We start from the raw sequence: 72,089 nt of genomic DNA on the forward strand, positions 1-72,089 counted from the left end.
AAATGAAGTATCACATAGAGACTGACATTCTGACACAATAAATTAGTAGTTTGTCCTTTACTTATGCGGCAACCACATCATTTCTGAATTATTCCAGCAGAATAATCAAAGTTTACTTTAACAACTGCACATTCAAGAGATGATGTTTGATACGCTCAACAGTAATGTCCGGGTTTCATTTCTAGTCAACAAGATTTTTGATCCTTGCAAGGCCAAGTCCTTCAACACGTTCTCATTGTCTCTATTTTTAAGAAGGTAAAATTTGTTCTCATTTAAACATTTTTTTACTTCTTCACTTCTACCAAAGACAAGAATCTGCAATTTGGGACAAGTGAGAAAAAAAACAGTAAACTCATCCATCCTGTACTACCAAAGAGAAAAGATGCACTGCTTACAGGTTAAACTTGCTGATCTACAATATAACAACATGCTTCACCTACAGTAGTTTTTGTTTTTCTTCTTCTCTCTCCTCCCTCTCCGCTCACACATAATTGTTTTTGTTTTAAAACTGGAGCACATGCTCCCTCTCAACCTGTTTGATGCTCCTGCACCTTTAGCCTGACAGCCCTCCTGTCAAAACAGGTTTCCTTCCTTCCCTTCACCGCCACACACACTCCAACTTCCACTATTGTCACACCCTTGTAAGCTTCTTAAAACACATACACCTGCATGCACAAACACTGTGTTTGACCTAAAGTCAAAAGTGGCAGTGCTTTAGAGACTGCATGCAATGTATTTAGGTGTGCGTAGTTTCAAAGAAGAAAACACAGCCATGTTAAGTGGCAATAGTTAGGAACATGTAGGGACCCGTAAGCATATCTCTAGAAACTGATTCCTCCCTGTTGATCCACAGCCAGAGCTTTAAAGAGGAACTCACCGTGTGTGTGGCAGAGGGATTGGTAAGGAGATGCAGAGGAAGGGGTCAAAGGTGTTGCTCTGCTTTTGGCAATGCGGGCAAGTAAGAGACGACCTGTAAGGGAAAAAATAAATAAATCTCTTAATGTGATCAACAGATAGTGTTAGCAGACTCTAAATCGATTAAGCCTACCTATACTGAGCCTGGAACAGCTCCTGCACAAACGACCCAGCAGAGAGAGGAGGAGAGGGCCCCTCTATGCTCTGGTCATCTTCTTCAATGGGAGGCTAATGAGATGAGATGATTTATTAACCTGACTGACTGGTCATAATTACACTCGTCAGTGAGGTGCATATGATGCCTTGAGATGCAATTTATATTACTAAATTCAAGTGGAAGCGCATGGTCAGGCGAGTCTAATTTGATCCAACTACAATTTAAGTTAATGAGACAAATTAAATAAGAAACAATGTGATAAAAAAATATATAATCTGATGGCTCAGAGATCAAGAGTAAAGTCTCAGATTTCTCACTTAAATTACAGGCCCATCCTGCAACTTATTATCCTTCTAATAACTTCACAATTCACCTTAATAGCAGGCCTGGTGTTCGGGTTGACGGTGTTGAGATCCTCATGTACTCTGTCCAGCAACCACAGCAGAAACTCTTGAGCATCGTGCTGAGCATTCCCTTTAAACTGTGTGGCATTTTTTGACACAGCATTCTGCAGCAAACGACAAAATCCAACAATACAAAAAACTGACAAAAACTCTAAAACATTCATTTTGCCTATGATGTAGTTCATTTTAGCAGATTAATTCACAACAAATGACATCTTGGGAAACTTAACAATAGAAACAGATAAATGCATATACATATATATAATCAAATCAATGAAACATACAATAATGCATACGCACTGAAATTTGACTACATACATCCAAACTTGATTTTAATACTCAGAATAAATCGATTTTATCTACGTCATATGTATTTCTAGGGTTTCTTTCAGCCTTATTTTAGATAAGCATAAGGGCTACACAATATGTTGTAAATATTTCCTCATCTTAAAATTAACACGTGCAATAATAACATAGCAAATGCTGGCTAAGAATGTAAAATTTCCTGACAAATAAACCCTAAGTGTTTGGAATGAATAATTTACATGCTGATAATTAGTGCAGCATCAACCAACCAATCAGACATTAGACATTTTCTGTCATCAGCTCTGACAGGTGATCATTTGGTGAAATAATAAACTGGATTTTCTTCCCATTATTTATCCAAAGGATAAAGCTAAAAACTACCACAATTTTCAATAACATCAACTTTAATTCACATTTTCTAGATTAATACAAATTCCTCAAAGGTTAGAGACATTTTTATTGAATTGAAATGACTAAACCGTTTTAAAAAAAATTAACATTTATCTTTAAAGACTGATTATTTTTTCGAAGTAATCAGAATCAACAGATAAGACTCCCAAAGAAAATTGGCACACAGTATTGGCCCAATAAAAGCCTGATCAGTGCATCTGATCAGTGCATCTCTACCCAACAATATATTCTGCCTGTTTGATGAGGCCTCAGTTTAGCAGATATCCACATGTAAATCAGTGCCAAGATGCTAAAGGTGACATAGAATTGGAAACACTGTAATATGAGAAATCAGCATTAATGTCCATTTATACTGTGTTGTTTTGGTTCTTACCTTGAAGTCCCTGCTATGCTGAGGTGTGTACTCAAACGTCCACAAAGCCCGCACCAGTCCGGACAGCTGCTCAGTCACTTCTCCTTTGCCTAGAGGACCTTTCTTCTGCAGATGGACGCCGTTTGTTTTCGGCTTTTCCTCCTCTAACTCCTCGCCTTTGTAGTGCTCCAAAACGAGGTACTCGGCGAAGAGTTCCGTGTTACTCAGGCACTGCAGGATTGCATTCATGAAGCAGGTATTGCCGTGGTTCTTCAGACCTGACACTCCGGGAACTCGCTCTCCGGACAGGAACCCACCAAAGTCCCCATCCTCCATGGGGACATCTTTACTCCCGGATTTGAACGCGGAGAATCCTCCATCATCCTTGTCATCATCGGTTTGTACTTCAGATCCAAAGTGTGATAAGGCTGTCAGCGTCCGGAGGACTTTGCTCATAAAGCTGCCCACGGAGCGCACAGAGCCTCGCCTGAACAGCTTCTTGCTGAAGCTCGACTTTTTGTCCTTGGTTGCGGCTTTGCAGGACATGATTTCCCCTTTGCCTTCTGACAGACGGGCTGTGCTGAACCAGGGTCAGCTCACTGGCTGCCTGCTGCTACATCTCAAAACAGCTAGTATTGGGACAACTCCGAGTCTGTTAGCTAACCTTAACCGTTGATACACGGGACATTTTGCCTGAGATGCGCCTCAGTAAAACTCGCACAACAGTTAATTACTTTTTTTTATATATATATATAAAACTGTAAAGGACTGCGATAATTAATAGAATAATATCCAAATATTAGCCCGGCTATTACGGAATGGTGCAACTTGGAATGGAATTACCTTGTTTTTGCGGCTTTCTGCCCTGCAGCAATGAATCAGTTACGCTGAAGTATAAAATAACAGCAGCCTTAGCTCATTTAGGAAAGGCTAATGCTAGCTCCAATAACAATGCGAACACCTGAAACGGTGACAGTCTGTTTCGGTCGAGATATTTTGGTCCAGTCGGAACGGATATTCCGCCATGGCATGCAGCTAACGACGGTCAAAGCTAGACACCGTGCTGAAACTGAATAACCTCACATTTTAGGTTCATTTGGAGACACATTCGGGCCAGACTGGAAAGGCTTGATTTACTTCTTCTTCTTCATGTGAGATGCGTAAGTCACCGTTTACAACTGCTTTACAGCACCACGCACTGGACAGGAGGGAGTATTACTGAAATGTTTTATGATTTACGTCTCATTTGACATTGTTTATAGCCAGAGCAGAGGTCCATAGCGTACCTAAAAATTGTGCTCAAGTAACATTAGCACTGCTTCAACATGTTTTAACTGAAGTAAAGGTAAAAACTAGCCGTCCAAAGAATTACTAAGAGTATAAGTATTTCATGAAAATGCTATATGAGTACTAACTGATTATAAAACATGTGTTTTGACATTTTACACTGTCACAAGATAGACAAAAACGTGAAATTCTGTGCAAACGGTGGTATTTTAAAGACTAAAATAATAAAAATGATCCAAGTAACAACAACAATAACACTGATAATAATTATGAAAATAAAATTACAAAATATATTATTTTTAATACAATAAGTTTGAAAGTCATAGATTCAAAACGTAATGTATATTAGCATTATTATATCCAAGATGATGGGATATTAGCCAATTATTATTATTATTATTATTATTAGTAGTAATAATAATAATAATAATAATAATAATAATAATAAACTATTAATTTTTTTAGACTTAAGTCACATAAACGCACATTTAGCTGTCTTGGTGTTTGCAAATCAATGTTCTATCCCCATTCTTTAAACAATAATAATATTAAAATCACCTTCTTCTGTGTCATACTGTTGCGCTGAATAACATTGAGGCTTTTCACCTTCTTGATTCAATATTGCCAGGGAAGACTGAAAAAACAAAATAACAGGTGAATGCTTCTTCAGTTTTTTGTCTCCCTGAGGGGGGCGCAAGAAGCACGCAAAAACAAAAAGATGGATGAGAGTCTGTTGCACATAAACGCATGGAATACAAATTAAATTGTCATTGTTTAAGTTATTCATTAACAAAGATGGCATGTTCATTTTTTCTTTACCCTGGTAGTTACATTTATAGTTGCACAATTGTGACTTACGTTACTGTTACAGATAATTATGTAATTGTGTTTGTTGCTTTTTTCTTCTTCGCAATAATAGAAAAGTCAAATTCTCTCAACTGAACTGAGCATATGTCCTGAACTCTACCCAATGAGTTGTGTGAAATTAACCGAGAAACTTGTGAGGTTGGGCTTTATGATTTATTTCAGAATTACAGGAATCAAATTAACAGCGTAACATAATGAGGGCATGAGACTGAATTTTTCTCATGTTAAATTTGTTTGACATAGACTGACGTGATCAACATTGTTTTGTTCCGAGGTCAACACTAATGTATTCTGTTTGGGGATTACAGTGGGTACTTGAATTAATTAATGCAAAACTTTGGTTTGAAACTTCTAATAATAAGGTTGTTTTGTTAAGACGGAGATAAGAACAAAAAATAGACTTGTACATTCAAACCTAAAAGAAAATCCTAAGAATAGACGTGATGAAAATAAATAAACAAAATAATCACCTATGAGAAAATATTGATCCAATATAGCTTAACATCTGTCTGAGAGCGGGACTTAAAAAGTCACTTTTCCTTTTGCCCCGGTTATGACCAAATCCTTCACTTGTTATTTGCCGTCAACACTTCAAGTAGTTGAAACCAGCTGGGGAAGTTCTCTAATGATGTGTCCATGGAAACAAGGAACATGGTCACATGTGTCTTATCATCACTCTGCACAGGAAAAGCTCTATACTTTATCTTGGGTCTTACAATAATGCCAAGACATTTCAAAGTCAAGAACAAGTCCACATTTGTGTTTTTCCGTTTTTCCTCCTTAATGTGCTTAACAAAGCCTCTGATAAAACCTTTTGGATTCTTTACTTAGCACTTATCTCAGATTGAATGATTTGATTGTACACCCCTCTATATATAGGCATTTTGGAAGAGAGAGCTTAAAATTATTTATTTACCAACCCTCAACAAACCAAGCATGAAAGCACTCAGTGAATAAATCATTTTGGAATCCTGAACCAACTTTTATGTCCTTCGAAACCAATGAATTTTTGGCAAAGAATTGAGATAAGGCTTTAAAGATTTAGGATTAATCTAATGTTTGGAGAGTTTTATTTACAAAAACAACATCTATTGTTTCCAAAGATTTCATCAGTGTTTTTCATTGAAGACAAACATTTTAAATAATTTACAAAAAGGAAAATTAATACTTTAAAACATGCTTTATTTGACCTCTTTGATGTATAATATTCCAATAAACTCTAATTAGGCTGTAGTAGGAGATTTTACTTTGTGACTAAAAATGAATTACTCCTTTCCACACTATGGGTTGAGGCATGCCTGCACCCTCTGTGATAATGACCATGTAGGAAATCTTTTTTTAAAGAGAGGTTATAACCTGCAGGGATATGCTTGTGTGCCTATTTAAAGAATTTACTTGTGTGTCCTTCTGCCATTGTAAACTAAAGAGTGAGAAAATGCCTGGTGTTATGCAGATCTAACTTGATTGTAAATATACCAGCTTTTATTGAAAATTAAGGAACAGCATGCACAAACAAGTATTATTGTGAGCGTTGAACCAGAAATAAACAAAGGAAACGATTATATTGTTTGTTTTTTTTAAATAATTCTGATTTGAAATGTTAGCTGCATATCAGTATTTGGTTTAATTTAAAGTGATGACTTAAAGTTTGGTTTTACAGCAAGTTGTTTACTGAGTTCTTAACTCTAACCTTTGCTTCCAGAAGTTATCTTCTGTATATTGACAGTTATTTAAAAACACAATATTGTTTGCTGGTCTCTTAAACATTAAATAGACTTTGTGTATTTGCTATTTTGTATCTCTGTCATGCATCATCATACTACTACATTAACTTCTGGCTTTGTTTAATTTCTCATCTACTGTTCGAGCTAATTAAGTTAAAGAAAGGAAAAACCCATGAATCACGTGTTGACTGACAGCTGAACTTGCTCCCCTCTGCCTCGGAGAGGATTTTTCTCGGCGACATCCCCTCAGCAACAGTCAAATGATGCGTTCACGGACATTCTGTAAACATTTACTTTAGAACTTATTCAAAACTGAACGCATATTCAGTGAATTAGAAAAAGTACATTTATTTTACAATTAAGCAAAACTTCAACTTATTTTCTAAACATAAATGATGTGCTTGATTTACAATTTTCTAAAAAGAAAAAAGTAAAGTAATGTCTTTACATTTGGAAACCAAACTATTTATATCAAAGTAATGTAAATTATCCCAAAGAGAAACAATGAAGTCTATTATTGCCACTGTGCTTAATTAATATTGAGTTGCTGAAAGAATACAAATTCTCTGATATACAACCTTTCATAGAAGTAGGCATGTCTAATTAAGGATAGGCTACCAAGGTTTGAAAACATTGTTCTTTCAAAATGATTAAATTGATAGTTTTTTTCAGCTGTATGGTACACAGCGCTGCCCCTCCACTACCGAAGAGAAAAAAGGCAATTGAGCAACTAGTTTAAGTTAAATATACTTATTGTATTCATCAATTGTTCTTACTGTCTTTGTTTATATTAAGACTCAGCTCTATCGCTGTAAAGCACTTTGTAATTTCTTTCTATAAAAGGTGCTCTGCAAAAAATGTTTACTCGCTTGTTTACTAAATCAGAACAAATAACGTTATTGTAACTCAAATAGCAAATGTTACATTATGTTAGCTGAAGTTTAAAAAAATCTGAAATAGTGGTGTTGTTACTCAAGCTTGTCGTACCCTGAGAATTTCATACAACATTTCCTCATTTCCTACAACCTGATAAAATTGAACTATAACAAGGATTATGTGCTTACACAAATTAGCATTTTTATGAATAGCTTTGGCTTCAAGATTTAAAAAATCTTGTAGCCAAAGCTAAAAAGCCAAAGCTCTTCCCAGACTTGACTGATGGCGGGAACACGTTTCAGGCTAAATGGTATATTTCTGACAGTAGACAGGGTCCGTGAAGTATCGCTCTACTTCCTATGGCCATATTTGGGTTGGCATCGGGGGAGCGGAGGGGTGAGCATTTCGAGAGACTAATAAGAGCTTTTATCTGTCGTCTATCTGAGGAAAAAGACCCAAACGTTGTTTTCCCATAAGTTGACTGCGTCACGTTCACAGCAAGGAGCGACGTCCTGCTGCACTGATCAGAGCTTTGATTGTAGGAACTCTAACACACGCAACCTTTGCAAAAGAAAAAAAATATATATCACTCTGGGAAAACTGTCAAGACACGCAGGTAAGATATATGTTTATATAATTTTTACTTATGAAAAAAAATATAAACATTGTTGATCAAGCTAGATTATGCACGAATTGCTTTTATGATTCCGTAATTGCGAAATATGACTCTGAACGTGCACCTGTTGATTTGAATTAAGTTCCAGATAATTTCAAATCAGTCATTCTTGAAAGAATAAAGTTCTATTAATGTTCCAGTAACAGTAAAATAATATAAGGGACTATGTCGAGGATAAAGATTTCTTACAAAGGAATTTGACCTGTCAGACATATTGTGTTAAGAAAAATAATTTATAAATAATTTATGACTGGAATATAAGCAGAAGTTCCCTGTATGTTAAACAAGAATGTCCTACCCATTCAAACCTAATCAGCTGGTAAGGATTGACTCAGACTCAAGATTGACACTTTTTTTTTTTTTAAAGGGAAATTATGCCAAGATAAGAAAAAAACTAATTAGAAAACAATAAAATATGGTAAAGTGAAGAGCTGAAGATATGGTTGCAGACTGAAGACATCCTGAGTTGACTGATGCACTCGTTTCAGAAGCAGTGCTGTGAAGAATCCTGTGGAGGTCTCTCTCACTCTCTCTTGCTATTACACGCACAGGCACACACACTCACAGAGATCACAGCTCCAACTGTCTTACCCCAGAGACAGCCCCAGCAGTTCAGTGCTTTCAATTTACCTGTGCTGCCTGTATTGACAATAATTACATGCCCAGCTGATTAAAAGGGCAATAAAAACTACTAGGTTTCATTATTCATCAGCTGAATAAAGGACAATAGAGATTAAACTCTGCGAGCGTAATCAACACGAATATCTGTATTTTGCAGAAATCTTCTGTGTCCTTCAGCACAACTCTCAACTGATTTTCTTCAGAAGCAGACTGGTGCAGGTCATAGCCTCACTTCAGGCTGATCTGTGTGTCCTTGCTAATTAATCATTAGAACTACAGAGCGAATGTGTGTTCATAACTCAAAAATCATTTCTTAAAACCACAACTTCCCTACATGTGTTGAGTCATGACAAAAAAAAAAGGTTATAGTAATGCAGTACAACTGGGTTGCTTTGTTCAGTCTGTAATTACAGCCTGTTGAACAGTAGTATGACTTCATCACATTCTTCTTAATGTGGCACAGTGTCTTGTGGATTCAGATTGATGTTTTTGTGTAAACTATGGAGGTGGCTCTATTGCAGAAAAACTCAATGTCTGCTATTTTTGACTGGAGAGGTACTTTTGGAGTGTTATCAGGCTGACAAAAGAGTGTATTATTGGGGCATAATAAGCAAGACTTTGTGCCATTGTACTAGTTGATTTTTTTTTTTTTGTGTGTGTGCAACTGTCATTAGTTTTTGCTGCTTGGCTGTGCAGCAGAGGCTTTTTACAAAAGCACACAGCCGTCAATTCTTGGAATATTCTCTGGCAATCAATTCTGAAGCCAAAGTGCCTGTCATGTGTCTTAACAGCGTAAGCTGCTTGCAATAGACCAGTATTGTGCTTTTTTAGCTGGTTATGGATTATGTGTTATCCACAGGTGGTTGCAGTTAAAGATCCCAGTCATGTCTGCTCTGTTTTTACATCCCTCCATCCCTCCATTTGGAAAGCTTATTAAGGGTTCGAAGAAGACCTGACACTGTGATCCATTTAGCCTATGAGTCCCTAAGGGCCTGCCACATAATAACATTAGTGGTCATTGATAAAGCTTTTTGCTCTGTCTTAAACCTCATCAGGAAACATCAGTAGCACTACAGAATAATCTCCTCAAGGTTATGATATGATTTGAATCTGTATCCCCTCTGACTGGTGTGCGAAACAAGGTCTTGAGAAATATTAAGGTCCTAAGTGAAAGTGTTGTTACATTCAATTACATAAGCTGTCTGCATCCTTTTTTTGTGGAGGCTCAAAGGAATGTATTAAATTATCTTCTCCCTGGTATTTATATTGATTTAAGCTATTAAGTCTCACACAAGGACATGTGTGCCTACATGAAGCTGGTGTTAATAAATGGATGTAGAGCACATTGCAATGACGATTTTTATTATTTCAGTGTTTTTAAATTTTATATGAGAGCATAAAGTAGACAGTGAATACCTTAGGTGTGTGATTTGTACTGAAATATTCTCAGGAGTGCCTGGTGTGCTCATAAAAAACTCTGCACCTTTCAAATCATTTGATCTTTTTGTCTGTTGAACCAGGCATCATTAAACTTGTTATTTATGAAGTGTGCGTTTGTATAAACACATTATGACATAAAGGGGTTGTTTTTTCATCCTTCACAGAATTCCATTTACCTGTATTTACCGGCTCCTTTCCCTCTACGGTTACCATAGAGACACTCTATCCCCATCAGCAAGTCGACTTTGGTTGCAGGGCTCATCGGCTCTCTTGCAGGAGCGAGTCCGGTAGGCAAGTGCCTCCCTGGTTTGACTTCGGCACCAATGTAGCGAGAAAGGCATTTACTTAGCTTTGACAGTGTTTCCCTGGAAGCCCGTGGCCCGACCAAGGCGGCACGTCGCCCCGTTTTGTCACTTTGGGTTGACGACCGAGACCGTGTGAAATCCAGCTGGGAGACATCCACCCCTGTAATTGAAATGAGTTCACCTGGGAGACAGCTGCAGCGCCGTGCCTGGAAGCTGTCACAGTCTGTGCATGTGGAAGTGATATGAGAAGCACTGAGCAGTTATCACTCGGTCTGTGACACCATTGTTTAAAAGTTGGGAAACGTTTTCACTGCTCAGTGCTCGCAGCAAACATGCCTCAGGTATTCCAGATGCATGGCATTTAGATATGTGATGAAAAGAGCAGAGAGCTGGTAAATAGGAGTCACTCGATGGAGCATGAAACATTGAGTTGTTCACCTGCAGTGACAAAATCCACATAAATATAGCTGCAGCACAGCTTGAAGGTAGAGGTGCTTATGCTCTCATGCGAGACTTTGTTGAGTAGAAGCATGGATTTCTAACAATATTTGTCAATATTTTAAACACAATTTTTGATTTTATAATCTCAAGTAAGAGTTTTAAAATAGTTTCTTATCTTTTTTTCTTTTTTTGGCAATGTATATTATCTTAGTTTGCACATTTTAGCTGGTTTCTGTGCACCACAAAGGAGTATTTGTGGAGTTGGGACAATGCAGCAACCTTTCATCCTGGCTCATTGTGCCAACAAAATATGGTTTGATGCCTCTTAAGAAGAAGCAAGCTCACCCGAGAACAAGATTTTTGTGTTTGTGGAAGCTCTTTTCAATGCTAACAGACAGCTGTTTTTGCTTTGTTGCCAGTTCTGTAATATAAAAAATATCTCTCTGATTTTCACTCTTGACATCCAATGAGAATACTTTTGACTTGTTCTTTTTCTCCCTCTGACATTTAGTTTTGTTTGATCTCAAAATCTTGCACAGATGCTTCACTAATCTTCAGCCTGTGTTTCAAGCATTGGACAGTATGATAACCTCCCAACAATTGAACTGTATCTTGGCATTAACATAAAACTTTAAAATAAAACTGCATAACAAAATGCAATAGCTTAAGAATTCCCTGAACTGCTAGTAGACTGAAAACTGTAGTTTTAAAAGCGTTAGTTTGAGAAGAGTGATCATTCAGCATTTTTCACGACTGGAAACATTCATTTCCTAAAAAAAAAAAAAAAAATCTGTTTTTTCTGTAAGTATGAGAAAAAATATTGCACCCTTCTTTCAGCCAGCTCACTGGTGGTTACATATAGCCAAGGAAAGCACCAGTCTCTCCAGCATTTTTGTCTTTCATCTCATTAAAAGAACTGTAAATCATAGAAATAGTTGTAGATTTTTTTCTTTTTTGTGTTTGTGTTTGTGTTTCTCAAACTGTAACTTTTCAAAGCTTTACCCTACCCTAGCCAAATTTTCCTTGGCTCAAAGCCAACCAGACAGAAACTTTATGTATGATCAGAGAGGAGATGAAAAGTTGAAGCAATGTTGCTTTATACCATTAAGGTCCTGGGTTTGAATCCATATGTGGGGATTTTTGTATGGAGTTTTTTGTCTTTCCCTGCTGTGTACGTGGGTTTTCTCTGGCTACTCCGCACTTATGGAATATTCCACTGTCTTCCTCCCTCTAAATGTATGCATATTTGGTTAATTGACCACTATGAATTACCAAAAAGTGTGTCTTGGTCATGGTCTCTGTTTTGCCCTGTGTTGGATTGGCAACCTGGCCAGACAGTATCCAACTCCCCATCCATTGACTGATGGACATAGGGACCAGGCCGCCCCCCATGAACCTGCAAAGATTAATCTTGTGCAGAAAATCAACGGATGGATTGATGTCTATATTGGTTCTTTGTCAGAACTATCCGTCTGTTTTGCTTGAGATCAGAAAAAGTTCAAAGTCTGCTAGTGAAATACATCATTCCTGTGTTACATCTGTTTTGTCATTGATATTTTTTTCATATTTAGAAAAATTATTTTTCATTATGCAGAGAAATAAAGGTGAATAAAATAGGATGCCATAAATTCAATTTGGACCTCTGCACAAAAATATATACAATCAGCTTCAAAATGTAGCATTCAGACAACTTGCGTAAGCTCAGAGAGCAATCGGCAGCTTTAAAAATAACTAATGTTTAGTTATTTTGTTTTGTCTTTGTGACTCATCAGCAACCCATGGGACCTTCTCTTAAGCATCTCATGCAGGGCATTTATGCTGCTTGGTTTTAAACTGTTTATGTTGAAATTCAAATTCTAAAATACTTTAATGATCCCACAGGGAAATTAAATAAATGTTAGAGAAGACAGAGCCAGCCAATGACTGAAGCTGAACTCAACTGATGAAACATGCACACCCCCACAGACACGCATACACAATAGTTGTTGACATTAATTAAGTCAGGGAATCATGGCCTGGAGTGAGCAAATTATACATTGTATCTTTAATATATCAAAAAACACCTTAGCAAATAATTTTAATTTTCAGTGGACATTGTCAGACTTGGATGAGAAATATATTTATTGAAATATTGAAATATAAGAAATATCCAGATTTAAATCCATCTGAAATTAAGATTTTGTGACCGTCAATGGGTTTGCTTTGAGCTTGACTGAAGTGACAACATGATGAAATTACCAGAAATATAGTTATTTTAATAAATTATCCACAGTTGCAGGTGTAAAATGTACAAAGTTTAAAAAATATATCTTATTTTCTTTTCCATAAATATGTCTAACATTTTTTGAACTTCTTTTATTATTTATGCTGCTGTATTCAAAGACCCAGCAACTCATTATATCTGAGTTCTCAGAGATTTATTGTGTCATCAAGGAAGTCAAGAGATGTTTCAGCAGTCAACAAGTCTTTTTTTGTTGTTTTGTTTTGCTAACAATGATTTTGTCATTTATACTTTTAAGCAGCCACTATGTGTTACTACAAGTCACAGCTATCATAAAAAAGGTTATATAAGGTATAACTTGAAGAGCTCCAGTTTTTCTCAGGTGTTTATAATGAATAACAACTGGTATTGTCATTAGAGAAGAACTAAAAACTGAAAACTTATAGTAACTTACTGTATGCTTGTCAGCCTCCTAGCTAGACACCAGACTGTTCTTTGGCTCAGACAATGATGCATCTTGTACCATGAATTTTGGACTTTCTCTGAGCCAGAACTCTGCGTGCATTCTGCTTTCCATTCTGTTGGCTCAGCGCTCCAAATTATTACACTCAAAGAGGCCAACATGTTTCATTTGCTGGATCCATTTGGTGTAAGCACTATGCTACTAAATAGGCAAACCTAAACCGTGCCATTCAAAACCAAGGGAGAAAAATGAATTAGTGTCGCCTCTAATGTGGACCACAACAACAAGCACCCTCTTCCTACAAGTACACCAGGCTAATTGTCCTCAAAACTACTGACAATGCTTCATGGCATCATTTTCACATTGACGCAAACACATAAGCCTGTCATCTGTTGAAAAGAGTAACTGACTGCAAGCCTGAGTGTGTCTGCCTGTCTCTGAAAACAACTATTCCATCAATCAAATCCCGTCTCTGTTTAGTCTTTGTTGCATGTTTTTTTGTGCGTGTTTTGTTTCCTCTATTTTTCCCTGCTGCTCGCAACTGTTGGAGCTTAAAAAGATAAAAAAAGATGCAGAGTTAAGCAGGTGGTGCTTGTTAACAGGGCTGTTAAAATGTATTTGCAGCTTTTGTCTTTTTTTTCCTTTTTTGTCCCACTAAAATGTGACAGATCATCAAATATGTTTTGATATTAGACAAAGATACATTGAATGAAACCAAAGTGTAGTATTCAAATGATGATTTCATTTACTAAAGGAATAGCCATCCATACCAACATAGTGATGTGTGATTAACCCAAATAATTAGTTGTAGAACCCAGGACAACTAATTCAGGGTTGTTTTTTTTACATCACAATGAAAGAATTTAGGTCAAATTCATTTTGGAGCTTTTGATTTTAATTAGCCACATTTGAGAGTTTTGAGTATGAACAACTTTTTTAAGGTAATATAACAGAATTTGAATCTGATTTAATTCCAGACTTTGACAAGGTCTCTTGTTTTTGATGTTTTTGAGACAGTCAGAGGTGGATGTGTCGTTCGGGTGCATTTTCCTGCTGTTTAACTCGGGTGCGCTTGAACTTAAACTCAAACTTGATGGCTTGATATTCTCATTCAGGACTTTCTGACAGAGAAATTCATGGTTCCATCAAGAAAGTCAAGTTATCCAGGTTCTGAAGCAGTGAGGAAGCCTCAGATCATCACATTTCAACAGATGTAACAGAACACACACCATTCTCGAAAGGAGATTTTAGTTATCGGTAGGGTTGTCCCTCTATTCTTTATTTGCTGGACAGACATTTTAAAATTTTAAATGTTTGGCTGTACAAAAAACTTACGTTTGTATGACTGAAAACTTTAAATCTGCTCATGCTGAACTTTTACTTAAAATACACAATAAGCAGGTGTGCAGCTGCAGGGACTATGATAAATTATGCTTTGTTTCAATGAAGACTGCTTGAAATGAACATGTGGGTTCTGGTATGATTAAAAGAATTAACTAGTAATAAAAGTGAAAGCTGTGCTCAAATTAAAGTCCTTCCCTGAAGTCTTGCAAAAAAGGTCATAAGAAGGAACTGCAATCAAAATGAATCTCATTTTTGTTTGCTCACAGTCCCTGTTCTGTGTAAACTGACTTGATGCTGTGCATAGGAAATATTAAGTTTGATTCCTATACATGTTCTATTATTACATGCCGCTCTTAGAATATGACAATATGTTCTGTTGTATAAAGCATCTCTATTAGGAACAGTTTGTTCCATTCCTTTGTGTAGAGTAGGAACTGTGAGGTCATATGATTTAGACATGCTTAGAGGACTCCAGGAAGCCAAAATGAAAATTCACTTTGTGGCAAGTGGTTCCGAGTACGCCAACTCCGTCTCTGAGAATTGCTTAGCAACACATTGCCAATCTCTCTGAGGTCGCCTAGTAGGCTCATGTTGCTGTCACGATAACCCAAGAATAACTTTCTCTGCAATAATTGGATGACATTTGAAAAAAAAAAAAAATCCCACATGTTGATAAATAAGATAGAAAGTTATTATCTTACTGTGTGTTTTCTTCTCTAAATATGTATTTTGCCTGTTTTTATAATAGAATTTATGTTTGTTTTTTGTCACCCAAATCCAATATCTGTAGTCAAGATGTGCATAGTTAAGAGGTTTAGGTTTTGTACAAACACATACTTTCAAAAGCTATGGCTTTGAAAGTGAATAACTCAAGACATTCACTTAAAAATCATAAATTCTCCTCTGGTAATTGTATGAAGTTAACTTGTTAGACTGAATAGTAAGAGATGCACAAAGTTAACAAGTGTCCTTCTGAAGCACAAAAGTTTCCCAAATATTATCACTAGAGTCTGTGTTTGCACAGGATATGTTAATTCTAATTTTAATTATCCTTTAATAACATGCAGTAATTATTTCTATGTACATATAGGATTAAGGTGTCATTTCCTTTATTTTTTGTGCCTTTTCTCAAAACAAACCACATGCCAAAAAGCTTTTCCATTAACTAATCTGAGCGTAACAAAATTCATCTTTTAAGGTGATTTTTACTTTGCTTTTTTAATGATGTGTTTCATATAAATGGCAACAATTATTGCTTTAGAGTGTCTCTTCTATTTTTTTAAGCTTTACAAGAATATAAAAAAATATATACTTTGAACGTGCAAATTAATATTGTCCTGAATCTTGGGGTTGCTAAGTATTTACAGAGAGCTAAAAAGAAATTTATTATTAATGCTATACTGAGTTAAAGCATAAAAACTGAAAGTATCTCTACCTAATTTTTTGTATTAATTCTTTCAAATGAATTGAAATAAATGTCTAGTTAGGCTGATGTGCGATTTTTGTCATTGCTGTCTTTGCTAGTGAAACATGACGACACTGCTTGACCTGAAGAGCAGTGTGCTAAGGCAGGTCCAGAGGAGCCAGTCTCTGAGGACTCGGAGAGAGGCCCCGCCCGCTGCCAGCAGTCCCCTCACACACTGTCCTCCTGAGCCCTTACCTCGCAGGTGAGTCACTGTTGATCACACAAACACAGATCATCACACAGAAGATGTTATAAAAGGTCACTCTCTCATCACCTGGTCTTGAGTAAGTACGACCTCAGATAAACAAATTATTAAGCTGAGACAAAATATTAAGCCTCAACACGATGAAGCTGAAATTCAAAAGTACCGTAATGTGTAGAAAAGCTGCTAAACATCTTGCAGCAATGATAATTTTAAGGTAATTGTCTTCCATCCTAAATTGTGGGAGAATTTTGACCTTTGTTGCATCACAGGTATTTCTTAAGGTCCATTTAAATTACAACTTATTGTAATTTTAAATGTACTCTTTTCATAACACCTTTGAGTTCTAGTTTTATAATTGTAATATTCATAACTTTTAAATTTCACGCACCAAGTAAAACAAGAATGACTGGATGTGTATAATTATATTTTTTATTTTATTTTTATTTTCTTTTTTGCAATTTATGTTCTTATTATACAATTTGAACTAAACAGTAACACTTTTGCGAAATACATTGGTAAGAGGACTGACAACTGAATTTATTTTCACTTGCAAATCATGTTTTTACTGTGAAATGATGGATCCAAAACTTTCCAAACTGATAGGTCCAACAGATTTTCTTTTTTAATTTGAATCATTATTGCTGTTGTCTTTGCTTTTCAACATCATGGTAACAGAAACCTGAATGTTCCAATCAAACAGAAGGACAAACCTCTTGTGTTTACATATTTAATTGAAGTTGATGATATTCAGTGTTTTTGATTGAAAACACCTGAATGAATCATAAACCTTGCTTAAGGTTAAACATAAGTGTTCAGTCTGTATAAATCTATATTACATTGTCTAAAACTGCCAGCTACTGCTTGAATTATTATTCGCTTGATTGTTCCCATTACGGATAAGTAATAGCTTTGCTTATGAGATTCTTTTTTTTGTGAAAATAAAGCGTGGTCAAGGTACCTCAACAGATAATGACATGTCTTCAGAAATGGCAGCAAAAGCTCTGAAGTAATAATTCATGTTTGCTATTCATTTGTTTTCCACTGGTTGTGCTGGCGAAGCTACAGGTCATAATTTCTTGCTGGCACAATGTGATAATATATCACATTTGTACCTAAGCCATGGCTCACACTGAAAAAGTCATCCAGACACAGACTTCCCCCCTGTGACACATTAACCACACTGTTACATGCACAGACAGGCTCTTCAGGGATATAAATGCTGCTTGCTTGTAAAGCAGCTTTAAAACCTGGTTCTGATGTCAAAAAGCTTCCTGAATTTATTTCAGTGATAAACGTGGCTTCTCAGATCAGGGAGTAGCTTACCAAACCACTAGCATTTTAAATTTTTTCTCAGTTTATTCTCAATTTATTCCGGTCATGACTCTGCCAATGTGTTTTGTTTGAGGGGATCTTTTAATAATTCAAGTAGTTTAAAGAAAAATTTGGAATTTTTAGGGTCTAAACTTAATCCTAACTTCATGATAATTCAGACTAGAAAGGCAGAGAGTATTCTCCACTTCCATGAACACAACAGACATGATGTTCTATCTCTAGAGTTTTTAAGAAACTGTGCTAGTTATTTTACCGGCCACTTACGTTAGAAAGCTTAAATCGCTTTTGCTTTTAGCTTTTGCTATAGGATAATAAAATTCTCACTTTGAATTTATATAGTCCATGATCTGGCATCAAGCTATGTTAAGTAAAGAGAAATATGTGAAAACATCTTAGATAGATTAGGCAATGACTGGTGCCTTGTTACAAAGTATACACTTGCTTAAAAGTTAATATTTCACAAAAACAAATTTCCTTAATTTCAGTGCTAAGATTAAAATGGCTTTTAATCAAATTACAAGAGTAGTAATCAGGGAGGAATGTCAGAGGGCTGACCAAGGACCCAATGGGCATGCACTTCACAAATAAGCAGTGTATGGCAGAGTGGCTGAACAGATATAGACTGCTTGAATTTAGCCAGAAAAGACCTTAGAAATCATAAGACCAGGACAAAGAAAGTTATCTGAATTAATCAAACCAATAGAGAATTTTGTGTTTTGATCCTTAACACGGTAATATTTGTATTACCTTCGTATTTTGACCACAGATGATTAGCAATGCTGTAAAAACCTTGTAGCAAATTATGCCTAAATAGTAGCCAAAAAGCAATGCTTCACAATTAATTTGCCAGCATTTTGTATCTTGATTGAACATCAACCTCAATGTCTACATTTATTCTATCATTTCTCATATTTTTGCATCTCTATTTGCTTTCCTTTTGGCCAGTGGAGGGGCAGGCAGCGTAGTTCTCACTATGCGGTTTGATATGATAACTAATGAAGTCTCTCAGGTGAAAAGAGTCATCTCATATTTTCCAGTCTCATTCTGAGCTTCATCTCAACCCAGAAGTGATAGTATGAACCTGAGGTTTCTATGGCAAACCAAATACAGGCTGCTGTCACAATGTGAACCTTTACTTATAAAGACAACTACATCTATTTTTTACCAGGGAAGTTTACCACAGGTTTGTGTTGCATAGAGTTACATTTGGGATTTGAATGATTAAAGCTAGGCATAAATAATAATACATGGTTTGATTTTTTTTTTTTATTTAATCCAATGTTATTTTGTTTTATTTATTCTGTTTTAATGCCGCTCAAATATGGTCTGGAGCTTTTCATTAACAGCTGATCGGAACTGACAGACAATGTCTCACCTTCTTCTCATTTTCCGTACCAGTTTCCTGGAGCTGCAGCCTTCCCACTGAGCCTCAGCCTGAGCGCTCATCATTAGATCCAGGCTGTTGATCTTTGTTATCCATTCAGACTGCTGCTGACCTGCCTGCTCTCTCACTCTAATTGAGAATTTGCAAATGAGGCCGGGTAGATTTGGACTGCTTCGTTTGCAGCTGTTGACCCAGTGGTAGAGTCAGTCGTCAGAGATGAGGCTCTCTGAGTAGACAGTGACTGGCAGACAGAGGACATAGACATTTAATTCAGTTGAGCACATTATTGGTTTTACCTCTGTGAGAACTGATTGTTAAATCTCTGGAAATGTTAAAATAATAATAATAATAATAAAAAATTTAAAAAAAACTCAGATGTGAGCTGGTCAGACTGTGAAGAAAAACCCACAGGATTTATGTTTGATTGTATACTTCTGCTGGTTATTTACATGTTTAGTCTTCCCTCTGATTGCTTTCAGCAGTGGCAAATGTGATATTTCACACTTAATTTGCTTTCGTTTTAAATCTGAAACTTGCTGCAATGTCTTTAATAGCTTTGACTCCTTGTTGTCCCTGTACTGAAGCTATTACATCTTCATACTGGAGAAAATGAATTAGAATGTTGTTAACTAGGAATCCTGAATATGTACATAGTTTACATAGTTGTACTCCAAAGCTCATTTATAAATTATTATTCCTCATTAAACTAGAGATTTAAAAAAGTTGTTTTAGAAATTTAAGTAAAATGTACATAATACAAAGCAGCTATTGGAAACTGCATTTTATGTTATTGCCCACACAACCACATGGAAGACAGTTGTCCAGTAAAACCACTGACATCCTCCACAATGGGCGAAGGCCACAAAAAGGCCTTGATAAAGAGTACATTGTCCAAGCATATTAATGAAAAGAGAAGTAGAAGATAAAAGTGTGGGAAAAGCTGGTGCAAAAGCACCAGGTTTTGCACCAGTCTTGGATTGCTTCACAAGAGGATTGTGAACCAAGGCCCATTCAGGAGTTTGAGGGAAGTCCACAATTTGAGTTCTTTGTTTCAAGAGCCAACGGACAGATACATATCCAAGGCACAGATTTCAACTTTTGTGCCCCTTCTGAACAAGAGATAACATCAAGGTAAGTCTTACCTTGGCAAGATTTGAGGTAAAACTTGACTGTTTTCTAGTGTTGCAATGTGCTCTTTTCAAATGAAACTGAATTCTGCATTTCATTTTGAAATCTCTGGTCCCAGACCGGGGTTTGATGATGAATTGTCAATGATTTGGAAAGCTATGTCCTCTGGTGGAGTTTTGTGTTTCAGACAAAATAATGTGATTTTTCTATTGTAAATAATAGTTATTTACAATAGAAATTGTAGATAATTTTCTATTGTAAATAATAATTAGTTTTGTACCCATCACTGTTATCCCAAGCATGACAAAGAATGCGACATTGTTCCAATCCAACTGGACAATCCAAAACAATCCAAATCCAGTGTAGTTTTTCAAAAGCTATCTTTGTGTTGTGCCTAAGCAAAGTCAAAATGTGTTTAACCTTTTTATTATTATTATTATTATTATTATTATTATTTTGGCACCAAAATATAATTGTCAAGTTAATGAATGGAGAGATGTAATTAGAGCTTTTGTGGTTGTTCTGGTTTTTCCGCTCTGAAGCTTTTCCACCTGTAATGTTTTGTTTGTTAATCAGAGACATAATTACAGTAAAACAAACAGTCTTTGTATCACTGAGCTTGATCCTTGTTGTAAAGATCTTGTTTACGATGCGAGATGCAGGCTTATATTGTTGTGTGACAGCCATGATAAGGCCAATTTTTTTAAAAAGAAGGATCTTATTTTGTTCCAATCCAACTGGATGTCGCATTCTTTGTCATGCTTGGGATAACAGTGATGGGTACAAAACTAATTGTTATTTATGCACGGCCATAGTATGTTTAAGTTTGCAGAGAGTGCATGCTATCCCCTTCATACATCCATTTAAAGGTGCTTAAAACAATTCTCTTAAATAGAAGACTTACATGGGATTTGTACTTTCAATTTTTGCTGTGCCTCTGATTCGCTCTCTTCAGAGGAAAACATGATTGAAGCATCTGGATGAATTTTAAAAATAAATTAGAAATTTTTTTTTCCCGTTTTTTTAAAGACTTGTTTCCTAGCAACATCAAATCACTGTTATTCTGGTTATGCTGGTGTGTTTGTGTGTCTGTATGTGAGAAACAGAGAGAGAGACAAAGAGAGAAAGACAGATTGAAAGATGCATTTGAATTGTGTTTTTATATATGTGTAAAGGTCAAATCAAAATAATCTGTGTGTAATTTTAATCAGTAGGGTTTTATTTCGTACCTGAAATGTATTGCCTCCCGTTCAAAATGAGACAACAATCTTCAGGCTGACCACCAGAGGACGAGACAACAACAATACCTTAAGCAAATGAACACAGTTGTAGAAAAAAAACCAAGTGTCCCCAAATACAGGCCTTGATTTTATGTTCAAATTAAAACTCTAAACACCAAGGAACCAACTTTATAATCAGTCATAAGTGTCCAAGTTAACTTACATTTTTTCTTCATAGTTCTCTCTTCTTAGAAATCCTAAACCTCTTAGCTAAAGCCACAGCTGCAAAAACCTATTTAAATATTTTTCTCTGAGAGAGTCTTCTACAACTTCCAAAATGTTGGTAGATAACCGATAACCGATAACCTCACTCCTCAGCTGTCATCATGGAGGACTTGTAATTTTGTCTAAACTTTCTTAATTAAATACATTCGCTACTTTACTCAGAGCTGGTAGCCACATGCATCCTAGCTTTTCCAGATTCAAGTTAACAGCTTTTAAGCACAACTTCTTACAACCATAATTTTTTTTTTTTTAAAAAAAGCTTTTGATTGTCAGTTTTACATGCCAATAAACTCATCACCACATCTCATACTGGACTGTGAACCACACCATCAGTGGTTTAACTTATATTCTGTCAAATCACAAGATAATTATTTCACCTTAGTCACATTTTCAAGTTACTTACTAGTTAGCATACAATTAGTTAATCCTAGTTATCCAACCTGAAGCTCAATTCCTTATTCAAATTAGCTTAAAACATTACTATCTAAAGAAAGGTGGCAGATTACGCTGAGTCATTGACTCAAATGCCAAATAAACAGTACAGACCAACAGTTTGGACACACCTTTTAATTCAATGAGTTTCCTTTATTTTTATGACTATTGACATTGTAGATTCACACTGAAGGCATCAAAACTATGAATAACACATGTGGAAATATGCACTAAACAAAAAAGTGTAAAACAACTGAAAATACCCCTTATATTCTAGTTTCTTCAAAGTAGCAACCTTTTGCTGTGATTACTGCTTTGCACACACTCTGCATTTTCTTGATGAGCTTCAAGAGGTAGTCACCTGAAATGGTTTTCACTTCATAGGTGTGCCCTGTCAGGTTAATAAGTGGGATTTCTTGCCTTATAAATAGTCATGAAAATAAAGAAAACCCATTGAATTAGAAGGTGTGTCCAAACTTTTGGTCTGTACTGTATCTCAATATGCACTAAGCCATCTTAGCACTACTGCAGAAGCTAATATCTACAGTCTCCCTGACCTCTGTTGCTAATCAGCGGCAAGGAAAATGAATGGGGCTCCAAGATTGGTTGCTTTGTGCACGCCATTCAACAGTGTGTCAAGTTGTATTGCACAGAGGTACTTCAACTTCCCACTTTCTTTCAAATATTTCAAAAATCTACAAAAGCATTAGCGTATTAGCAAATGTTTTATGAATAATTTGGATTCATGTTCTACATAAGAATCGGTGAATCTGTTTTTAGTGATCCATGAATTTGAGGGGTCCATTGTATTGCAGTATCCACAGCTTGTTTTCCTAAAACAACAATCTAAATTTCTGAGTTTTTTCAGAAAGATTGCCAGTGTCTTCAAATTTAGCTTGCTCTAAAGTAGACAGAGGTTGGGAGCTCAAAAGGGTAAAACAAAATAACTGCTGTTTTCCATTTGGCCTTCCTTATCTACTGAAACTCTTGTTTTTTGTTGACTTATTCAAATTAGCTTAAAACATTTCTATCTAAGGAAAGGTGACAGAGTACAAGAGCCGGCAGATTACAAGTGTCATGATCTGTGTTTTTCCTTGTTTATTTAGAGTTTTCTGTGTCGTTAAGTCTCTTCGTTGTCCTGTCCTCCCCTTGATTGTTCCCAGGTGTGTCTCGTCTCTGTGATTACCCTCCCGTGTATTTAACTCCACCTGTGTTCCTTGTTCGTCGTCGGGTCCTCGTCAATGTCTAGCCTTGTTGTCGTCAATGTTTAGTCTCTTCGTGTTCAGTGTGTGTTACTCCTGCTCGTTGTTTAGACTAAGTTATTTTCATTAAAACATCATATTCATCATACCTGGGTCCGCTGCATCTGCCTCACCACTCTCACCACCCGCACTTCCTGACAACAAGAGTCTTTTGAATAGACTCTTGCTTCTCTGAACTTTGTCTGACTTTGTTTTAAACATCTCACAGCTACCTTTGAGTCTTTTACACTCATTAATACAGTTCACATCCTTGACTGTTGCACACAGTGTGACCTAATAGCGTTTATTACAGCATTTACTGATTGAGAAAATCCTTTTTCTCGGTCACTCATCAGAGCTGATTAGGATAAAAATAAACCAACTCTAGTAAATAGCCAATTTGTTGGAAACCCACTAATTGTTTCATACTATAATAACTGTGAGCTATAATCCCACTAGCTTTAATAGATATATATGTACACGAAATTAGAATTAATCTATCACGTTGTCTAATAAACATCACACATTTCTCTGTGTATTTGGCCTGACATCAGTGAAAATCCTCCCAGTTCTCCCAGCATGCCTTCTATTAGTCTCCATAAACACCCTCACGAGTTTACCATCCGCTCTTCCACCATGCTGAAAGTCAGTGGGTGCTGGGATGGGCTGCCATATGCCTGCTGCGAAGTGATGACGCTAATAAAGAAGGGAGTAGGGGCTCTTCTGCACAGTGTTGCCTGATAGATGAGAAAGAAGACAGAATCACAGTGGGAGGGGATAGTCAGGATGAGGCGTTAAAAAATAAAGGAAAAAAAAACACAGCCCGAGTGATTGTGCCGGTTCTGCTACAGCTCACATCAGGGCAGTTATGTTATTTCCATACAGCCTGAGAGGAAGGCACCCCTTGAGAGATTTGGGAGGGGGGAGAGGTTGGTGAGAGGGCGGATTTATTGGGGATTCCCAAGGTGTTCAGCCAGCTACCCTTTTTCTGAACATGCCCTCATCACCATGACAACTGTGACTAGCGGGAGTTTTGGGATTCATTCCCACCTGGAGGAAACAGAAAAGCATCATTTGCATATTGGGCACAACCCGACATATAAAATTTGATTAACATGCTTCATGCAGAGTGTAACTGAAAGCCTTCTAATGCTAGACAAGAGAAGGTGTTTATACATCTGATAAAACACAGAACTGCAGGAGAGGAAGTCCTGTAGCACATTGATATCATGTATTGATAAACCCTGATCAAAATGTGTGTTAACAAGATGCTGTTTGATCTCACCAATGTCACCAAACATGGATGTGTGTTCACCTAATACTCATAAATATTCATGTGCCTAGCAAATCAGGTGATGTAGCCTATTTAGGTCAATTTGTGTAGTTTGTCCTCTTATGATAAGTTGTAGAAATAAGAACAGTTTCTCATTTTGCTCCACTTTCTTGGCAGGATTTCAGGGGAAAGTGCGGAGTTCTTTGAGCGTATGAATGCCATCCTGCAGAAACAGGAGAACATGATGCGGGCAGCCCCGGATGAGGTAACCCCAACCCAACTTCCACCTTTCCATCTGTTACACACTCGAAACGTGAACAGTTTGTGTAGCCAGCAGGGCACAGAGCTGTCTTTCAGCCCACCATCATGACCACTATGACGTCCACAGACAGAAGGACTGGGTTAAACAGGGTGCTCAGAAAACTGGGAGCTCAGCTGTTGCACACTGCTGTCGACTGATATGTTCAGACTTTACTGGCAGAGCAAGACATGACTGATGAGAGCAACTCATGACTTCACACCCAAATTACTGCATGTTAGCTCAGTAAAATGACACAAACGGAAACCGTCAACGTTGGTCAAGACGTGAATCATATGCACGCTGCTTTAAAAATCGACAAACTAAAAGAAATTAAGTTTCTATTTGTAGTTGTGACATCGAAATTTAGTGGCATTTCTTTCTTCAGTTTTTAACATTAATTAAAAATGATCTTACTCAATAGTTTATGCTATTGTATAGATAGGCATTATTTTACAAAATTGTGATTTTTTTTCTCACTTACGTATTATGTAAGAGTAAATAAATCTCAACTGTATGCAATATAACCCTTAAAGCTTATAACGATTTTAGTGTTAATGTAAATATCTAAATAAGAATAATGTGACCTTGTATAGATAATATCAGCCAAGCTCTTATTAATTGTGAATACAGCTTGTAATTTTCCGTACAATTCTGAAGTCCATGCTGATGACATTTACATCTCCTTAGCCGTTTCTGATTGCTTTATTGTGTTTGCAGACCAACCTTTGTGAAGTATTTTCACCTGACTTAAGTGATACTTTCCATTATCTGACTGCGACCTCAGCTTCTCCTCTCTGATGACCAGCAGAACCTTTTTATCAGAGCCTAAACTGAATTTGTCTCCTTGCAGTGCCAAAGAGGGCCATGCACAATGCCGCCACCACAAGAGCATGTGGACCAGGCCTTTATATCTGAAAGAGTCAGCAGGACAGAGGTGTGTCGGCTTGTTTTTTGCTATTTCCATTGTGTTTCAGCAGGAGTTATGTTTTAAAAGACGAAAAGAGGGGAAAGAAACGTGGCTTTTATCCCTGCTTGTGATGTGCAGCAGAGCAGAAATCATGTAGGGAAAAGAACTTGTGCATTTATCCTTGAAAGGAAGTTATTGAGTGGAGTGTGTTTTCATGTAGCTGGATCTGCTTTATGAGGAAGCTGTGTACACGGTGGTCAACAGGGTTGGCGTGCCTGTTCCAGAACATGTGAAAAGTGACGACGAGCTGTTTGCTTACCTGCTGAAGGTATCTGTATGTGTGTCTGCCTTTCTGTCTGTCTGAGTGTCATGTAATAATCACAAGCACAACCATAGAACAGACTGTGTTCCTGGAGCTTCATTAAATTTCTGTCAGTAACACTGATGGTGGCCTCCCAGAGAGTGTTATTTGTTGTGAGGAGGCTGTAAGAATTCAAGCAGATGCTCTTGGCTCAAAACTGATTAAACATCAAAGCCCAGTTACACTTTGCACTGATATTCAGCTGTGATTATGCTGCACTAAGGATTGTAGCCTTTTGGTTGTCTGAAATGAAATGGGAGTCCTATTTCAAAGGGTTTTCCGACAGTTCAGGTACTAAAGAAACAAACAAGAGTTTAAAACCACAGTAATGTTGAATTATTTCTTTTTTGCCAAAGCAGAATTAGCAAATATTGCTGTTACATGTAACTACATAATGATAATTATATCAATGTCTTTTTCAAGGTGTTTGACATGGGTGAGGAGGAACATGAGATCATTCTTCAAAAAGTTCAAGAATCAAAGGTGAGGCATTTTACTCTGTCACCTTATTTTTAACAATTTATAGCATTTTATATTTTATTTTTTATTTTTGTTTTATCTACAACTACCACTCAGTGGTAGTTGTTATTGTGTCTTGTCTCTATGCTGTAACTGCGAAGTAATTTCCCTGCTGGGATGAATAAAGTACTTCTATTCTATTCTATTCTATTCTATTCTATTCTATTCTATACTTCTATATTCTGAAGCTGACAATAGATGTACAGTTATGCCAACACTATAATGACACCATGATGATGCATGACACTGAGAGACAGGATTTAACAATACTGTTGTGTAAACTAAAAAAAAAATTATACTGATGTTTTTTCTAAAGAATATTTAAAATGTTTCCTCAGCTGTTAGGAAACCAACTCTTGTCAGCCAGTCCAATGTTTTTCATCAGCCTAAGCTGTAAACAAAACAGGGCAACAACTATTTCCTGTTGTACTTCATAAAGACAGTCTCAAACGTAGATTTACTAGAATGTTGGGCTTAAATGACATACCTTCACATGTGAGGCTTACATATAACCAAATTAGCCTTTCCTGGAACTGCAAAAGTAGTTCCCTGGGGTCACAAAGCACATCCTATAATTGCACTGATTTGACCACTATAAAATTACATGATAAAAGAAGGAAAATTCTAAGGTAGGTAGTACTTTTTCATTTACCAAGAGCTTTTGATTATTAGGCTTGGGAAATGAATTAGTAAGAATTTTTGTAGCAATAGATTTAAGTTAGGAAGTCACTTGCACATGAGGCTTCCTCATGCGTGGTTAATACCTAGCTGTTTTCAAGACTTTCAGCTCATCACCAAAAATAAATAAATCAAAATACTGGTGGAAACATGCTAAAGTCTGCTCAACTAAGATAAAGAGTTTCCCGACAGTTCAGGTCGGTAAACCCAGTTCACGTAAGCTAGCAACTAAGATAGCACCTAAGCCATCTTAGGGTAACTAAGATAGTTGCTTAAATGTCAACAAATATTTTTTTCATTGGTTATTGAGAAATGTATAAGTAATTTTCAATTTTTTTCAGTTTCTAATTAAAATGTAAAATAAAAACATATTTTTTAAAAATAGTTTTATATAACTCCTACCTCATTTACTATCAGAAATACTTTTTGGTTGATTGAAAATTATTTCCAATTTAAATCTGCCAAGGGTCTGAATAATTTTGGTCTGTTTAAATATCACTGTGACAGAATCATTGGTTAAATGTTTATGCTGAAGATTATGACTTTTTATTTCTGAGAAAAGAGACTCTCTCCTTCACTCTGCTGCTAAACAAGACAACACTCCTCCAATAGGAGCAGTTACTGCTTTATGTCGGTGGATGTGTTTTGCATGAATGACTCTTTTTGGACCCCACAGTACAAGTAAACAAAAGAAAGAAAGAGAAGGGGTAAATTACAAGGTTCCAGCTAAATAAGTTATGGAGCGAAAAATGCATCAGGTCTCTTAGGCAAAACACACCTGTAGAGATTTTTAGCCAGACAATCTCATAAAAAAAAGCAACTAGACAGCACTTCGCAAGACAAATTGCAATTTGAGATGAAATATCATCGCATTTTAATAGTGAGGTGTGTTATTACATACATATATATTTTTTTAAGTCTGTAGCAGTAATGCACTGACACCCTTGTTAATCTGGCAGAAATTAAAACCCAGATGAGGTTAAATTTTATAAATTGAACAAAGCTTGTTAAGTCAAGCTTTTCCAAATACCATTCCTTGCTAAACTGAAGCCTTATCTCCGTTTTGAATCTGTTCAGTCATGCAAGAATTTGATCAAATACACTCTTCCTTCACAGCACATACTGATATTTGCCTGTTGGTTCGGGTTTCTTTAGTAACAAATATTCCTTTCTTACAGCGAGCCAGTTTTTCCTTGAGAGTCTCTGTTATGAAAGCAAAGAACCTGATGGCCAAGGATGCAAATGGTAAAAACAATCAAGCATGAGCTAAGTATTTTCTAATGGGAAAGAATGTGTTTCATGAAATATACTTTGTCCTGTAGTAAAATGCGACCGAAATGCTTTTTTATTTGACTTCTTTGGATTAACCCCCCCCCTTCTTTGGATTAACCACCCCGCCCCCACTCACAAGCGCTTCTTAAAAGGTTTTTGAGTCATTTTGACCATTAGCAATGATTCACCGCAGGACTGTAAGAATTATTTTCAGTTGCCGATTTATCTAAGTACTGATGGATGTGAAAAAGCATTGTTTATTCCCTTCTCTATGACAGGGTACAGTGACCCCTACTGCATGCTGGGAATCCTGGAGGGTCAGAGCCCTCGAGAAACTGAGGAGAAAAAGGAGAGAAAGTTCAGCTTCAGAAAGAGGAGAGAAAAGCTGGAGAAACGCTCTAGCACCAAAGAAGTTTTACCTGCCAGATGCATTCAGGTGACCGAAGTCAAGCCAGAGACTCTAAACCCAGTGTGGGATGAACACTTTGTGTTGTGAGTACAAGAAAAACCTTTAAGCTTTCTGAAACGTGCTGTCCATGACGATTACTGTGTCACATGCAGAAATCACGGTTTCATTTGTTTCACACTAACGCCGCAAGTTGTTAGTTGTATGACCAGCTCACCACATATTCACTGCTGTGAGAGCAGAACCGAGGTGTTTAATGCCAATCTTAGTCACGAGGAGGATCAAAGGCCAATGTGTTTTTCCTTTTTTCTTACCTGTTTTTAGTGAAATAGACGATGTTCACAATGACCTCTTGCATCTGGACATATGGTAAGTTGAGAACACAAGCAAAGCTGCTACAATGTAATTCTTTGCATATCAGTTTTTCCTATTTTTTAATTGAGCTGCAGAAAAACTTTATAGTTTATAAGGGATGTCAAAGGAGATTTGATTTACTTTGAAATGAAGTTCTGTCTTTATTTAAAAATCGAGAAAATAAATAACATCATCGCTCCATTTTTAACCGAACTTTACCATTATCCTATAGGTGTAAGATTCTGAGACAGTGTAACAGACTGCCTTTAGGCATGTTGAACTGTTTTTAAGCAGTTTTCACACAAATCTTTTGAACTGGGGATGTAAAAGCAGAGAGGATCTGCCCCTACATACTTTATCAAGTCAGCAAAAAACACTAGACTGACACACTTACGTAGCTAGTTTCCTGCCTGACCCGAAGAGGGTGATGTTGAGTTTTTTTCTGTGAAACTTAGCTTCAAGGGTTAGTTTGAAGTTGTTGCGGAGTTCTGATGGTATCTGTAGATTTACACACCACGGGTCTCAATTACGCGTTAGTTTGGAGCATTAAATGGTTTTATTTACTTTTTTAATAATCTCATAGTGATATTTACACTTTAAGTAAAAGGAACTAATGCTAACAAATGAGCAAGGTTTTATAAAACTCTATATTTTAAAACCAACTTTAACTCCCAAGTTTCCATCCTGCCTTATGTGTCCTGACTACACTATCAATCATGCTTACTTAACCAGCTTCATCGATGCAAACAAGATCATTCCATTTTTTTCACATGAAGTGCACATTCCTTTTTTTCCATTTAAGAACCAGAATAAGGCTTAGAGAACCTAGCCACTTCACACATTTTATGCCAAGAATGTGAACACAGTGCTTTCTTTGGTCCTACAGGGACTGGATAAGCCTGTAAAAAGCTATCCTGGCACCTGTTACATACGTGGACAACGTCCTCTCAGGGGAACATGATTGTAATCTTTCTATAAATACACAAAAAGCATGTGGACAAGACAAGTTCCTGATTATAAGAGAAAGTCATGCACTAAATTACTTTATCCTGGAATCCTGAAATACTTGTTTGGTTAAGAAAGGTCGTCAACAAAGTTGTAGTCATTGTAGTGACTATTAGAATTTGTGCAATTAAATATTGAAATTATTCATCGCAACTCTAGGAGAGACACAGATAACACTTTACAAATACACATGTTTTTGTTTTTCTTTGTACCGTAATTGTTTTTTATTTGTTTAGGGAATGGTCATGCATTACTTATCTGTGCATTTTTTCATTTTAATTTTTTTGGCAGTTTTGGAGAATGTATACATTTCCTATTTGAAACTTGTTTCTACTCAGAAAGTATAAGTCGCTCAAAGTCATTCTATTCGACGCATCATTTACTTCTCAGTTCTCCTCATGGTTTATCAAACTGAAACAGTAAACTAGAAGAAACTCAACCTTATGCTAGCCTGTGAGTAATTTCTTTTTCTGCAGGGATCATGATGATGATGTATCTGTTGCGGAGGCCTGCAAAAAGCTCAATGAAGTCAGTGGGCTTCGAGGAATGGGCAGGTGAAAAATACATCAGTTTACAATACTGTAAAAAAAAAATATTTAGATTTAAACATAAAAAACCTTTTTTAAAACAATGTTTTAAACAATATAATATTCTGTTTAACTGATTTTATTTGACAATGTGGCTAATCAAAGTCAACCCATGATTTAACATTTACTTTATCACATATGGTCAGATTGTCCTGAATTAAGTTTTTTTTACTCAGGTTTCATATTAAAATCTGTTTTCTGTATCTACTAGTAGACGGTAAATATCTAGAAGGCCTTTTTCTTTGTGACTATTTCTGTTTACTGGTTGTTTTGATGTGTAAAGATGCAACAGGTTCTGATCCAGGGCAAAACCTGATGCATAATTGGTTCAGCAGTGAATTCACCCAGTCAGTATTGTGGCAGTAAACAGAAAATAAATTAAACCCATCAATAAAATGGTCACGTTTATGTGAAAAAAGCATGAAGTGGCAGTTATTGAATGAAGAGGCCTTTGTATCCATTTGCTTAAAAAAACTAGCTATGTCCTGCTTGTTGATTCCACAGAAAATCATTTGATTTTTATCCTTTGAAAGCTGCTCACAGAAAAGCCAGCCGCCCATAAAGCTGTGCACACAGACAGCAGAGCCTGATAAATAGCAGACATGTCTAATGAAAACCTCCGATTGTCAATCACAACCAAGGGACCAGAGAATCATTTGCTCATGGTGAAAATGGCAAGATTTTAATTTCAAGTAATAAAACTGGAAATTAGTTGGATTTTTTTTTTCTTTCCAGGTATTTTAAGCAAATAGCAAAGTCAGTGCGTTCCAATGGCTCAGCATCATCGGGGTCTGAGGAGAACGTTGACGACTTCCTCGGATGCATCAACATTTCTTTGAATGTGAGCGACGATGTCTGTCCAATCAGCATGCAGAGCTACTACATCAAAACATGCAAAATCAAACTGGAAACAAAACTGTGAACTGACTATTTTTTGCAGGAAATTCCTGTTGCTGGATATGATACCTGGTTTAAGCTGGAGCCGCGGTCAAGTGCATCTAAAGTTCAGGGAGAATGTCACCTTATTCTGAAAGTCTTCACGAGCCAGGTTTCTACAGGACGTCATCAATTAAATGTGCACCTGTCTATTTGTACATCCTCTAATAAATGTTTTGCTTTCAGAGAGACACAACTTTATCAAAGAGGGACACAAACGTCTCCATTCACAAGAAACTTCTGAGTCAGATTGTGGAATACGAGCATGCTCAAGTTAAGGTAAGATTTCTGCAGATTATTGGTTCAAATATGTTTTACACCTAATACTGAGAAATTTTATTTGTGACATTGCAGAATTTCTTATGTTTTTGTTTTTTTGTTATACTGAATATTTCAGACAAAATGTAACCAAGAGAATACAGAATGCCTTTTTGATTGTGATATCATTTATTTTGAGAAAAAAAACTGTCCAATTCAATCTTTGTTTCCCTTTCATAAATTATCTGAGATTTACCTTTTTTTTTTTTAAAGAAAACCTTGGTTTCTTTAAGACCTTTAGAACATATTCTGTGGACTAAGAGACATATTTTAACTTCTGAAAGGCTGCTATCTCATGTTTGAAACTAACGTAGCATTTAAAATAAAAAAATATCATCTTTGCTCTAAACCACGGTAGTGGTTATGTAAATTTCTGGTGCTGTTTGGATTTTTCATGACCTTGGATGATTGCTCTGATTGATCGGACTGCAAATTCTGCTTTCTGCTGGAAAATCCTGAAGAGAAAAGTTTGACCATCAGGTTGTGAACTGAAGCACACTTATGTTAGGCAAGGACCCCAAATAGCTTCACCTCTAAATGGCTAAAAAAAGGTAAGGTTTTGGAATGGCCTAGTGAAAGTCCATCCATCCATCCATCTTCTTCCGCTTATCCGAGGTCGGGTCGCGGGGGTAGCAGCTTCAGAAGGGAGGCCCAGACTTCCCTCTCCCCAGCCACTTCTTCTAGCTCCTCCGGGGGAATCCCGAGGCGTTCCCAGGCCAGCTGAGAGACATAGTCCCTCCAGCGTGTCCTGGGTCTTCCCCGGGGCCTCCTCCCGGTGGGACGTGCCCGGAACACCTCACCAGGGAGGCGTCCAGGAGGCATCCTGACCAGATGCCCAAGCCACCTCAACTGGCTCCTCTCGATGTGAAGGAGCAGCGGCTCTACTCTGAGTCCCTCCCGGATGACTGAGCTTCTCACCCTATCTCTAAGGGAGAGCCCAGCCACCCTACGGAGAAAACCCATTTCGGCCGCTTGTATCCGCGATCTCGTTCTTTCGGTCATGACCCAAAGCTCATGACCATAGATGAGGGTGGGAACGTAGATCGACCGGTAAATCGAGAGCTTCGCTTTTTGGCTCAGCTCTCTCTTCACCACGACGGACCGGTACAGCGCCCGCTTGACAGCAGACGCTGCGCCAATCCGCCTGTCGATCTCCCGCTCCCTTCTTCCCCCATTCGTGAACAAGATCCCGAGATACTTAAACTCCTCCACTTGGGGCAGGACACCCCCCCTGACCCGGAGAAGGCACTCTACCCTTTTCCGGCTCAAGACCATGGCCTCGGATTTGGAGGCACTGATCCCCATCCCGGCCGCTTCACACTCGGCTGCGAACCGATCCAGCGAGAGCTGCAGATCACGATCTGATGAAGCCAAAAGGACCACATCGTCTGCAAAAAGTAGAGATGAGATCCTAAGGCCACCAAATCGGATCCTCTCAACACCTTGGCTGCGCCTAGAAATTCTGTCCATGAAAGTGATGAACAGAATCGGTGACAAAGGGCAGCCCTGGCGGAGTCCAACTCTCACCGGAAACGAGTCCGACTTACTGCCGGCAATGCGGACCAGACTCTGACACTGGTCATACAGGGACCTGACAGCCCGTATCAAAGGGCCCGGTACCCCATACTCCCGGAGAACCCCCCACAGGGCTCCCCGAGGGACACGGTCGAACGCCTTCTCCAAGTCCACAAAACACATGTAGACTGGTTGGGCGAACTCCCATGCACCCTCCAGGACCCTGCTGAGGGTGTAGAGCTGGTCCAGTGTTCCACGACCAGGACGAAAACCACACTGCTCTTCCTGAATCCGAGGTTCGACTATCCGACGGACCCTCCTCTCCAGGACCCCTGAATAGACCTTGCCAGGGAGGCTTAAGAGTGTGACCCCTCTATAATTGGAGCACACCCTCCGGTCCCCCTTTTTGAACAGGGGGACCACCACCCCAGTCTGCCAGTCCAGGGGAACTGCCCCCGATGTCCATGCGATATTGCAGAGTCGCGTCAACCAACACAACCCTACAACATCCAGAGCCTTAAGGAACTCCGGGCGGATCTCATCCACCCCCGGGGCCTTGCCACCGAGGAGCTTTTTAACCACCTCGGCGACCTCGCCCCCAGAGATTGGAGAGCCCAACCCAGAGTCCCCAGGCTCTGCTTCCTCAGTGGAAGGCATGTTGGTGGGATTGAGGAGGTCTTCGAAGTACTCTGCCCACCGGCCCACAACGTGAAAGTGCAGACCTAAATTAGATCAAGATTCTGTGGCGTGGCGTTTCACGGGTCATGCCACTTTCATAGGTAGAAAATTTTCCTACTAACTGAAATAATCATTTATTAAAAACTACTTTTTATATATACTCTTGTTATATTTGCTCAGTTTCAAATAGGTTTAAATTAAGCACAACAAAAAAGCAATAACAGAACAAATCTGTAATGCACTGTGCATTACCACAAACTGTTAGTATTCTGCAAAGGTGTTGATTTCATAAATCTTTTAATCTAAGAAGAAACACAATGTTATACGCTTTTAGATTGGTCTTGATCAACTCAACTGAGGTTTCTAAAGGCCTTTTAAATGTTTCTATGGCTTTTGGCTGATGTTTCACCTGTTTTCACTTTGATCTTTCCTCATCAAAACTGCATATTTTGCCTTTGTGTCATAAAACCCTACAAAATGTAACTGAGAGATGATCATCACAAAGCTACATATCTACTTTGTGTCAGGTTCTTTTAGCTGTCTGAGTCAACACAGAATTTGTATGAAATTATGTTGCCTTTCTCACTCATCTAAGTACATATCATTGAGAAAGAATGTGTGAAAAAGACCCAAATGATTTTATTTTTTTATTTTTTTTTTTTTTTGCAAGTTATCTTTTTAATGGCTTATGCCTTGTGTGTGGGAGCCTTTTGTGTCTGATACATTCATAGATAAAACATTCCTGTTAAAGTGATGATGAAGTTAACCGAAAAACTTGAAAGAAAACAAAATCAAAGATCTTCAGAAATGCTTGAGACCATTTTACAAGATTAATATTAAAACTGTTTTTACCTTTACATTCAGGCTGGCGCTATTTTCCAAAACCAGCCTCCACAGATACAATGTCTTTCCCCAGGTTGTCTTTGATGAACAGAGTCAGCTACTCTACTGTGAAAAAAAGAAGAGTATTGCACTACCACAACTTAGCTTTCATTTTTTCCTTTGTCTTTACATACAAACTATTAGTATGCATGTTATTTTTCTCCTTTATTTTATTTTCTTTAAACTATATATATTTATATTTTACATCTGTACATCTGTACACCACATCTGAGTCATCTTACATCTGAGTGCTTTAAACCGAAGATAAAGTCCTTGTTTGTGCACACAAACTTGGCTAATAAAATGATTCTGGTTAGATATGTGTTTCAGTTTGAAAGAAAAATATTCAAAGGTTATGGATTAGTATGGACTTTGTCTTTTATGCTCATATCTTCATAAAAATAACAACCTGATCTATTTATTGAGATAAAGCATGCCTAATCAGTTCTGCTCAATTATCAGTATTTGTTACAATGGAGCTGATCAATTTATTGCTGTATGTACGCTGTGGCTGCTGGAAAAGACCAGTGTTTTGTTGTTGGCTTATCATTAGAAACCGAAAGGAGGCTCGTCTTCGTATGTTTCTGGGTCTGATCCAGGGGCAAAGATGTACAATTACACATCTGTTTGCAGGCATTTGGACGTGTATAAATGGCAAGTGTAAATAATGAGTTGGGAGGATGTGACAATTTATTTGCATAACAGTGGCAGCTGCCTAAAACAGGTCAATTTGAAAGAATGAAATATTACCTGTGAATGATTTTGTGCAAAAAAAAAATTTGCATGTAAAGCCCATAAACTTATCATAGTTTGTTTAAAAGGATGGATAAGGCATTCTCGTTAAACTTTAATTTGATGGACTGAACAAAGCTGTTGCATTGGTTATGATTTTGCCGCAACCTTTCTTGGAGCTACTAGCTTCTCTTTTTTCTGATTTAAGTGTTGTAATTATTCTGAAGTGACGGGTGCTTTTTGTTCTACATTGGCATTAAACCTTTGTTAGTATTTAAATGTTTGTAACAGCTCACACACAAACAAAATCTGTTTGACAAAAAAAAAAGCATCTTACTTTGCATAATATGTGAATAAAATGACCTTGTCACTCTTTTAAAACCCCAGAGAGAGCCATACAACTGGAATGGACAGGTTTCTCCTCCAGCATGGACTGTTCTAACTCACCATGCTGTGCAAACTGATCTCTCACCTCTACAGCAGGCTATTGTGTAGGTATTAATGACAAAATTACATTGATTAAATTGAGTATGCGACCTGAAGCATTTGCCTGCAAGGTGCATATTTTCTTTTGTTTTATGCAGGCGCTGGCAGTGCTACAGCAACCATCATCGGAACCAGAGGCTGTGCTACTCCCTGCTGCTGCGCCTCCTGAGGACCATCGATGCAGAGTGGGACCCTCCCACCGTGAGGGGAGACCTGGTAGGTTCTACATTATCGGCTTCCCAATAGGGGAATAAAAAACAAACAAGCAAAAAAACTTCCATCACCTAGAAACAGTCACCTCATTAGCTCAGCCCTTCACTGGCATTCATCAAGGTTTTTGGTTCAGCCAAAAATGTCCCACAGCTAGTGTACTAGAAGCTATAACTGAGGGCCCTTCCTGTGTCCAGGAGAGGCAGCTATCAGACAGCTTCAGACTGTACACAGAGCACTGCCTGTGCCTGATGAAGAACATGCGTCAGGTTTTCCCCTGCACAAGCGCTGCTGCCATTACACGCTACGAGCTCATGCTGAGGTAAAGTCACAGCACCATCACATCAGGCTCTCGCCTGTTCTCCCATATCAAGAACCTTTTTCACTCCAACGAACACAGAGAGACTAAAGCCGGTCAGTCACACTCTGTGCAGGCAGCAGTAATATCACAGTATATTACAATGATATTATCTTGATCATTTCTCATTTCCATACGAAACAAAATAACGATCATTTGTTTCTAACAACAAATTGTCGCACAAATGCTAAAAAAGGCAGAATTTTGTGTGCCAGTATTCTGACATATTCTCATCTATCTTTATATTATTTTTCATTTATATCATGCTAAGCTTTCATGCAACTTGTAAAAATGTTCTTGCACTTGATGCTTACATTGCAATACAAAACAAATCTGAAGCTACTCGTGTTTTTTTAAAGATTGAAAGTGCAGTAGATGTTTGTAGATGTATCTTAGAAACATGTGAGCTTGAGCAGATCGCCATGACAACATTTATTTCAACAAGACAAGGTATTGAAGATCAGAAAATTTAGAAACAATAACTTTATGCTATACAGAGCAATGTAATGTTTTTGATTATTCTCTAACCAGAAACAGACATTTATTATTCAGATATTTGGAATGATATAAATCTGAAGAAAAAAAAAATATTCAAAAATGTTCATGTGGGAATTGCAATTTTGTCAACATATTTACAGAAGTTAGTGATTGCTCAGGTAATGGACCCCATTATTACATAAAAACAAACTGCCAGTCATACAAACTCTCATACACACCAAACACGTATCTTTCTCCTCCTGCATAAATAACCCAGACTCCTGCATACAATTAGACTGAAATTCATTTAGTGAGATTGCAGCTATTATACTTGCTAAACTCTGAGAACAATGTGTCACTATGTGATGAGTTGAATAGCAATTTTGTCATGTAATTGGTTTTTCCTGTCTGTGCATGCCAGGGGGATTGGCTACATGCAAAACATGAGGGCATTTAAGACTGTTTGTCCTCTCCGAAATGAGCTTCATTTGGACATCACCACTGCTGTCAAGGTAACAATGGGCGAGCATTTATAGCAAAACAGAACATCTGTATTACAACTCAGTGAAACGCCACAGGACTTGTTCTTGCTGTTGTAGTAGTTTGGTCTGCCAAAATAGAAATAACTGGAAATCTGATAGGTTGTGTTACATGACGTTTGCTCTGGAAAATGGTGTATCAATTTACAATACAGAGTATATTCAGAAAAAGCAATGCAAGCACAAGGAACAGAGGGTTATTATTTGTATCAGAATAACAGAAAAAAAATCAATGTCAAACTATCACAAATTTAGTGATATTTTTGAAAAATAAAACGGAAACTAGAAGTTATCACCCCAAGTTAGTCAATTTAGCAGTTTTTATTGAAGTCCTAATGCAAAAAACATAGAAGTTCACCCATTAATAAAGACTTTATAAACCTATGAAGAGTCTCAGTTCAGTGTAGAATAATCTTATTCTTCTTTGATCAGTTTTGGTATTTTATATAAGCAGCAAATACATTTTCACTGATTCATAAAAAGAACTGATTTACTGTGGAGTGCCTCTTTCAAGCGTTATGAGTAATCTTGCTATTTTAAGGGATGGTGGGAAATTCTAGCCATTGTAAAACTCTGAACTAACAGTTCCCCAGATTTCACAGAGCTTACAATTTCATTCAACCCTCCTACAGTTTTTGTTTATACCAAAGTACAAAAAATACTGCTGCACATATGATTTAAAAGAACATTTTTGATAGCATTGTAACCAGAAGGTTACAGAACTGGCCTCTGGCCTCTGTCAACACACTTCCTTGAAGAGGAAACACTTCCTTTTCCTCTTCAAATTAACAGTCTTGGACATAGCTACTATTGGGTGGGAAAGTTGAACCAGAAATATTCATGTCTTTTGATTATGACAAAACTTCACATTTTAATCCTCAGAGGCATTAACATGCTGACAGCAACCAGTTCTGAGTTCACTTTGACAAAATATGTCATTAAATGTTGTTACATCACCGGTAAAACCCATTGTTTCTTTTCATCAACAGAAAGGAACGTCTGAGTGGTATGAAAGCTTAATTGCCCAGTACAAACCAGAGGAAGGGGTAAGTATATAATGTGTAAAAATAGAAGGAATCTTATTTTACTAAGCATGATGAAGCTTGTTAATCTTCTCTAACAATTCAGTCTCTGGAGGAGCAGCTGAAAAAAATGGTTCAGGTGATTGATGCAGTTTGTGCAGACGTACAGAGAGGCCAAAACATCTACAACAAACTCTTCTACAGGTGATTTTTTTTACTAAAGCCAACAGTGTGTGCTATGTATTTTATGAAATACAACCGAGTCTTCAAAGGCTGTGAAGACTTGGTTCACAATCAAAGACTCATTTTGTGTTGTTGCCTAGTAGTTGGTCTCATGTCATTTCGTTCTTTGCTCTCACAGTGCTGTGAAAGTAGATTACTTCAGCATATCATACAGGCAGCTGGAAAAACAGGTAAGTCTTTGAAACAAGGTGAAAAAGTCTTCTGAAGTCTTTGTGAGTCATGCTGCGATGTTGTTGTTGCTAAATTTGACTCTGCCTCTTTCCAATTCTCCCTCCTGGCAGGTAGCAGATGATGTAAATGTAGCAATGGAGCGGGTCTGTGGCACTCTGGAGCAAGAGAGCTCCAGACTGACTCAGACTATGGGGGAAACCATCTTCGAACTCTTCATGTCTTTGAAGATCCTCAAGGGCTTCCGAGAGTTTCTTCCCCTCAAGTTTGTTCAGCTTTAATGACTATTCATATGCCAGCCTCATCATTTGATTAGCCTCCCTTTTATTCATAAAGACTTCTGCTTTGCTCAAACAGAGACGCCAAAATGTTGGCCCTGACAGGCTTTCATAACTGGTTCAAGTCGTCGATTCATAAGTTCCTGCAGATTGTTCATGACAGATCCTGTGACAGAATCCGCAAAGCTGTGGAAACAGATCAGGTGGGACGCTTCTGCTCTTCAAATGCAATTATTTTTGTAATTAAAGTAATTGGAGTTGATCTGTGATGACAGGTGCTACGCCTAGGACCAGACATCCATTCTGGTTAATGGCCTAACCTTAACTCATATAATTATTGAATTAAGTTAAATATTATTTTCAGTGCTTTTGACCACACAATTACATTTTAGTTGAGTAGATTGAGGAGACACATTTGATTTGTTATTACGGTTACTTTAATATGCTGTAAATGTGAACAAATAGATAAAATTGAAACAGGTTCACTGAAACATAATGGATGCCGTGAAAAGTTGTATGTTAAGCCTCCTGACAAAATATTAGTGTTTATTTTTTTCTGAATAAATTCATGTTCTGGCAGTGTAATGATTAAAAAGCATGTGTTTTGTGAACAGCTTCAGCCTGTGCAACAAGCCAAACACAGTTGCTCAGCAGTGGAAGTGACAGCTTGCTTCAGCCAGGTACGTGAGATCTGGCTCCAGCTGTCCTGGCCAGACTCTGCGGGGGCCTTCATCTTTGTCACTCGTCTGACAGACGTGAGTGCCACTTTTAGCATTGCAACACATGCATACTCATATCCTGCAGTCATAAAGCGATGACTCCTATGAGACATGCAAGATTTTATCAGTAGAAGTGAAGAAAGAAACTTTCAATGCCTTGCAAAAGTACTGGCATCCCTTGAATTTTTGCATATTTTGTCACACTGCAACCACAAATTTTAAATATTACGTACATTCAGATTGTATGTGATAAACCAACACCCCGGGGACATGTATGTGAAGTGAAACAAAAACAAAAAAGATACATGGTTTTCAGATTTTCTTACAAATAAAATTGTGAAAGTATGGCATAAAAATTGGATAAAATCCAGTGCGACAAACGACCGTTAGTAGACAACTAGTTAAATCTAGTCTTGTTATAAATGTTGCTGTTCTGTGAAGGTTTGTTAAGGAACATAAGTGAACAAACTGCATCATTAACACCAAAGAAAATATCTGACAATGAAGGGATACAATTGTAAAGAAGTTTAAGGCAATTTCAGGTTGTAAAACCATAACTCAACCATTGAGAGATGTTCAACCCATTGTCCAAAAAAAAAAAAAAAGATTGCACAGCTACAAATGACTCCAAAATGATATTACTTGGCATACACGGTGGTGTTTTCATTAGTAGGAACTGGATAACTGGTCAGAATTAGCGGTAAGATGGGATGGACATACATCTGAAACTATATATTTATATACACCAAAACTTCTGAGTTTGATGAAAGTTACAAAAAAAATAATTTTTTGTTCTCTGTACATTTTCTGGCATTTAGCAAATAGAAAATATTTTGTTAATTTTAACCTAAAAGAAAAAAAAAAGGCTTTACCTAACATAAAAATCTGAGGTTTGGTCTGATTTCACCTCGGGCAGTGAAGAAAAAAAAACAACACATATGCATCTTTCTATTCTGTGAATGTAAATATCTGGTTTCAATTGTAAATACATGAACAATTTCCAAACAAGGAAACCAGCTGGGGCAGTCTTGACACTGATATGAAAACTCCAAAACATTTGTAGATACAATTGCAGCCAAAGTTGTTTGCACAAATAAGTCACTCAGGCAGGTACTTTGTAAAGAAAAAAAAAATAGACCACCATCCATATTTTTCCTTCCACACCACAAAACGTAGCATCTGTATCGCATGCGATCCCTACGAAGTTATGAAGTTGTACAATTGGTCCTACCTTCATCTCCCGCAGAACTTCTGCAATGAAGCTGTTTGTTACTCAGAGATGATGACGCGCAAGATTGAGAGGAACCAGCTGGCCCGAGACCACAAGAATTTCACAGTGCAGGTACCGCCTGTAGCAAGACAAAGCAGGGGGTGGGCACACGATGATGTAAAAACGACCAGAGTTCCTGCTTGTAAACACAAAAGCACAGCAGGAGAGCACAAATGTGGGCACAGAAATAGAGCAGAAGTGTCTTGCTGTCATGAATTGTTTATACTCATAAGCCATCTCTCTACTTCTTGGTAGCTCTGCTTCTTTTCCTTCTTTTTTATCTCCTCCACCACCCCTCTTTTTCTCCTCTTTTGCTCCTCTTGGCTTTCGGCTAGCTCTGCATCGGCCTGAACAACGTGGAGCATGTGCGTGTTTTCCTGGCTCACCTGCCTCGAGACCTGGACTGGCCTGGCGTGGAGCGGGCCATGGAGGAGTCGTGTGGAGCGGAGGGGAAAGAGCAGGTCTACAAAGCCCTCAGCGGGCAGCTGTTCAACATGGACCTGGACCTGCAAAGAGAAGCCAAGCGCCTAATCACAGTGCTCACCGACAAGGTGAAAACATTAACCTCAGCTCAGGCTACATCCGTACTGATAGGACATTCACATGTTAAATCTTCAAAGCTAATTAAAACTGTCAGATAAATTGCGAAACAAAATGTTTTCTGCAGCATCCACCAGCACAGCAAATTATTATTTTTGTTTTGTGCCACAGATTAGTTTGTCCAGACTGTGCAAATATTGAACTTCAATTAAATAAAAAATAACAATAAAACATACCCGTTTAGCTATAATTATTAGCTCTGCTCTTAAATGAGCTTTTTTCTGTATAGGTAGGTAACTATTTTGATATTATCACCACCTACTGACTAAAATATTTCTTATTATTTTGGCATTTTGTCTATTTTTTAAATGATAGAATATCAGTATTAAAAATTTAAGAGTAGCATAGCTAAGACCTAGATAATAAATATAAAAATATCCCCGCAGAATTTCCACATTAGTGTGCCTTCATATTTTTCAACCCAGATAAATGTTTACCACTATACTGAAGAATACAGAAAGAAAGCAAAAAGATATATATATATATATATATATAGTATATACATGACTATCATAGGTCTGTTGGTCAGTAGATGGTCATAGATTGAAACACAGCTTGCTCTTCTATACCTGAGCATTATGTGTGCAGATGCAGCCTGAACTTCGGCGGTACATTCAGCACATCAGCTTGTCTCCAGACTCCATCAACAATGACGACGTATGTAGCAACAACCAGCTGACATTTTTATTCCTGTGTCAGTTTTGTCATCTACTGTATATTTGTGACATGTGGATTCCTCCCAGGCTGTTTCCCCTCTCATGAAGTACCTTCAAGACACGATGGTCATCCTGACAGCAAACCTTGTTAAGGAAAATCTTACCAGGTAAAAAAGAATAGACAGTAAAATACGTTCGCAAAATATTTTTTCTTTATTGTCAAAATAGGGTATTTGTGTGTGTAAGAGAGATTAAATCAATACAAGTTGGAATAAGACTGTAACATCACAAAGTGTGGAAAAGCGCTGTGAATACTTTGCAGCACTGTACCTTTAAAATCTTGAAGATGAAATTGCAGCAAAATGTGGATCTAGCATAAAATTGAAGGTAGCAGCTATAGCATGACAAAATGTGGACCAGTCCAAGGGTAGGAATACTTTTACTTGAAACATTGAGTATTTTTAACTATATAGAAATAGGTGAAATATGTGTTTTGCATAATCATAATCTACAATATTGTTAAGTGACAACACTTAATATTATTTAATGGCTACATTTGTCAATAGAATTATTTTCATATGTGTACTATAAATAAAATCTGATCTGATCTGATCGGACAATTTAGCCAGAAGTAAACCAATAGACCTCCTGCATGTTTCCCACCCATGTAAAAATCAGCCAACATGTTTGGCTGATTAAAACCTTGAGCAAAGCTGGCAGGCAGGAGCTACATATGAAATCTGTCTTGTAAACCTCTAACCTTTCCAAGTCAATTATCTGGGAAATGATGGACAGCATTTCCTCCAGCTTTAAAAGAGGAGACACCATCTGCTTTTGATACGAGGACTCTGCAATGCCAGCATGCATGACTGCAAGAGGGTACATTAATGCACATGGTGCTAGTAACTTTTGCCTATATGGAAGAAACATTAAGGCTGGAAAAATATTTACTCATTTTAGAGTGACACAGGCTGCTACCAAAGATGGCATCTTTTTCAGGAAAGGCCTTGGCTCTGTGTTAAATGATTGGGCAATAATCTGGATTTGGCTAAAACAACCAAGCAGCTTTTGACAAGAAGTGGTTATTTTAGTTCACCACTTAATATGTTGCTGTTTTCTTCCAGAAGTATGAGTTTCACAAAATGATTTTACATGTTTTTTGTGGCCTGTGGGTGTTATTTTTGAGAGCATTGTTTATGCTTGTTGCCTCACAGAGTTCTGCAGAGCATGTGGGAGCTGCTCCTGCGAATGATCCTGGACGCGGTCACAGAAAACAGGGGTGTTCAGGTGGAGTTCTACAACCGCTTCCAGTACACAGTTGAGGTCAGCGTCATAGCTTTGTTTAACTTTCTTTTCCATTAGTAAATGTTTGCTCCCATCCCTCTTTAGTGATCTGCCTCTGTATGCTGGCTGTAATGCACTATTTAGCATATGTCAGATATTCATGAAGTCTTCAGATAGCAGCTATGTGGCAACATGAGCTCCCTTATGAATGACAATGTGGAAACTGTTGTTTATTCAACAAAGTCAACGAGCTGGCAGGGGACATCACACATTTCCATGAGAAGCTAAGGTCTGCCACAGACGTGGGCTAAGTTAGGATGCAGTAGAGGTTCGCACTGTCCCTCCACACCTTCCTCCACAAATATCACGTTTGCCTGCCCAAGGTTTCGTAATGTTAGTGTGAACAACGGGCATCTTCTCAGAGCTGAGACTTTAGCCTATACATATTGGAGGGGTATGTGTAATGACTCATAGCATGCTTGTTCTATTTTTGTCGTCATTTAAATGTTTTAGACCCTGTTGCAGTTCTTCCATGTGAAGGGTGACGGTCTGGCTTTGGAAGACATGAAAAGCGGAGACTACAAGGTATATAGTCATGCAATTCTGCCAGCCGAGTTTCATGTGCATGGTAAATTAAATTGGTCTCCTTTATATGTTTCTCTAACTGATCACCTTCATTGTTTAGGTCTTGGATGAAGAGCTCAAGCTAAACAAATGTTCCTCCTTTGATCTGATTGAGCAGTACTACCTGGAGAAGATTTCCCTCCAGGTGTGTTTTAAGTTACCGGACAGACAATTTCATTTAAGTGGATGGAGAGATATTGATTGAATACCCTGAGCTCTATTGCTTCACCCCTGATTGAAAGTCTGGCCTTTTCTCAAGCCCCTAAAAGCAACATGCAATCAAATATTGCAAGATACTGTGGGAAATTTAGAATATTTTTGTAGGCCACTGAATAAAAAAACGGATTCTTATCGTTAGTGGACATGTTGCTGCTAGGTAAACACTTAATAAATATATTTTGACTTTGCTTGTGATGTAATATGTCGCAGAAAACACTCAAGCATACGCCTTACGGTCGAATCAGTGTGAAATGCTACTACGATCCTCCAGAGCAGAGACTCACAGTGGAGATTCTACATGCTGCGGACATTATCGCATTGGATGCTAATGGTAAAAGTAAAAACAAATGTTTTTTGATAGACATAAGCTTTGTTGAACATCTTGTAATACTTTTGTCATCTCCTTCAGGTCTTAGTGATCCATTTGTGATTGTGGAGCTTTGTCCTCATCACCTCTTTCCAGCAGCCAAGAGTCAACGCACTCAAGTAAAGCTAAAGACGCTGCATCCAGTATTCGATGAACTGTTTTATTTGTGAGTGAAAAGCCGTAATTTCTTCTCCGCATATATATTTAAATTGTTTTTATTGTTTTATACTTGTGCATATGTATTAATTGTTTTTATCTTGTAACCAGGTTGCTATGTATTAGAAATTTTTTGCTCAGGTCCCTCTTGAAAATGAGATCTAGATCTCAACGGGGTTTACCTGATTAAATAAAGGAATATATATATATATATATATATATATATATATATATATATATATATATAATATTGTTATCACTAACTTCAGTCTATTTTATCTGTCTTTTATTTAGCAAGCCAACACAAACTTACTCATAGTTACAGTATGAAGTGAAAGGAAATAATACATAATTTCCATTTTCGCTTCCTTTTTTTGTCTAAATAAGAACCTGAAGCATAAGTTGTGCATTTGTATTCATCTTGTCTGAGTCAGTACGTTCTTCCTGTGTAAGTTCATCTTCAAGTATTTCGGGATTTGTCGCATGCTGGTCCTTGGCTAGCTTTCAATGACTCCAATTGGGTGGACAGTGTCTTTGAGGGTCAGTTTTCAAATCCTGCCACAGATTCTCAGTTAGATTCAGGTCTGGACTTTGTGCCATTGTAACAAATGAATAAGCTTTTATCTAAACAAATGGTTTCTAAAGTTGAGATTTTGACGCCATCTGACAAGAACACCTTCTTCTTACAGTAACAGTGGCAGATTTGCTCTGCAAAATGGGGAAAGACATTTCACCACTAGCACCTTAAAGTTATTACATTAGTGACAGTACTTCAGGCCATTCAGGTGATTGATTGAGCAGAAAACAAACAACATTATTGGGAGACAGATGGGAAGAAAACAAAGAGGGAGAGGAGGGGACCAGGAAGACACCAACACCAGCGAAAAGACACATTTTTAAACATAGTTTTTTAAGGCTAATAAAAATAGTTTTTTTATGTAATAGTCTAATCTTAAATGTCATGCTCTCTTGGTTGTAAGTAGAAAATCATTACAATTAACAGAAATAAAGGCTTTCAACTATTCATCTGTGTGTAATTAATCAATACACTGTGTTTCACTTAGTGATAAAGTTCCTAAAATAAATGGGCTTTTCAGTAATACTCTAATTTATTGAATGGGTCTGTAGATTTACAATGAGGTTAAATTACACACAGATGGGCTCTGTTTACTAATTAGGTAACATCTGACAAACAAGACATTTGGTCGCACAAATTGTTTTTAGATGAATCAGAGTAACAGTTGGAGGGGCGGGGGAATACATTCACACCACAATAAAAAACAAAACAAAATTTAAAGCCATTAATAATTTTTCTTACATTTCTCAATTTTTCCTCTGACCTGTGTTGGTCCATCACGTAAAATTCCCATAAAGCAGACTGAAATTTGTGGTCATGTGGCAAAATATGGAAAAGGCCGTGTGTGTGTGTGTACATGGCAGTGTATACTCTGTTTCTCATTTGATTGGTTATTTGACTCTATTGTCTTCCAGTCATGTCAGTCCTGAACAGTACAGGCACAGGTACGCCTGTTTGACCTTCACTGTGATGGACTATGACTGGCTGTCTACCAACGACTTTGCTGGAGAAGCTGTCGCTCCACTCAGCGACTTCTGCTGGCCGGGGAGACCCAACGCCTCGGCTGCCGGAAAGAATGTCCAGCCCGTCATTCTGCACTTGTCCCGCAGCAAACCCAGTGGTACAAATACTGTAGTTGAGGATGTTTCAGTCTGTTTGCCTTCTGAAGTAATTCTAAGAATATAAGAGGTATGTTTGCTCTTTCTCCCTCAGAAAAGCCAATCATGAGGATGTTGGATGCTCGCACGGGAGACAGGGAGGCTCAGGAGTTCGTCCGCAGGCTGAAGGAGATTGAGAAGTCGATGGAGGAGGACTGAGAGCTGTTAGTATTGGTTGTATTCATGTTTTCTGATCACATCTTGCGACACGTGCTTTTGTACTTGTAACAATGTTTACAATATTTATCCTTTCTTTTCCAATGTATTGTTTGCTCGGTAATTATACCAAAATGAAAAGAACATGAGGATGTTTTCTTACTGGAAGATGAACATCCAGTCACTGTGCAACGCTATGCTGTCTCAGTTTAACTATATTTTAGAAGTCAATGGATAGTTGATACTGAATGTTACTAGTCTATATTTTTTGTAATGAAGTAATTGTTATGTTTGTTGTATATTTGATATGATAGATTTAATATTTAAAAAAAATATTTTGTGAAAGTAGCCAACATATAGCTCTAAGTCTTAAGTCTAAATCTATACCTCAGATATGTTTATTGCTTACAGAGGTGCTTTGAAGGGGGTTCTTCAAAAGTAATGTGGAGTTCAATTGGATGGAAGCTTATTTAGTGTGTTCACCTTCTACAGCATCCATCATAATTAATGGCACCCCTAGAAAGGATGTGTTAATAAGTATTGATCAGTAGGGGGTTTGATTTGTTTAACTATTACTCTTTCTAAAGATATGGGAAAGTTTAGACCAAGTTATCCATTTCCTTTTCGACTAAAATCACCACACATCTGTTCAATCTGCATGCAAATTCTCTTGTTTTTCTCACTAAAAATTGTGGTAAGAAGAAGCAAATCTTCTTACCTGTTGTGTATATTAAACAACAGGAAAGCAAGATGTTGCTTGACATACAAATCCACCTTAAAACATTAAGTATAACTCGCAAAAATAATTGAAGTACATTTATTTTTACGGTAGAGTGAAAATTACAAATAAAAGGGGGAAAATAATGCAACGGAGGAGTACATTTCTACAAAGAACTTTGTGAGATCAATTTCACATATTTACACAAAAATACTTAGATATTCTCTGATGTTGAAAACTTCAGAGCTTTCTTTCTTGAAAGATTTGATCACTATAATGTCAGGAAATATTTTGTTTAAATATTTTATCCGAGTTTTTTTTCGTGTAAATTTGCGAATAACTCCCCTGTGGCCAATTATTTTATGAAATCTTACTTTTCATAGGCATTGTTCTTAGTGCAAAGAATTGTGCCACATTTCATGTTATTAAAAGGTAGGATTTTTTTTTTTATTATTTTCGGACTTGTTGCAAATCTAAGGGGTTCTATTAATTGTGGAAAGTGCTGGATGATTTATTCTTTCAAGCTTCTTATATAAACATAATAAGACGTTAATTGTAAGAACGCAGTTTTAGGTGGTCTGAAATCTTAAGCTTGTGGGCCAGTGAGAGGTCTGCAGCAACAAGGTCTAACATTTCCTCTCACACAAGCCACTGCGTGGTTTCATTTAACTTTTAATCACCTTGCATTAAAAGACTTCAGTGTTATGAAAACTTAGTCACCTACCTCTTTCTTTTTTCCTGTTTGCACAAGAGCAATAGGGTAACTGAAAGCTGTTTTATTTATTCAAAGCTTTAATATAAAGAATATCTAACCTAACTCTCACCTAATTAACAAAAGACTTGATAGAATACTTGCTGACTTATATAAAGTGACGCAGTGAGTTCAGATCATTACAAAAATATTTTATTTTGTTCAGAATTGAACAACTTAATGAACAGATGAACCTAAAGAGTTCAAGGAATTCATTTCTAGGACTGTCCTCCACTTTCTCTCTTTTTGTCCTTCACATTTTTATTCTGACGGAGGCAAAAATACTGCATCCTTGTTTCAGAAGTGCCAGCGTTTCAGAAACATGTTTAAAGGAAAACCAGGCTAATTGGTTTGGATTCGCACATGCAGTGTTCAGAATCCACCAGAGAACGACTTCAGGCGTCACAACGCCTGGGATATGAAAGCTTTAAATCCACGAAGGCCCTCGTTTATGTTTTAAATATGAATCTGTTCCACGGTTTGACATTTTCTCTCTCAAGGTGAAGAAAAGTGAGGATAATGACACGTGCAGTGGTATAATTGCACTTGAGGGGAAAAGAAAGTCCTACCCTCTGCAGCAGCTCTCACTGGCCTGACAGGCAGAATTAAGCTTGAGCTCCAAAAGCTCTGTGAGTGTAGCTGGAAGACTGGGACCTTAATGCTGCTGCAAAAAAGAGGAGGGTCACACTTTGACCTAGAATCCAACCACTTTACCTTGCGAAAAAGAAATTCCTATTACATAGTTATGCAAAATAAGAGTATTAAACAGGCTTCAAAAAGCACAAAATATCCACACCCGACTCTCAGTGTTGCTATAGCAAGTCAAGAAATAAAGTAAATATTGATTAGATTAATCCTAGCTTAGTTTAAAATGTGTCAATACATATGTTTACTTTATTAAAGGGATTGTGGATTTAAAAATGTTTTTAAAAAATGCACAAATGGGAAAATTTGCTGGTACCTTTAGTAAAGATGTGTTAAAATCGTTAAAATAAATCTCTTCTCGTAGCCACATACAAGAGATTGGGCAATTTCTCTGTGCAGAATCTCTCCAAATTATCCTAAGTCTCATGGTGTGATCTGCACACAGGTTTTCTCAAGATTTAGGTCTGAGATGCACATGACAGCATTTTGTCCGCTGAACCATTTCCGCCTTTATTTTAGTGTATGATTTTGGATCATTATGAAATACCCAACTATAATAAATTTTGATTTCAACTTATTTTTAGTCAAAATTTTACTATAGTTCCAAGTGTCCATGATGCTCTATAACAAGTTGTGTGCCAGATTTTCCCCTTTGTATAAGCCCAAACCTACCTGTGTAGATTGTTTTAGAGAAGCTCATCAGAACAAAGTTCATGACGCTGTAAAACACTAGAAAAGTTGATTACACGTCACAATTTAGTAATTTCAGTTGTCAAATTAATTTCACCCTTAATGTAAGAAATTTTGTGCTTGGTGAGGATTATTTCATGTAGCATTTCTTTTTTGTGATTAAACATTCACTATTGGAAAACCTGTTTAGTCAGACTGAAATTGTGCCACATTTATAAAGAAATGTATTTGTGGGTGGAGCCGGAGAGCTGCGTGGGCTGCACCTAGAACGAACTTATCAAATCTTCTCCGCCGATTTCAAACAGCTTTTGGTTGAGACAATGTTGTGATCTGGGATAGCACCTTCCTCATTGGAAACATTTTCAAAGTCTTCTATATGAGTGCCAGCTAATAACAAATAAGAGCTTTTGCCCCTTTAGGCTTTTGGGGCTTGTTGATACATATACTTGTAAGCTTGCTCTTTTTTCACAATTTCAAAACAGTCACTAAGTTGTAGTAAAGAAAGTGTAGCAGGTACTTAGCACCAAAATCCTCACACCGACAGCATTTTGACAGTGACGTAACCTTTTAGTGGCTGCTTGTGTAGTGCTTTGCTGTAACCATGTGACGTTGTGAGGATAAAGCAGTCAGAAAAAAATAAAAACAGAAAAGAAAACATTTTAATGCCTAAAAAAAAAAACGTGATTTGCATTACAGGGTTTGTTCAGGTGTTCAGGAAGCCTGCTTTCTTACAGGTGCAGGGAGTCATTTAGTATTCTGAACAGCACTTGCATTTATGTTTGTTTAGTTTATTTTTGAGATGTGGCATTTAGTTACCCCCTAGAAGACAAGCACGGCTTATTAAGGTAATAGTTGAATACCTATCAGTGTTTGATTGGCATTCTTCCTCAAAAACTTTAATTTATTACCAACAGATGTTTACAAAAAACAATGCAACCTCATTTTGAGTATAAACAAACATTAAAATTTAGATTAGGGTCATGACATTTATATCTTTGTAAAGACGATGTTAAGGGGGGCAGTTTTAAATTCAGGGTTCTATCTTTGGAATAATAATAAGAATAATTTGTTAGTATTCAGTCACAGTAAGCTAGTTGTGTTTTGTGATCAGCATAAAGAAGGGGCGAAACATAAGTTTTAAAACAAAAGCATGTTTTAGACATGCACAAATTACAACAATAGTTTAATTTCTCCCCGTATAATGAATTGCTTAATTTTGAGGATTTTTCTTCAGATTTTAGAGATTAAATCTAGTAAAAACTGTCTAAAGTGGCAAAAAAAAAACTTTGAAATTGTTATTGTTAAAGTGAATTATTTGTCATTGAATTGCAAATGCCTGTGTTGCTGTATATTAGATAATAACTTTAGAAAATGTCCACGACCCAATAAAGACTGTATTTAAATTTCATCCTGGTTTCTTCATTCTCATAAAAAACTGTATGTATTATTTATTGAAATTATAGCAGCCTTAGGAAAAGGGTGCAACATTGGCACATGATGCAACCTAGCACACGATCCTAGTGTGAAAAAAAAAAAATCCACAGGCTGATTTTGACCTTTTTGTCCATTCATCCTCTCTGTCAATCTCTCACCTTTCTTCACCACTCTCCTCCTCTCCTCTCCTCTCCTCTGTGTCTCTGGCAATCCTTGACCTTTTAATATTTTTGCTTCCCAACTGCCGCGACTAGCCGGAGATCAAACATGTACTGCAACACAGCGGCAACTCTGCAGAAGAGCGACATAAAACCACGAGGAAACAGTGGTGTTCATTATGTCCACCATGAGAATACAGAGCCGCAGGACACACTCACCTTAGTGTCCACACCACTCAAAGGGACTGCTGTGATAGTGGATTAGACAAGGATTTCTCATAGCTGCAAGACACGAAAGCTTGTGGTTTACTGACTTGCAGTCGATACGTTCTAAATTAGAAACCTGGTGAAAACAGATGGGTTATGAACTGCATGTTGGCTCAAGTGTGGAGAGGACTTTGTCATTTTATACAGACACAATGCCCTCCAACCAGCGCATCAGCTGCAGCATGTGAGAGGCTGAAGCCGGTTGCAGATTAGTGATACTGGTTCCCTGTGATGAATTGAGTGTTTGTTTGACAACATGGATTTTAGAAAAGCTGGACAAAAATGTTGCAGGTCTTCTGATTCCCGCCACTAGATGTCGCTGTAGTTTCATGAACTGTTTCCACTCAGCAACTTATGCACTTATGTCGTCTTCTTAATGACAACAAAAAAGAACATTTACTCTTTTTTTAAGGACAGTAGGCTATATAATAAATAGTGTTTTTTTTAGTAGTAATGCCAGGATGTATCACCCATTACTAAACTTGTTATGTTTTCCAAGGAAAACAGCAGAACTTTGAATTTGTCACTTTGTTGTGCTGTTATCAATGCAGCAAATCACAACTGGATAAAGGATTTTATGCATTTCTACTTTTAACTTAAATTTAAAACTTTGAAAATTACTAAAAAGTAAAGAAAATACTTACCTTGCAGATAATAACAAACCCTGTTTTCCATTGTGTAGCTACTGACGTTCAATTGCAGGAAACGTATAAAGAATAGTTTGTTGATAAAGTGGATATACTGTATCTTCTCATTACGTCTTCTCTAGGAATAACAACACAAGTAAATAAATCCTGTCTTATGTCTTATGACTTATGTCAAAGTCAGTATTTACTACTGCTGTCTGTTAAAATGACAGCAATAATCACTATTCCTTTATAATTTTAGTAGAAAAGTAAAAATATATATGTATCTCATTTAATTACATTTGATTATTTGAATTTCTGAGAACATTTCCTTCCAGGTAAAGACATTGTTTTGTATCATTTCAAATAAACCCAAAATAGAAGTCTATCATGTTTTGATGTTGGTTAAAAGTACACTGAGCTTCTCGTACAAATTTTTCCTTAAATCTTATGAAAAAGCTGGAAATCTGTAGCAGTTTCTGATCCCCAGGAATGTTGGCAGTGTCTGTGCATTGCTGTTGCTCCTCTTCTGGCTCTGGCAGATACATTTAACACAGCATTGATTCTGCAAAGTCTTATCTTCTCTCAGACAAGCCTAATCCTCTATGCAGAATGTTACACCATAGTCCCCGTCTCCTCCCACCGCAGCAGCTGAACCTGGATCCCCCAAACACCCAGATGTGGGATTTCACACCTGCACTACTTTCAGCATCAGTCAAGGGAGCAGGTTAAATTGTAAATTTATACAAACTAAGCTCTCTTTTGGATCTCTGTGTGCATGTGCTGGCAAGACTCCACCATTCTGTTTGTAGTTTATGTTCATAAAATGAAAAATGTGACTATTTATGCACCCTAATTTCAAAATTTTGGTAAATTGCCTCTGAACTGCATGCTATATCATTAAAAATGTGTACTGCTGGGAGGGCCTGTGAAGATGCCTTTAACAAAGATCACTGCATGCAAGGACATAAACACCTGTGCCTGCAGGTGCATCTCTTGCTGACAGGTCTGCATAATTAGACACTTCTGAAGTCAGCCTTTGCTCTCCAGTGTATGTGATGTGGGAAGAAGCCTACACAGCAAGTCCTTTGTGGCTTCTGAGGCCTCTGCTGGAGTGAGAAGAGATAATATTGGACAGCTTGCCCTTGAGGAATGCAAATGGGATGGTGTTTGGGCCACAGCCAGTGATTTGCTGGGTCTTTTGGCCAAATCCATCACAGAACCATCCCTTTATCTTCTTACAGTCTTGTGTTGACTGATACCAATATACTGTCTGAATGAGACCAGAATGAGTCCATTAATGTGGACACAGGTTCTGACATGTTCTCATTAGGTCTATTCTCTGTAAAACTAAGGATTGAATCTTTCTGAATTGAGGGACCTCACTCTGCTTGAACACTTTAAATGTTCAAGCAGAGTGAGCAGTAAATGATTAATGCTAATGATTAATTTTCCAGATAAAAAAAAATCTGATTATTAAATTATTATTAAAGCCAAGTGGAGGAAAGAAATTGCCACAGTGTTGCTACATATTAATTTGTGTGCAATGCAATCTTTGATTTCCGCCAGACATCCAAGTTATTTTGCTCACAAAAATACTTGTAGTTGAATTTCTCTGGGTCATTCATGAGCATAATGTTTCTCTCATAGTTGTAGGTTATGTTTGGGTGCTCCACACTTTAATTAATTAACATTGACATATAACAATTCTGTTTAATAACAATGTTTTTTAAGACTGCAGACATGATCAGAGTGGCCAGCAAACATATTCTCAAAGTAAAAGGTCAAATCTCAGGTGTTCATTCATGGTCTCTTCATAATTTATCGGTGTGATTGTTTGTTACAGAAGAGTGATCCGTTTTTCCACATAAAGCAATACATTCAGCAGCAATCAATAAAGTTTTTCTCTTAGCTCTCTATGCTGTTGTTCATTGCCCACATGTACTTATATCTGCAGAACCAGTAATTGCACTGAAAGCAGTTAGAAGTTCTACAAAAATACATAATTAATTACAACAAACTGTGTAAATTTGATCATGTGCAGCATAAAAATAGTATTGCCTTTCAGGACTTATAACAATCCCTTAAGCCAGTTGTCACATGAGCAGCATCTGATTTCTTTTTTCCACTGACTAGTTATAGCAGCAACCCTGGGGAGGGGTTTTAACTACAATATAAAAAAAGAAAGGGAAAGGTTTTCTTGGGAAAAAAAGACAAGAATAGGAAAAACAGAGATGAACTTTTATGAGGAGTATCTTTCCTTTAGGGACCTAAATAAGAACAGAACTGTTTGTCTCTGAGAAGGAGTCGTTATTGTGGTAGAACTCATCCACATGAATCCACTCAGTTTATCCACTCAGCAAGTACAAAAACAGCGGCTCTCTCTGCTGCTCTCAAACATGCACATACTGTTTCTGCTACTCTATAAAGGGGTTTTATATTTTCAGCAGGCTTCTTAGTTGAAATTCACAAACAAATAACAGCAGGAGCAAAAAAGAAGAAAAAAAAGGGGAAAAAAAACTGGCTCAACTTTGTGTTTACTTTATTTAGTTCAGCTGACACCAAGGGAGCTTGTTTTGGAATGTATCTTTGTATAAATGCTTTAACAGTAATTATAGAACTGGCAGGGAATGCTATCCATAATTTATCAGTTCCCAGGGTATTTTTTTTAAGATATAAAAAGGTGTTTAGCACATATGATGTTTGTTTTTTTCTGCCACTTTTTTTTGTTTGCTTTCTAAAGAAAACTTGCTGTTCAAACGAGCCTTGTGGTGTTTAAAAAAAGCTCTGAGATATGGCAGCAACAGAGGTTTCTGTTTGCTGTCGGATTTATCAGACGAAAACTGCAGACATGGAGACATCTCAATGTGATACTGCAGAAAATCTTATCCCTTAAATAGGGTATGGAAACTGCAATAAATCTAAAGTTTGAATTTCTGGTATACATTTAAAACTGACTGGTAACAAAGGGCTGCACAATGAAATGACAGCAAAAATAAATATATCCCAGCGGGAATTTTGTGTGTTATATTTTATTTTTCAATGCATTACAGATTTTAGGTTAAAATGAAAAGGATGTTTTGCGTGCAGTAAAAACAAGTTGCACACTGTTTGCTTTGGCAGGAAGAAAGTAAAATACCAGTTCTGGGGAAAACATTTCAGAGCTAATAGCTGTAATGTGGCATTGATAAAACATACTTATTCCATTTCGACAACGGTTTTCTTTTACAACTGAACAAGCAAATTTAGCATTAGGTTTGCAGCTTCAAAATTTAAAATGAAACCTGCTTCCTTTCTGCTAGGAAATACGGTAATTGCTCCTTGTCTAATTACATTCGGAATGCAGGAAGACCACAGAAGGTTAAGAAGGCATCAGAAAAAGAAGATTTGCATTCAACACTAATCAAAGCATGCACAGCGCTGCATCAATGCCAGAGGTGACATTTTGATCAGAGCTCTTGAGACCTCTCGTTGTTCATTCTTATCGCTGCTGCCCTTTTCAGAAGCAGGAAATTATTATGCAAAAATCAAAATTCCTTAAAGATGCTGCCATGCCATTCAAAGTCTGTGCTAATTGAATCTCAAAGACCAGCATCCTTGTATCCATTTCTTAGCGGCTGTCGCGTCCTTCTAAAATTCTCTGTTGTGAAACCTGACTCTGAGGTGATTGTGATAATAGTGAGCTTTAGTTCATTTCCTGTTGCAGCTCTCCATGAACGAGGCATCAGAGGGTCAAGTGGTCAGTCGGAAAGCCGAACTGTCTTTGAAGTCGGTGACGGCCACTTTCAGACAAAAGACGACTGTATCCATGGTCACCAATGGTGAAAGAGCGAGAATGTGACCGGTTACCGCTAAAATCTCCTGGTTCAATCCGAGGTCAACAGACTTCACACTTTCCAAACAATGTTGGATAAGATGCTTATTTTTCCTTCCAGATCACTAATGCTCTCTCTCAACTGGTGAACCAGGAAATTCCAACCACAGTCACAGACTTTCGGGACAATGTGTTTCCTCTTTTGCTATACAAATTGTTTTTGCAAAACTGTAAATATTTCGTATGTGGGAGCTGTCAAAAATTTCCTTGTTTCTACTCAGTTGTTATGGACAATCCTCAGTTAGATTCTCCCACTTTCACTGCCTGATCTATTAGAAGCGGTGGCAAATTTTCTGCTGGGACACTGTGACCTGCTTTTCTGTCATGTGCAGAGAAGATATTTATGATAATGGAGAACAGTCCCATAAAAGTTGTTCCCTGGCACAGGGTGGGAGGTAGAGCTATTTATCCTGACTGGACCCTCTCATGGAGGCTGTGGGAATGGACCACAGGAATCCTCCCACAAGAAAGCAAAGGGTGAGACACAAGTCTAAAGACAGGCTCTGTGGTCTTGCCGCCTGTGGGTACAGTATGTGAATCAGAGCAACAAAGTACAATGTCAGCCTTTCTCTCATGCCCCCAGACCTTCATTTGAATCACATTAGCTTTCCCTGAGAGGTAAATTGGAGGAGTTCCGGGTAATGGAGTTTTTGGTAGTATTGTGTAACAATAAGTCCCAAAAGCAATTATTAGCAATTTTAAACAGCAGTATCATGTCGGGGCTGTTTATCAGGAAATATTAACCAAGATACCTTTCAGTCTCAGGATTTATGTTATGAAGTTTTATATTTATTAGCAGAAAATTAGCATTTTGGTATAATTTTAATAATACTTTAAGTCCCACATGTACTTTTAGGCACTATTAATATCAACATCAATTGTTTATTTTTTATTTACTTATTTGATTGTGACAACTATATGTAATTAACATAATACATACATTAGCAATTATAGACATGGCTAATTTGCAATGCTCGCTCCTACAAGGGCCTTTAAGTAATTTCTAAAATCCACTGTTAAACACACATAACAAAAGCAGATAAAATATATATTAGTAGATTAGTTGTGATCACAGATCTGGCTGTTTTTTTAAATGCCTTTCAATTCATATCTAAAACTGTTCCCAGTCTGAATCCAGTTTAAGTTCAAGGTTCAAGAAATTCCACAGGTTGACTGTCCGAAGGATGACTTTCTCAGAGGCTCTGACGGTCCACCTGGCGACTGCTCATGTGTTAAAACCCACCGCTCTGAGTGGAACTACAAGTTCACTGATTATAGAAGAGGGCCGATTGTACAGACATTTATACATAGATTTTAAAAGAACAAAACCTTATGAAATTTTCAAAACTCAGTACATTTCATTTCTGCAGATCTGACAGTGATGTGTGTATGAAAAGTCTGTTCTCAGCATGAATGGAGAAACCTACAGTATGTTGCAAGCACAACAAAATCAAGACTAGTTACCTTAGTTCTAGGATCATCAGAGCATTTAGCAACTGAGACATGGGACAAAATTTAACACGCTTTAAGGTCTTTGTGGACCAATACTATGCAGGTTATAGTGAAACGCAAAAGAAGGGAAAATACTAAAATGGTTTAAGCTCACGTTGCTAGACAATTAATGCTGAAACGACTTGTTTTATTAAAATTTGATTCACTGATATACATAGATGTAAGGTGATCTCACTGAAATTCCTTCTGGTAAGATGTATAGAAAAATGGATTAATACACTAACACAATGCATTTTGGAATTCATTTATTTTGCTCTGTACAAGTTAAGTCTTTTATTTCTGGAAATAACAATAGTTTTGTGTTTGACTGGAACAGCTGGTAAGATCTTATCCCATATGCTCAAAGAGACTCAGCTGTCCCAATGTTTTTTTCTACCAGTTTCAACAAAGTTTGTTTATCCAGAAATAAACACATTTTCAACCAAACCATTGCTGCATTCAACTGGTGAGTGTTTAGCTGCTGTAAGGCCATAGATGATTTTTCCTCTCAGTTGGACTGAGAAAATTAGAAATAATTCTGATGTCAACAAAATGTAAACAAAACCAGCTAAGTTTCCTCTCTTTTTTCAAGATTTATGCTTTTTTGTTTTCTTTTCTTTTGTAAGATGGTTGTTTCTGAATGGAAATAAACCTCCTGGTTGAACAGAACTAATTTAAAATCTAAATCTGTCAGTGGTGTGAATAATTTTACACTTGACTAACTGCAGAAATAAACGCTGTGAACAAATTTAAGATGACAATTCACTCCAAACGAAATCTTATGTTCTAATTATGCTACATTGCTCTACACTTTGTGAGGCTTTAGCCAAAATCCCACATTAAGCCACTTGGTTCTGCTCAGTGATGTCACTGAATCCCTGGGACCACCATGAATGCTGCCAACACTCACAGTGTGCTCTCATCCACTCTGTAAAAGCTAACAAACTCTGTGGTCATTACAGCCCACTACTGAAGTGTTTTTTGCGTCATGTGAACATCATGTGGTGAGACTTAGAAAAAAAATTTACACTCTGTGCTCCTTATAAAAAGTATGCCATGGTACCTTCACCTTCGTTTGGAAAATCATGTACAAAGGATGTTAATTTAAGACTGAATTTGGATAAAAATGAAGGAACACTGTGAGAAGGGTTGCCAGTTATGGAGTATTGTTTTTGTTTATTCTTTCTAGCAGTCTTGATTAAGACGTTTCAGTGGTTCAAATGAAATGTTTGCACAGCCCCATCTGTCCCAAATTCCTTTTAAACTGTTTAAACAAATTAGCCGTCCTTGAAAAAAATCCAATTTAACATCAAATGAATCAAACCTAAACAACATATATGCTAAGAACCTCTCAATTCCCATAGAAGGTAATGAAAATAGACAGAAACACTGCTGATCAGTCACCACCAGCCTTTAAATAAACCTTTTGTGGCCGTGATCAGAGACCAGCATGGAAGCCCTCGTTTCTTTTAAGTACATGTTATTAAAACTGGCCATTTGACAAGCATGCATGAATTGAGTGCATGTAAGCGAAAGAGCTGCCTCTCTGGTTCTAATCAGCATTGCTTGTTTGGCGAGCACCATCTGCTGAGGACCAGACCCCTGCAGGGTGAAACTCAATCCAGATGCCTTCTATTTGGCAATACCAGCGCCGTTTCAGTCTCAGTCTCATGTATGTTCTCCAGAGTGGATTGCTCGAACATCATGGCTGATTCCTTGTATGACATCAGACCTCTGTGTCATCTTGCGTAGAATTTATTTTTACAAGTGCCTGTTCTGTTTCGATCTTAATGTGAAGTCTAGCAATGTTTCTCAATAATTTGTTGTGTAACTGCTTTATTTTTTTAGCCTTTAAACCCTGCGCACCATCATAAAGTGAGCTAAATTCAGATGTGTTATTTTTAACATCTTAATATTTTTAGAAATTGATGGGTGGATTATTTAGCAAATAAAAAAATAAAAAAAACCTTCCATCTGTTGCACCACGCCATGCAACAAGCACCGCAGGAATTAGGTTAACCAATGAGTTTGCGACCTCATCCAAACCTTCTATGGAAAATACCACAAAGATAATCAGTGCATGAGCAGGCAGACAGTACTTTATCAGATCAAGTGCATTCACCCACCACCCACACACTCACACATATCAGCCCGGTCAAACAACACACACAGACAGCCTCCCTTTCACTCAAATCCTGGTAGCAGCTCTGGGTTGTTACACAACAGGAAAATCCAGCAGTTAGCCCCAGAGTGCTCTGCATTTGGAATGAGGAGGGTGAGGGGTGGTAGACTTGTGGCGTCTCAGGAAAAAAAAACGTTGCTAAATTAAAGTGAAGGTGTGTCCATATTATGTCTGCATTTCAGGCCTTTCTCCTTTATGTTTTGTTGCAGTATGGTCTAATAGGGACATAGGTCTCAGAATAAGTCAAATAGGTCGCTTTTCTGTTGTCCAGTGAAATTTGGAATGCATGCCCAAAATAATGCAAGAAGATATTGAATGTTTTATATTAATAATAGAATTTTTAAATAGTCATGGCGAAGCAGTTCTCTTGGTTTGTAGGAATATCACATGTTTATTCTGCGGAAATGAATGCAAACAAAATAACACTGAGTTTAATGCCATGCAATAGCAGGTCAACACACTAGTCAGTTTCCTCACAAATCTTTTTTAAACTACCATAAATTTTAACGAGGTTGTCGTTTTTTCTTAAAACTGCCTCACATAATTCTAAGTTCTGTGTGAGCCATTTGCTTTTGCCCACTTTATTAGTGCATAATGCATGTTTTATTAAATCTTAATGTCAGACAATGATAACATGAGTCAATTTAAAATCCACTTTTGAAACTAGGATTTCCATTTAAACCAACCTGGCCCTTTGTGAAAGTAATCAAACCTTAAATCTAATAACTTTTTGTGCAGAACATGTTTTATGCCGGCCTGTTCAATGTCTGTTTACGGTGCTACAACATGTCAGGTGGATTCAAGTTCAAAGTTTAACCAGGTCGCTCCAAAACCTTAACTTTCAAGTTGAGAACTCACTGGTGTGCATCCTGCTGCACTTTAACGGCATAAAGAGATAGTCAAACATTCTCCTTTTCTGTTCAGTCGACTACAAAAAGTTGTCCAAACCATTGCACCATTGCAACTGTTATGGAATTTTTGCAAATTGCCTTTAAAAAAGTTCCACTTTTTCATTAGAAGTCTACAGAATATTTTCCACAAAATCATAGGAAATCATTAAGAATCTTTTTGTACTCTTTTTTTCTTTGGCAAATGCAAGACAGATTGTTAATGACTTTGTATCTCATCTGTGACGGAATTTTCTTCAGATCTGATGTCTTGCTTTTTGACACTTTTTTGGCCTGCTTCATGTCGTCAGACAGGTTATATTTAAGTGATTTCTTGATTGTACAGGTCTGACAGCTATCACGTAGTTATCGAGTGTTGCTAGTGGTTTTGGACTCAGCTTTCTAAAGTAAGTATGGTTAATAACTAAGTTGTAATTTTACAAAAGGTTGATTTGGATAGTTTTTATTCATTATGATAAATCAAATTATCATTTGTAAACAGCTTTTAGTTTTCACTCACATTATCTTTTACATGAAATTTGTTTTTGTTGCTCTGAAACATCTAAGTGTGACCTAAACAAAAACAAAAACTTTTTCATACCACTCTGAAAACCACCACCGCTCATCTGTTCAGCTGTAAGAAATCCTAAATTGTTATCTGGCATTTTGCAATGACTTTCCACTTGCCTGATGATATAAATCTTTTTTAGCCCTTACAGTGTTTTTACTTGTGCCTGCATACTTTCTTTGGATTTAATGGAACCAGGTGTAGAAATTCAGAAATACCCCAGAGGGCTTCAAATATAATGATACCGTTTCTCCCTCCCTGAGTCACAGACAAGAACATTAACCCCTTCATCTCCAGCTGAGTTTTACTTTTCAAAAAGTTTAAGATTTCCAGCGTATACTTGAACAAACTCTAGTTGCCATTTATTGTTTCTGTGAGGCACAGCAGCTTTAGTTGTACTCTGAAGCGAGTCATTTTTCAGAGTACGGCTAATTTTCACATAATAAATCCTTTTGGGATATGCCTTTAATGTGGCTGAAGTCGCCATCTCTGCAATCTCTGTGACATTTACGTAATTCCACAATCTACAGCTGGGTGCCTCGTTAAACAGAATAAAAATAAATTCTGAATAACCTAGTTATATACAAGTAAACAACAAATTCTGGACTGAATGAACATAGTTGTTCTTCGGTCATTATTGAAACAGCAGCAATACATATAAATGCAGAAGCAGAGGAATGTCTAGGAATGTTTTTTTGTGTGTGTGATTTCTGGGCATACTCTTATCTGATATGTATGTATTCAGGATTTCTTGTTCAAGCTTGAATTTTTGCTGCCATGCACAATCACTGTAAAGTTACATGGGTGCAAGGCAAAGACCCAAGCAAATGTAAAAAGTCTGTAGACATTATTGTTGCAGTGATGGTTTTCTAGCTGGCAGTTTGTCTTTGTTTGGACTACAGTCATGTGTTTTTGGGTGTGAAGGAAATGTGGCTGATGTCAGAAAAACCGTGTAATGACACCCTTGCGGTTCAGCAAGGTTCTCCCATGTCTCTTCCACAGACACCTCTTTATAACCTCTCCATTGTAACTCAGTTTATCCTTCAACCATCTTGAGAAACACAGAAATATTGTGCGTACGAAATGTGTCACAATAATTGATATTGCTCCACTGAATCCAACAGTCTGTGTGGGAGAGAAAGGTTGGAGCATGCAGCACTCTGTCATCTGTTTAACTTGTCTGTCTTCAGAAAATCCTGTGCGGTGAATTCAGACCTCTCATAAAACAAGCCTGCCAGACAGGAGAGACCACCTCAGCTCTTCCTCCACACAAAACCTCCCACAAAGCATTAGAAGTGACAGTAAATAGGGCTGCTGGCAGGTACAGGCTGGAGGAAAGAGTTGAACTGACACACACGTCCCCAAAACAGCTTCAATTTATATCACAATTATCAAAAAACGACTTAAAGAGTAACTGTGAAGATAAGCTTTCCGTACTTTTTATATGGTAAATAAGATTAAACTGGGTCTGCACACATGATAGGGAAAGACCTCAAACAAAGCACTAAACAGCAGAACAATAGAGTAGGAGGGCTTTGGAGGAGAAGGGGCCCCAGAGTGGGGCAGCTCAAAGACCCACAGTATAGCTGCACAAAGAGAGGAAAGGCCCTGTACACCACCCAGCCAGAAACACTCTCATAAAACCATTTCAGTAAGAAGCATTGTGCGTCCGGTTTTCACCTGCTGAGGGATCTGTCACCTTCAGTGAGGTAGACAAAATCTACCAAAATGGCCCACATTGTTCACCACTGAGGAGAAGTAAGGTGGAACATTTTGCTCCCTCTCTTTTTTTTTCCGATTATTGGAGTTCAGACGGACAATACTGTTGTGGACATGTTTCATGTTTAGTGGTGATATTATATGCCTTTAAGTCCTGTCCTCCAGCGTTTAACTTGTTCATAGAGGTTATGTTTATGATTAAGACTATCAGGGAATGCTTCTTAAACAGTACCACATGTCTTGCTCTTTACCCTTTCTTTCCTTACTTGTACAGAGAGATTCTTCTACAGCTGTATCAGTTTCCAACGAGACACAAACATTCCTGTTAGCAACCATGGAGCAAACTGGTAACTAACATTATTAAACCTGCTAAAGTGTTGTCTAATATAGTCCTGTCTAATCAGAGATTAGAAGACTTGGGCTGAAATAGAAAAATAAATGCCATAACTTGAGAAAACATATGATGCCTTGCAAAAACATATTGACCTAAAATCATTCCATTCTACTTCAGTCCATATGTTTAGGGTTTTGGAAGGTAAATCTCAACCCCAGTCTTAAGTCTTTTGCAGCCTTTAATGGGATTTATTGTAGGATTGCCCTGTATTTAGCTCCATTTATCATCTAGAAAATCTTAATATGGGACTTTATATGGCCCTCTTTCAATAATAACTTTCTTTGAATAAGTTTGAATTCTCTCAACTGTGCTGTGGATCTCTGCAGCTCCTCCAGAGTCCCCATTGACTTCTTTACTAGTTTTCAGATTAATGCTACCCTGGCCTGCTATGATCAGTTTGTTTTATGGGTGATGGATTTATCAATACTCCATTAGTTGTATTTAGGCATACACAGGAATGTCACAATTTGCGGTGAAGAGGTGGTGAGAAAGACGACAGGGACCCAGGTTGGAATGAAGAAGTGATGATTTAATGATCTAAAAACACAATAATCCAGGCAGCACAGATGAGCCGAAGGCTAATGCTCACAACTAGTAGCAACTGGTACAAATGAATAACTGAAGGCAGACCAGACCAGACCAGACCAGACCAGACTAGACTAGACTAGACTAGACTAGACTAGACAGCTTGACAAGAACCCAACCAGGAACAAGGAACACAGGTGGGTTTAAATACACAGGGAGACAATCAGGAGAAACAAGGATCAGGTGTAACTAATCAAGGGGTAGACAGGACAACACAGAGATTCTACAGAACACAGAAACCTAAATAAACACACAGAAGCAACCAAATCCTTACAAGGAGGGATCTTTTTAGTAATTGGATTAGACACAATTTTATTTCAGGGTGCCAAAATAAATGTGCTGTACAAAACAGAAAGGAACATTTATTTAAAGGTTTTGAAAACATTCCTTTCCCAATTGTGAGTTACTTTTTCCTCACACAAACAATAGAATTGATTGAAACCTTCTGTTTTAATGTCACATCATGTAAAACAAAATGGGTCCGAATACTTTTGCAAGACCTTAACTTTTATATCCACAAATAAAACAAAGAGGGGGCTTCTTGAGGCCGCTGGTGGAGGCACTCAAAGGCTTAAGAGCTCAACAACCAAACACAGCAGTTGTTTTTAAAGTCTGAGTAACAACTAAGGCAATGCAAACAAGACACTTTTGTAATTACCTGATGAAGTTTCGGGTGGAAATAAATTGGTTGCAGCTAAAAGCATTTATTTCACAAAGCCATCATGACTTCCACTGTCACGATTTGTTTGGTTTGCCTAAACATCAAGACCACAGTTTTTTCGAGACCATTCTTCTGTTGTGACAACAAACACCGGTATGGACACTTGACATACCTCTGGTTTTAAAACCGCTTACGGTAAATTCCAGCTCAATCGACTGAACAGCTTCTTGTTACCCAGAACAGTTCAAAACAAGACATATTGGTTCATGAAGGGAACCATTTGGGGCCACACTGGATCAAACATTAACACATAGAGGCAAATACTGGTGTGACTGAAAAGCCACCACAGTACCCTGAAAAACACCAGTTTGTACAAGTAAAATTTAAGTTAATCCTATGCACAAGTTTCATTTCCAGAAACAAGATGTTGATCCTATTGCGAGATTTTTCTTTGAAAAGGGTCATTTTTCATTTGACAAGTAGAAACAATTAAGAATAAGTAATCGATTTCAGATGTGACCTTATAAAACTCAGCAACACATTTTTTCTTCATGTATTTGTACTCTACACTAATGTTGTTTTATCAGTAATATGCTGTTTCTGCCACCACACTACTGAAAGATGTCTCTACACTTCATCCATAACCTAGTGAGGTTCTTGTCTTTCTTTACTTTTTGACATTGTTTATTTAAAAGTGGATTATGTGGTGTCCTAAATAAACAGAGAACGACGCAAAAAAGCTGCATAGTTTGTCAGTGAGCTAATTATGGAACTTCTAGTCTTTTGTAAAAACACCCAATCTCTGAGGTACACAAGGGTGTTTCAGTGCATTCTTGCATGTCTATGTGTTTTGTGTTTTTATCAGGATGGTAAAGCGGGATTTGTCTAGTGGCTTATGTTTTCAGGATTGAAAAGGGTGTGTTTGTGTTTTGTATATATTTTGTATATTCTCTTCGAGTTTGGCAATGGTCACATCTGTCATGTTTTTTCACCCTCTTATTATACCCTTCAGCTTGGTTTCCTTCATCCAGTGTCAGTTCTTTGCCTTAAAAAAGGAAACCCCTCCACCCTGAAATACTACTTTTGCTTTCCTGCTGCCCACTGCCTGCTTCCACCCATATTGTGTTTTGTGACATTGACTGCAAAATCTGAAGATATCACATATAACTAAAATTAAAAAGGAAAGACATTTCTGATAGCCTTACTGTATGCAAGGCATCCTTTCAGAGATAAAAGACAGATATCTTACACTGAAGTGAAACATTCGTATTGTGAGGTCAGATGAATAACTGCAATCAAAATTCTCTTATGAATTTACTATCTAAAAATTTCACTGTCTTGGATATACAGTAGTCAGCATATTTTGACATAAAAATGATTGTGTGAAGGTTTTCAGTATGTCTGCTGTTCTTGAGGGCTTTAAAATGTAACAGCTTCAGAAAAAAAAAATCTTCTTATAATCATTGTTTTTCCAACATGTCTTGAGTCACACAGCTCCTGCTTTCATTCACTTTCCACCATTTCTGTTTGCACTGCAATGACACATGAATACTGAAAATGATAATAAAACAGTGGTGATTAATCATCACACCCCACTCAGCTCTAGCAGCAAGAGTAATGAATGCCTGCCTCCACTGCATTTCCTAGAGTTATTTAAATGACAAAAAATTGCATAGGAAACTTTTATAAAAATATGTTTTGTACATACTTGTTTAAACTATTATGTTCTGACAGTGAAATAAGAGACAGGTAATCTGTGAAAAAATCAAGCACCTTTTCCTCCTCCCTGTGGTCCTACTATCCTCAGACATAAACTGCCAATAAACTGCTCCCGGTCAGAAACATCCAATCAGAGCCAGGAGAAGGGTCTTAGCCATGCCAATCAGGTTTGTGTATATGCTGCTCACAGCTTGGTGTGGGACAACGGTTTTAAAAAATAATTGATGTGGTCATGTTTAAAGGAAATAAGATTTGTCTGTTATCATCTTTAAATTTCAGCACATGTCCCATCTTGTTTGTTTTGACATGTACAGTAAGTAAGTCTTTGAAAGTAAATAAGGGAAGGAAGTGAAGACACTCGATAATTACTGGGAAGGAACCTGCCAGGTAGGTTTGCAATGGAACCTTCAGCATTTTTCCACCAAGTGTCAGCAGTACAAAAGCATTATCTGATGAGAAGATTCCACAGACATGAATGGGTAAAAAAAAAAAAAAAAGAGTTAAAGAGAAAAACACGAAAAGGGTGGGGGTGTTCTGCTCCATTAAGAGCTGCAGCAGGAAGTATGGATAGAAAAGTACTGGCAACTTTCTTCTCCTTAGTAGTCCTCACGTTTTACTGCCCTTTTCATCACTCACCATTTCAGAAAATGTGCCCAGGTCAGTGACTGGGAGATAACAGAAAAGTCAATAATGTTCCTGCAGGATCAAGGTACATCAATTTTATTAATACAGCTGTAAAATATTTTATCATGATTACTCTAAAGTCTGTTTTCTACTTCTCTGAAACTCTTCAGGTTTCAGCTCTCCCCAGAGAAAGACTTAGTGTCACTGAAATACTCCAAAGGTCATGTACATCTACCAACTTGAAGATATATGTCCTGTTTATTGCCCATAAAGCTCATTAGCATTTCCTTCCTTGGCCTCTTCCCTTCACTTATCCAAACATCCTCACCAATTCAATTCTCCACACCGAGAGAGAAGCTGTATGGCCTGATTCACAGCCAGAGGCCCAAATGGCCGAGCAGGAATGACAAACTCCGTGCACTGATCAAAGGTCATAAGCAGAGAGGTCCACAGACTTTGTTCTTTATTCAAAGAGATTTTGACACTGTTCACTTCCTTTCTCTTTCTTCTTATCAGTGCTTGCTCAGTTCCTGTTTTTGTTTCTGCTTCACTTACCCAAACAATGGCTTAGTGGAAAAAAATGGCTTCATTATACCCCAACTAAATACACAAAACCTAACATGATGGTTAATATTTTCTGATCATGCTTTCAGTAATGCCATTATTGCGACTAAACTATAACAGGTTTTTTTTCTTGTCACACACATTGTTACAGTTCTTTGATTTAGAATGACATTGCATCAAAAGCAAATGTTTCTTTAATCTGCATCTCTTTTCTCAGAACAATTATGTTAGAGTGTAACAACTTTTATCTTACTGTATGTTATTTTGGCACTAAATTACTGGGAGGAGATGCAGTGAAGGGACTGGCCTGGGATCACCTCCAGAAAATAATAGATGAATGGACAGACAGACAAATAGATAAATGACTTATGATGCAAAACAAGTTAAGCTTGTTTTGTCTCTTTGGTTTTGTCAAAGAGACAAAGCTCTTTGGCTTTGTCTCTTTTTTCATTTCTAGATATGAAAGTGGAGTGTGGGGTACCTAACTAATGCTCAATGCTTTAGGACGGTGATGTTAAAAAAAAGAAATGCATTTTTCAAACAAAACATAAGCTTGTGTTTGTAGCTCATGGAGGTTTTATTTGGCAACAATAAAGACGTTCTCATTGTTCCGTTGCAGCTGCTAAGCCTAATGACAGGGAGTACATTTTATATTATTTAAATATTCATGAATATTTGCTCTTATTGTCATTCAGTTTGGGGATTTTTGATCTATGATTGCTGAAAGAGGTTTTTCCAAACACACAATGGAGTGTAGATTGGAATCAAGAAAGGCTTAATGTTTTAAAATAAGCCTTTGGCAAGATAGAAAATGTTTTTTTTTTACCTAGTGAGTCGATGAGGAGCAGAGCCTATTGAGAAAATGTCATGTATTTTTGGCGAACAGATGAGGACAAGTTCCAGTTTTTACTTTCAGCAGAACACATAGATCTTTCATCTAGCTTGTTGCTGGGTACAACAATAGGCTAGAAATTACACTTGTCTTCAAAGTTACAACATTTGGAGTTGTTACTCAGATCGCAGGTTTTTAGAGGATCAACAACTCCAGTTGGAATTTAAATGACCAAAAAAGGACTGCTACAGATACCTGCAAATTAGGGATTAACTTCAGAAGCGTAGTGAACATGGGGGAAATCTCCAAGGAAATGATCACGGTGGAGGAGCTGATCTTAGCAGTCGCACAGACTGAATAAAATTTTTTTAAAGCTGTAGAGCTCTTCAATAAAATCAGTGCTCATGTTAGGGATGTAAAAGGAAAAATGGGAACAAGAAGCAAGCATGAGAGTAACAGATGGCAACTGGAAGGGAAATTTGGATCAGGACGAGGAATAGCCCAACATGGAGGGAGTTTGAGTGGAAAGTGAAAATGCAATATTTTATTATACAATCCATCACATCCAAATTTGGTAAAACAGCTCACTTATTTTGGAGGAACTGTGCAGCAGTGTTCTCTACACTGTTGCAAGTTTTGCTTCATCCTCTTGACGTTTGGAATTTTCTTACCACCTGCTTCAGATTTGCATTCCCGTATGCTTAACAGGGCCATGGAGTGTGATAGAATTCGACTAGGTAAATCCATATTGTTCAACTACCAAGATCATGAACTAATGCTTTGTGAAACATGGACAACTTTGTAAGCAAATGGGACAGTATTAATGTGGAATGTCAACTGGAGCAAGGCTACTTAATTGCATATGTTTATGTCAACCATCTGTGGTAGATTAAATAGATTGTTTAAAAAAGTAATGTGATATGATGATCTTGCATACATGTAAAGTCTGTTTGTATAAAAAGTGAAGCAAAACTACTGATGGAATCTCGAAGCATTCTTTGTTGTGAAACTGGAGCAGGACAATGGTTCAGGTGCATGTCAAATGCTCTGCAATGTTTATGTCTTGAGACACGACAAAGGAAACTGTCGAGGGCACATGTGTGAAAATGAAGGTCCCAGGGACAAATCCACCCCACTATAGCTTTTTGTGTGGGCCTTATCAATCAATGGGCCTAATCAATCAGCCCATACAGTTTTCTGTGACTGATTATATGATTGTGGAAATTCACGTAAAATCAACAGATTCCCGCATTCTTTCCCACTAATGCACAAGTGTAAGTTTATTACCAATTTTCCACAAAAATGGTCAAAAACATTGGGTTTACTGACCACTAACTCTCACCTGTAGGTGGCAGTACTTTGTACTTTTACAACACAGCTGCCTCAGCCTTATTTGATGTCAAGTTATTAGTTCGTCCGTGATTGATATAACAATTATCACAGTCACAATTAACGTCTTACATTCGTCAAATGCAAATATTGCAAAATTTTACCCAATCAGAATGAATAAGCCAAAGCGGTCAGAGGTTGTATTTCTGTTGGTTAATAGTCCAAGAGCCTTCTGGATGCTTTACCTCTAAATGCAGAGTAAACAGGACTACTTTTCCAGTAGAACATGGATTTACAGTACTAGTAGACAGGAATGAGTTTTCTACCTACACACAGACAAATATGTGCACATAAACACACAGACCCCTACAAATATTGGCAGTTGTTGTAGTGGATGGTAGACCACAGTGTGCAGGCAGACAGCCAGTGAGTGCAATTGAGGCCCAAAGTAACCACTTTGAAATGAACACTTTAGAGGACAGCCAAACCACAACATCAAACACACAGACACACACTGAGGAAGAGCAAAGAGACTCTGCAGCCAGAGCATTGTTAGCAATGTTGTGTGCTGACCAAGGCCTTCTAGAAAAGGTTTAGAAGAGCCATTTCTTCTGACCGCCTGAATTTGGAGCACGCTGGGAAAGTCTTTGAGGAAAGTTTGTATTGGGGGAAACAAAACTGATTATGTCAAAAACACAACTCTGGATCACAAAAGAAAATAGGTCAGGAAACGCTAAGCATTTTTTTTCAGTGATATGGTTTTTCAAAGTGATTGTGAGGGTTGACACGTTTCATCTCTCTTCTTTTTTTGCGCCAATAGGCGTGTGTTTTTGGAAATATCTGCATACATATCATCCTAGTCTTTTTCTTTAAATATGGGAACTTAAAAAATATCTCTAAGCTCTTCTTTTCAGACAAGTGCTCAGCATAGTTAAATAATATTATTGTCAAATGTGACATAATGTCAATTGGGTGTTGGTTTATACCATTTAGGCATATTCTCACCGCATTCAGATTTTTTTCTTACTTTTTTTCACATGTGTAGGTTTTTCTGTAAGCTTCTCAGAAGTTAATCTTGTAATTTCTGTTTACGGTATATTCAGCCTCAAACCAACACTTAATATAATTTCCATTCCATACAAGCAACCCAGACACTGGTAAGCAACAAATTGTGGGAAAAATTCCCACATAGAATTGATAGATAACTTCTTTGTCATACATATAAAATACTTTTTGGTTGCAGTTATTAGCAAAACTATTAGTATCAATAAAAATACTTACACTTCTGACTAGTGAGGTAAAATGTACGCAAAGTATCTGATGTCATTTTTTTCTACAATTAAAATCTGATAACACTAGGGATAAAATATGTGACAGAAAAAAGAGACAAAGTTTTCCTAAAACATTAATAAAATCTTCCAAATATTTTTTCTTGCGTAGATTGTGGCTTTACTTCCAATGACAATTTTGCACAACTTTTCCACAATGACGTGATGTATTTGAACTATACTGATTTCCAAAACAAGCAAAGTCTTTGATAGATGTAGGATGGTTTCATGTTAAGGATTTCTCCAGCTAG

At 37.4% G+C, this 72,089-nt stretch overlaps 2 protein-coding genes across 3 annotated transcripts in view; one reads left to right on the top strand and one right to left on the bottom strand.

The window, feature by feature from the left end:
• The window catches only part of usp31 (ubiquitin specific peptidase 31), a 16,622-nt gene extending 12,919 nt beyond the window's left edge, over positions 1–3,703 (bottom strand). Inside the window, exons 1-4 of the mRNA XM_028042100.1 lie at positions 2,567–3,703; positions 1,446–1,580; positions 1,049–1,143; positions 878–970 (exon numbers count right to left, since the gene is read on the bottom strand). Coding sequence (XP_027897901.1) covers positions 878–970; positions 1,049–1,143; positions 1,446–1,580; positions 2,567–3,091 — 848 coding nt within the window. The 5' untranslated portion in view covers positions 3,092–3,703. The remainder of the gene's footprint in view (positions 1–877; positions 971–1,048; positions 1,144–1,445; positions 1,581–2,566) is intronic.
• A 3,972-nt stretch (positions 3,704–7,675) lies between these two features.
• On the top strand, positions 7,676–52,004 carry baiap3 (BAI1 associated protein 3). 2 transcript variants are annotated; one of them, XM_028042102.1, is made up of 34 exons: positions 7,676–7,915; positions 16,335–16,477; positions 24,953–25,040; positions 25,927–26,010; positions 26,204–26,311; positions 26,768–26,827; positions 28,720–28,786; positions 29,092–29,305; positions 29,544–29,588; positions 31,055–31,132; positions 31,901–32,006; positions 32,106–32,213; positions 32,288–32,380; positions 36,614–36,717; positions 36,811–36,928; positions 37,120–37,244; positions 38,179–38,269; positions 39,286–39,342; positions 39,425–39,522; positions 39,680–39,731; positions 39,843–39,994; positions 40,087–40,210; positions 40,622–40,762; positions 41,973–42,068; positions 42,332–42,547; positions 43,185–43,253; positions 43,340–43,419; positions 44,467–44,575; positions 45,050–45,121; positions 45,222–45,305; positions 45,590–45,710; positions 45,789–45,912; positions 47,394–47,599; positions 47,692–47,795. In XM_028042102.1, exons 2-34 carry the CDS (start codon positions 16,341–16,343, stop codon positions 47,793–47,795), a joined length of 3,531 nt encoding a protein of 1,176 aa, XP_027897903.1. In that variant the 5' UTR covers positions 7,676–7,915; positions 16,335–16,340. The 2 variants fall into 2 exon arrangements, with proteins under 2 accessions (XP_027897903.1, XP_027897902.1); XM_028042101.1 differs by lacking the exon at positions 7,676–7,915 and having other exon boundaries at positions 16,341–16,477; positions 47,692–52,004.
• Positions 52,005–72,089: the final 20,085 nt, after the last annotated feature.

This window comes from Xiphophorus couchianus, chromosome 16 (genome assembly GCF_001444195.1).
Source record: "Xiphophorus couchianus chromosome 16, X_couchianus-1.0, whole genome shotgun sequence".
Lineage (NCBI taxonomy): Eukaryota > Metazoa > Chordata > Actinopteri > Cyprinodontiformes > Poeciliidae > Xiphophorus > Xiphophorus couchianus.

Bases quoted from the DNA above. Each gene is read 5' to 3' on its own strand.
- baiap3 (XM_028042102.1), top strand. From the start codon at position 16,341: ATGACGACACTGCTTGACCTGAAGAGCAGTGTGCTAAGGCAGGTCCAG. The intron at 26,312-26,767 runs GTATCTGTATGT...GTCTTTTTCAAG, and splicing joins TGTTTGCTTACCTGCTGAAG to GTGTTTGACATGGGTGAGGA. The intron at 39,523-39,679 runs GTGATTTTTTTT...TTGCTCTCACAG, and splicing joins TACAACAAACTCTTCTACAG to TGCTGTGAAAGTAGATTACT.